The sequence below is a fragment of the Bombina bombina genome, chromosome 6 (assembly GCF_027579735.1).
Source record: "Bombina bombina isolate aBomBom1 chromosome 6, aBomBom1.pri, whole genome shotgun sequence".
NCBI lineage: Eukaryota > Metazoa > Chordata > Amphibia > Anura > Bombinatoridae > Bombina > Bombina bombina.
In genome coordinates this window covers 697,650,768-697,722,856 of record NC_069504.1, presented here as the reverse complement: position 1 = coordinate 697,722,856, position 72,089 = coordinate 697,650,768, and positions in this window count along the sequence as shown.

The window sequence follows — 72,089 nt, the reverse complement described above, 5'->3', positions numbered from 1 at the left end:
TCAGTCCATAAAACCTTAGAAAAATCAGTCTTGAGATATTTCTTGGCCCAGTCTTGACGTTTCAGCTTGTGTGTCTTGTTCAGTGGTGGTCGTCTTTCAGCCTTTCTAACCTTGGCCATGTCTCTGAGTATTGCACACCTTGTGCTTTTGGGCACTCCAGTGATGTTGCAGCTCTGAAATATGGCCAAACTGGTGGCAAGTGGCATCTTGGCAGCTGCACGCTTGACTTTTCTCAGTTCATGGGCAGTTATTTTGCGCCTTGGTTTTTTCACACACTTCTTGCAACCCTGTTGACTATTTTGAATGAAACGCTTGATTGTTCGATGATCACGCTTCAGAAGCTTTGCAATTTTAAGAGTGCTGCATCCCTCTGCAAGATATCTCACTATTTTTGACTTTTCTGAGCCTGTCAAGTCCTTCTTTTGACCCATTTTGCCAAAGGAAAGGAAGTTGCCTAATAATTATGCACACCTGATATAGGGTGTTGATGTCATTAGACCACACCCCTTCTCATTACAGAGATGCACATCACCTAATATGCTTAATTGGTAGTAGGCTTTCGAGCCTATACAGCTTGGAGTAAGACAACATGCATAAAGAGGATGATGTGGTCAAAATACTCATTTGCCTAATAATTCTGCACTCCCTGTAGTCTTGGAAGACATAGCTGAAGTTGATGGTCTCCCATTAATAGCTTGTATAGATATGGATGTAACTTAAGAGCAAATTAGTATATACATTGTGTTAAATTCAATTGTTCTCAAGCAATCGTGTTTACTTTCAAATTGTAATATGAGAAAAAAAACTGACGCACACAAACACCCCCGATAAACCCCTTTTCAGTCAAATGATAGCGATCCACTCGTAATCTAACCCTGAGTGTATTAAATTGTTTAGAAAAAGTGCCTTTACCCTCATTTCAAAATTTGAAATAGCTGATTTAGCCTTTGGTATCCCAGCCTATACTGAAAGTTTCTATACTTAAAGGGACAGTTTACTTAAAAAATGTCTCCTCTTTAATTTGTTCCCAATGATCCACTTTACATGCTGGACTGTATTAAATTTCCATTACCCTTATATTGGCATTATACCAATATATTGGCATTTGAAATAGTTGATTTAGCCTGTGGTATCCCCACCTCTCCTGAAAGTTTTTGGCCTTAGGCCAAGCTATAGATAATCTGTGTAAACACAACCATCAGAAGAAATTACACTCCCAGTGGGGTATATAAGAGATAAGGTAATACAATTTTTAATTTTCCATTGTTCTCTCCAAGTATTGATCATTAGTTTACAGGCAGATATAAGATAAAGAAGCGGGTATATGTACACAGTATGATAAGGTAATGAGATTTGATTATACCTACAAGCTCAACCCATTTTATTATGTTGTGTCTTTAAAGCACAAAATCAGCCAGTTCATATACACAATAAGCCTTTAAAAGCAAATCTGATGAATTTTATACTCTGAAGTTGTTAAAAAAAAGTATATTGCAAACCCATTAAGGAAAAACAATTTTATAGTATACTGTCCCTTTAAGTCCAGGCTATTGACAAGCTATGTAAACACAGCCAGCAGTTTAAATTACACTCCCAGTGGGGTGTAAAAGAGATTAGTTATAACATTTTAATTTTCCATTGCTCTCTCTAATTATTGGGCTTTGGTTTACAAACAGATATAAGATAAAGAAGCATTTGTGTTTACAGAAAGTGATCTGATTTTACCTGCAAGCTGAACCCATTTTAAGGGGTTGTAGTTTCAAAGAACAAAACCAGCTATTTAATATAAACAAAAACTAAAGAAGCAATATATCATACATTTTATACTCTGCAGCTAGTATAACAAGTCATTGTAAATACATTAAGGGAAAAACCATTTTACAGTGTCTCCTTAAGTACTGGTTACAAAACAACCTATGTAAATAAGAAGCTTTAGATTAAATAATTCTTCTAATGGGGGCTGTGACACAGAGGTACTAAAATGTTAATTTTCCATTGTTTTCTCTAGATATTGGCCTTTGAGTAAACAGTGATAAATTAGATAAGGAAGACTTTGTGTACCTAATTAAACAGATAAGACAGAAGTCTGTTTTCCTACAAACTCAACCCATTGTATTGGGTTGTGGTTTCAATAGCAGAAACAGCTATTTCATATACAACAATATGCCTGAAGAAACTATTTCCTATACATTTTAAATTCTGCAGCTGGTATAACAATTAATTCGAAACATACTAAAGGGAAATCAATTTTACAGTTAACTGTCCTTTAAGTAGTTATAGAACAATTTTTCTAGGAAGGGGAATTGATGCATTTTGGAAATGGATAGTCAATGATAGAGCCGATCTATAGAAGACAAGACAAGAGTAACCCCTTCATGGTATTTATAACCTTATAAATTAATTGGTCTTGAATTCCTTCACAGAATCCTTTGTCAAATATGAAAATCAGTTCATCATCATTCCAGGTGGTTTATGCAGTTAGAGTCTAGTAGACAATGGCATCATTTCCTAAACACTTCTTCTGCTGGAGATTCAGTAGGGTGGTGATAGAAATTGAGGTTTTATTTGATGAATCCATGATTGATTGTGAGTCATCACACAGAAGCAACTGTCTCTCCCAAATGGCCAGCACTCAAGACAAGCACTTTCCCAGGTAAAATGAAAATAATCCCCTCCGAGGAACCGTAATTATGAAACACGTGTCAGGGGTTCAGTTCAGGAGAGCTTGTCTCTTACTTTTTAATTAGCTTGCTCTAGCAGACTTTCTAGTTAGAATGTTGTTTTGTGCCAATGGTATGAAGATGTTTAAAATATAAGGCAGGTAAACTGTAAAATAGCCCCCACTATAGAAGGGCCTTAGCTGATAAGGGATACTATATATATTCTGAGTGATTCTTGGGATAAGTATAATCGACTTAAGAGTTCCTATGGGCATGCAAGTGAAATAATAGAAAATGATACTGGAGCATTAAATGAAGAGATAGAGAAAAGAAATCTCTAAAGAAGGTGCGCAATAGAACAATAAAAACCAGTCCTGGATGTTAAGGTGGTCTTAAGACAGCAGATCACTCGTATGGTTAGGCAGCACTCTTTGATGTAGAATCGATGAGGAGAATCTGTGTGGATAGAAAACAGAGGCGCCTTATGGGACAGTATCGTCCAACAATAGAGGAGCAAAGAAATTAAAGCAGCCCAGAGCGGGGGTACTCACAAATGTAGCGGCATAAACATATGCCTCACAGCACGGGACGGGACCTTTAGTCGCCCGACAGACACACACGCTGGATCAACACGTGGAATCCAGGAACCAATCAGTAGCAACTTGCGGGAACACGTCACAGGGGAGCTGTCTGTGAATTACTAGTCACCAGCCTCGGCAGATTGAAGGACAGGTCGGCGAACCAACCAAAAACATCAAACGTAGAGCAGGTTATCAAAAAACTCAAAAGTTTATTAAAATACAAAATTAAAAGATGTACAGCATCAAGCTGCTTGATGCTGTACATCTTTTAATTTTGTATTTTAATAAACTGTATTTTTATGTGTTAACTGGGGATAGGTTAGAAGATAGGTGATCTTGGTTATTGTTAATTATATAAATGTTATCATGTTTTGTTTTTAAGATGCAGTCCATATATACATTTTGGGCTTGATTACAAGAGGAGCGCTAAATTTCAGCGCACCTGCAAATGGGCAAATTTGTTAATATTAAACTATATTAATTAATATAGTTTAATTTAGGTTGTTGTGATGTGGGGGCCGGCGGTTTAGGCGTTAATAGGTTAAGTTAGTGTTGGCAATGTTTGGGAACAGCATTTTAGGGGTTAATAGGTTTAGTTAGTTTTGGGGATGTTTGGGAATGGCGGTTTAGGGGTTAATAGGTTTAATATGTGTCGGCGATGTTTCTGAACAACGGTTTAGGGGTTAATAGTTTTAGTTAGTATTTGAGATGTTTGGGAACGGCGGTTTAGGGGTTAATAGGTTTAGTTTGTTTTGGGGATGTTTTGGAATGGCGGTTTAGGGGTTAATAGGTTTAGTTTTAGTTCATTTTGGGGATGTTTGGGATTGGCGGTATAGGGGTTAATAGGTTTAGTTCATGTTGGCGATGTTTCAAAACAGCGGTTTAGGGGTTAATAGGTTTAGTTAGTGTTGGAGATGTTGGGGAACAGCAGATTAAGGGTTAATAGCTTTTTTAAGTGATTTTGTTAGTGTCAGCGATGTCGGGGAACTGCGGTTTAGGGGATAATAGATTTAGTGTTGGCGATGTGGAGGTGGGGTGGAATAGGGGTTAATAGGTTAGGTAGTGTTGGCGAGGTGGGGTTTAGGGGTTAATAGGTTTAGTTCGTGTTGGCGATGTTTGGAAAGGCGGTTTAGGGGTTAATATGTTTAGTTTGTGTCGGCGATGTTTTCGTAACAGTGGTTTAGGGGTTAATAGGTATAGTTGGTGTTGGCGATGTCGGGGAATGGCGGTTTAGGTGTTAATAGCTTTATTTAATGATTTAGAGACTTAGAGTTAGTGTCGGGGAACTGCGGTTTACTACATAGAGCAATGAAAAATTCTGAATATGAATAATGGATCCGAAAATTCGGAAACTAATTTATTAATTTTCTGAATTTTTCTGGATGTGCCGATTCGGAAATTCGAATGCATCTGAATCTCCGAATTGCCCAAAATTCAGCCGAATTCCAAATTCGCCCAAAACGAAACGCACATGTCTATTATACATATATTGAACTATGATGAAGCCAGGGAGCTGTGTAAAACGTAACCTTTATTGTGCATCAATTGTTAAATTAAATGGAGCAAGCAGTGAACAACTAGAAAAACATATCAGACAACAGCTAACATGTTTCGACCTTGGCCGTAATCATAGCTGTTGTCTAAACCCATGCACCTGTTATTTAAAACACGTATCAACTTGTGATTAGTTAAAACAAACTGATGTTTTATACCATAAGTGCCCTGCACATTCTAATATAAGGATCTAAGATTAACTAATATAGATAATAATAAGTATATACATCATTAAGACACTATACAGGAATCTAAGTAAGAAACCTCATCAATGCTAAATATCACATACAATTATTAGGTATAACATATGTTGTCAAAATTCTTACATACATACTACATAAGCTTGAGGAAACTGCCAAATAAAGTAAAAAAGTCATAGTAAATGCATATGAAACATTACAAATGAATAAAGGAATATATCATAAGTACTTCACACTATGGGGATACATACAAAAAGTGTAGTGGTTGGAATATGACATCAATAGATGTATAAATGAATGAGTCGATAAAGAGAGAAAGCTGCTCATTGCCAGAAGTTAATCAGATAATATTAAGAGTTCATACTAAGGGGAACCCTTGTACGAAGTTTAAATATCTAATACATCTCACGTCTGGCTAAGAAAAGATCTCTATTACCACCCCTACTAGGGCAAAACACCTTCTCTATAATTGTCCACCTTAGTGTACGGGTACTATTATTGTGTTTAAGATCAAAATGTTGTACTAAAGGTTAGTTGCACGTCCTATTAGTCGATAAATGCTCTCTAATGCGGGACCTCACTTCTTGTGTCATTAGTCCAACGTATTGTAGATTAGATAGAGTACATGTGATAAGATAAATTACATAGGAAGACCTGCAATTTAAGCAAGTCTGAATCTGAAAACTTTCCCCTGTAACAGTGGAATTCAAATTAGAGCCCAAAGAATTACAGTTGCATGCCATACAATCTCTTGTCCCACATTGGTACAAACCATGGTGGGTTAACCAAGAACTTTTAGTACCTAAACTAAAAATTTTAAGTTGAGTTGGAAACTAAATATTGCCTAATGTCTTGTTTCTCCGATAGGAAAAATTGCATCCTTGTTTGGAAAGTGTAACCAATCTGTCATCTGCAGCAAGTAAAGGAAAATGGCGTTTTATGATATTGCAAACATTATCATGACTTCTATCCTTTCTTTTTAATAAGGTTTTTCTATCTACCATATCCACTTCATGTCTTACTTGGTTGATGGTGTGTTTATTGTACCCCCTTTATTGCAATCTTCAACCTGTTTTTGATATGTGATGTCATCAGTGCAACATGGGGAGTGTCACGAATATCTCAGGATTCAGCTGCTAAGGAGTTAACTTTGTGTAGCTTGAACTCCAAAACAGTTATTTGTTGTCAAGAAGAATAGTGTTTGTATTTTCTTTGAAGTGCCAGAAGCCCCCTAAACAGCCCACCAGATATTATTGTGTATGCATTGAGTCATAAAACCACTCAAGCTCTTAGCCCCAGAGATACACAGGATAACATTTATGGCTTAAGCTGTCAATAGAATGCATGATGCAAAACAGGCCCTTCATTACAAAAACTGACCAGGTCACTGACAGGACATTGGTATATTATGTACCTATGTGTGTTAAAACTGTTATACCCTTAAAGGAAGGTAAATATGACAACCTATGGCATATTTCATATCAAACCGATTCTCCCAATAAAACTAAAAGGTTCTAGATATGTAAATATAGAAATTTCTTACCTAGCAGGAATTATAATAGATTGTATAAATTCAGGCAAGAAATTAGTCTATTGAAGGTTATAAAGACAGGGGGGTTTCTTAGCCCGCCCAGGAGGGTGTGGTTAAGCAACCTGATCTCTGAAAAGTAGGTTTAAGAATCTTATTTCTTAACAATAAGTTTGTCATTCTTACAAGGGGAGCTGCTGTACAGAAGTAAGGAGCCATCATTTTCATGCCATCCCCGGGCACAGATCTTGAAAACTAGGAAAGTATTCAATTCTGTTTTTCTCCTTTTTATTTTAAAACACTGTTTGCGTGTGTAATTTTATTTGTAACAACTTTTTATTAATAATGCATTGTGCATAATATTTTTGGCATAATAAATAATTCCTTTATTAAGTTTGGCCTTTGTCTAATAATTGAACCATGTTACTGAAAGAGACTGGAATATTAGAACTGTATAATTTAGGTTATTTTCTGCTAAATTGTTAATGTGTAAAGTCTGGGTTTTTCCTTAGGATTTTCCCTTTAATAAATTTTACGTTGTGGCAGTATTGGAGCTATAGGATTGATAGTTTATTGTGGGTGGCATTAAAAGGGAGTGTCAGGCATTTCTCTTACGTCTAGTACAGATTAAGGGAGTGCGGTTAACTCTTGCACCCACTAAACTGAATCACAAGCTTGCCTGGTGTGGCTAGATTGTGACCTATTGGTGGCCGAGAGGGGGGCTGATAACCCTTTCTGTGCCAAATAAGTGACTGGCGCAGGGTTGGATAACCTTGGTTCATCACAAATTGGTGGGCAGCGGTGGGATACATTTTTTTTATTATTAGATTTTAGTGCTTGTGGATTTGCTAGTGTGAAAATCCCGGTACTAAAAGAAATTGTTTCTTACAATTTCCAAAGGCTAAAACTCAGTGCATTATATAGTCACACATTGCAAACAGTCCCCTTCCCTATTCTCTGTTTTTCTTTTCTATTTTATTTTTGCTATGGAGGCATACGAGCAGCGATCTAGAGAGGCACTTATACTCCTATGCCAGGAGCGGGATATTCCAATACGTTCAAAGAACAAAGATTTACTAATACAAGCTCTTGTTGAATATGATAACAGCCAAATCACACCAGTTGAAGTCTCAGGAGAGATGTCTGCAGTTGTGGGCGGTGATTCATCAGGATCTGGGGATCCATTGGACTGTTATTTGCAAACTGTTCTTAAACATATGGGCTCAGTGGATGCAAGTTTGCACATGGAACTGATTACAAAGTTTTATGAAAGACAAGCTGCTGAACGACAGGCTACTCTGGCAGCTGAGAGACAGGCTGCTGAACGACAGGCATCTCTGGCAGCTGAGAGAGAGGATCTGGCAGCTGAAAGACAGGCTGCTGAATGACAGGCAGAGAGAGAGTATCAGCTACAGCTTGCACGGTTTGAGAGAGGGATGGTCTCACCTGTTGTTAGTGAACCTAGAGACCCCCCTGCTCCCAGAGTGCGTGCAGAGAATTTTCCCACCCTGGAGAAAGATGGAGATGTGGATGTATTCCTGCGTAGCTTTGAGAAAGTTTGCAGACAGTTCCAGTTGCCAAGGGAGCAGTGGGCCAAGTACCTTACCCCTGGCCTGAAAGGTCCTGCACTGGAGGTGTTTGCTGAACTACCCCCAGAGTTTGATCAGGACTATGATTCCATTAAAGCTGCACTGCAGAGGAGATACAATCTTACTCCTGAGGTGTACCGAAAGAAATTCCGTTCTCTGCAGAAAGGTTTGTCAGAGAGCTATATTACAGCTGTTGGGAACTTGATGACAGCCTTTAAACAGTGGGTCAGAGGATTAAAAGTTGCCACTATGGAGGAGCTGAAAGATTTGATGGTGAAGGAGCAATTTATGCAGCTGTGCCCAGCCGGAGTTCAAGAATGGGTTTTAGATCGGAAGCCCATAACCGCATTGGAAGCTGGCGAGCTGGCTGATTTTTACACAGCTAACAGGTCTCCAGAGAATGGGAGGAAATCCTTTTCTAAGGGGGGATCCACCTGTAAAGGAGCTGCTGCATGACCCCCCTTCACAAAGCCTGCTGTGCCTTTATCCAGTGTGTCTGCTCCCTCTGGGAAAGGAGGGGCGAGTGCTGCATCTGGGCAGGGGGATACCCACAGATGTTTTGTTTGCAACAAAGTGGGCCACATCAGCTCCACTTGCCCAGAGAGGATTAACTTGGGGCAATCAGCTGGAGGGAGTAATCCCTCAGAAGTACCAGCATCTGTTTTGTTTGTTACCTGTCCAGAGGAAAACAACCATGAGAACTTGCAACCTGTGACTGTTGGAGATAAGGTAACCTTAGGGCTAAGGGACACAGGTGCAGAAGTGACTATGGTGCATCCAAAGCTAGTGAACTCTTAGAACATTATCCCTGGAAAGACTCTAGCAGTTAAAGGGATTGGGGAAATGAAACTTGCAGTGCCTATGGCACGTGTATATCTTGATTGGGGAGTGGGGAGAGGTTTAAGAAATGTGGGGGTATCTGAAAATATTCTTAATGATGTTTTATTGGGTACTGATTTGGGTAGATTGTTATCTCTTTATGTGCCTGACAATGCTACATGTGACCTAGTGACATTAGTTGCAGACCCTTATGTGGAAAGGGCTGTGTGTAAAAATGCTCAGAGACATTATGACCAGGAGGGAGGACAGAGTGCATGTGTGCGGAGGGTTGTGCCTGAACTGGGGGTGTCTGTGCTGAGAGGTGAATCTGTAAGAGGAGAGACTGACTGGGGAGAATGACAGACAGACGGTGTGTGTCTTCCTGTACTTAAACCAGCAGTATTGGCAGAATTACCGTTAGTTGTACAGGGTGAGACTGATGGGGGAGAAAGTCAGATAGATTGTGTGGGTCTGTCTGTGCCTGAACCAAGTTTAGCTGTACGGGAAGAACTTGTCTGTGAGAGAAGGCAGATGAGGGGTGCGTGTCTGCCTGTGATTGAATCAGTGGATTCTATAGAAGGAGGTGAGATTGACGGGGGAGAGAATGACTGGGTGACTGGGCTGCTGGATGATGTGTGCCAGTCTCTGCCAGGGACAATTCCGTACCCTGTGAAAAGACACAATAGTTGGGATAAATGGCAGAAGGAAGATGTGTGCTTGTCTGCACCAGTGTCAAAAGGATCCCAGATTCTGTGTGATTATGCACAGTGGCAGACTGACTGTGAGAGAGAGCAGGGGGGCAAACTAGCCCACTCTATGACAGAAGCAGCAAAGCCACAGATTTCAGAGTGTGTGGGGGAGGAGGGTACAGGATACTCTTTGAGGGACCCCCAGAGTGAGTGTGAAAGATTGTGGGTGACAGAGACCCCAGTAACCTCAGCTGTGACCTATAAACAGACTGCACAAGCTAGGGGACAGAGATTGACACAGGCTGCAGGCACAGGGGGGAGGAGTACAGAGAAGTGTATTTACACAGCCCCACAGTGCCATTCAGCAAATACACTGATAGATGTGCAGCATCAGTGTCCCCAGCAGGCTCAGCAGTTAGAACCCACAGTGAGGAGGAGGGGGGCAATTAGTCAACCCCCTGCCAACCATAACAGAGTGCAGGAGTACAGGAATTCTACTCCAGTGGGAGGGCAAGAGCCTATGGTAGTTAAGCAGCAACTGACAGCACACAATATGTTTAGAGAGCACACCATAGGTAGCAAGACACTAGGTTTCACAGGCACCTCTGTAACAGGGGATGATGTGTTATTCATGGATAAGATGCAAACCTTATTGGGGGAGGTACCTGCAAAACCCAGAGATGCCATATTCGCACAAAAACAGTTGCAGGAGTTTACTGCCAGAGAGGGAGTGTGTGAGATGGTCCACAATGTTCTGGTACTCACACCCATGAGACAGAACAAACTAGAGGCTGCATGGGAGGGGCCCTGCAATATATTCAATCGGTTGGGTAGAGCAACTAGTGTGTCACTTTTAAAAGGAGGGCATCCTGCTGCCAAAACTGCTAGGTGCAATCTGTCTGGCAATGGTGTTCTCACAGCAAGAGGAGTGTCCCCTTTGATACGCATCGGGAGTGGCTTGTAGCCACCCCCTTTTGAGTCTCTTATTGGGGGAGGTGTCACGAATATCTCAGGATTCAGCTGCTAAGGAGTTAACTTTGTGTAGCTTGAACTCCAAAACAGTTATTTGTTGTCAAGAAGAATTGTGTTTGTATTTTCTTTGAAGTGCCAGAAGCCCCCTAAATAGCCCACCAAATGTTATTGTGTATGCATTGAGTCATAAAACCACTCAAGCTCTTAGCCCCAGAGATACACAGGATAACGTTTATGGCTTAAGCTGTCAATAGAATGCATGATGCAAAACAGGCCCTTCATTAAAAAAACTGACCAGGTCACTGACAGGACATTGGTATATTATGTACCTATGTGTGTTAAAACTGTTATACCCTAAACTGAATCACAAGATTGTGACCTATTGGTGGCCGAGAGGGGGGCTGATAACCCTTTCTGTGCCAAATAAGTGACTGGCGCAGGGTTGGATAACCTTGGTTCGTCACAGGGAGGGTGACAGCTTTTGCCAGATATTGGTATTGATATTCCTATAAGTCTCAGTAAAAATTGCACCTAAGGGACCAAATCTAAACACAATAATAGTACCCATACACTTAGGTGGACAATTATAGAGAAGGTGTCCTATTAGGTGTGGTAATAGAGATCTTTTCTTAGTGAGATGTGTTGGATATTCGGACGTACAAGGGTTCCCCTTGGTATGAACTCTGAATATGATTTGATTAATTTCTGGCAATATTTAGCTTTCTCTCTTTATCGACTCATTAATTTATACATCTATTACTGTCATATTCCAACCACTACACTTTTTGTATGTTTCCCCACAGTGTGAAGCATTTCTGATATATTCCTATATTCAGGGGTCAAGTCGGGCGGGGACGCATGGGAATGGAGATTGTAAGTATATTTATAAGATCTCAGCAGTTCTCTCCAAATAATATGTCAGTATATGGCAGGGTTATAACACAATATATTTAATAATTATCCTTTAAACTGAAACCCAAAATCAATATGCATATACTAGACAATAAAATTAATATACATTTCTGAATTCTTTTTATTAGTTAATATCTATGAACACATTGAAATATATTTGTAGGAATGAGCATATGAATCAATACTATACACGTTTAAAAACTATTAAAATATGCTATGTAAAGTTCATAAAAGTTTACCTTTAAAACTAGCCTTATTCACAATAGAATTTCATTCAATTTACACAATGAGACTAAAATATAAACCACTAAACATTCAGACTGGTACAATTTTAACAGTGCTTAGTTAAACAATAGGACAATATATATATATATATATATATATATATATATATATATATATATATATATATATATATATAGATATATATATACTCAGCTATTTAGATACCATTGATTCTAATACAATTCTAATTAGAATACTAAAAATACATATATTCTTAATGTAAACAGTTACTTTAAATGTCTATTTAAACTGGAACAAATCCTTAGTTACTTATAATTAAAACCAATTCTAAGATATATATATATATATATATATATATATATATATTCTATATTTTGCACAGATGAATTACTTAGCATACAAGAGACAAACTTAACCTTATATAGGACTATGAATATAAGAAAAAATACAAACTGCTCTCTTTAAATCTATTAAATACAAATTGACTATGTTCTTACCAATAACCTTTGTTTCAAATATTAAAAATTTGAATAATTATACTTCACCAATTTGAACCAATTTGCAGCTGTCTTTTCCAAATATCTTTAGATCATCTCATTTGAAGGAAAGTTATCACATAGATCCAGGTAAGTTTTCAGTTTCTTGCTTAAATGAATGTGTTCCCAAGTATGGCCGCCAGATATCAATCACTCACCAGTCTAAGCAAGTCACACAAAAACTGTCCCTTGTTTGCATTTAGCCATTCCTTATATCTAATCATTGATGATCTTTTTCGTTCACACCCACGGTGCTTGTCCCTTCTAATTGGTTTATTTTGTGAATGTATGTTGTCAAGGAGATGCATCTTTTTAACAACCAATCGTCTTTTGGTTGTAATACCTGCATCGAAACACCAGATTTTGTCCATCGGGGGCAGCATGACAAACAACACAGCAATACATTTAATCAATTCTAACATTTAAACATATTTCTTTAAACTGTGTAATAAATGCCATAATTTACTTACATTAATAAGTCATATGTTCATTTGTACTGTATTATGTCACATTATTTATACTGATTATTTTAATATGAAACATCAAATTCTTTTTAATATCATATTATACATTAAAGTAATTTCTACTGCTAACTGATTAGCTTTAAATCCATTTAAGATGTCACCGGTATCCTGGCATTTATATATAAACACAGTATATTTCACATTCAGTACACTTCCTCTTGAATATATGTAGATTTATGCCCATGACCACTTGTTGTCTGCAATCAAAGAAATATTTGTTAGAAATGTTTAAGCATTCATATGTCTATTTGCAATATCATCATTGTAGTTATTATTCAATACAGCAATTATTTATTTAATATAATATGCCACAGCTCAATATATATATATACATATATGGGTTATTTAAATTATTTCAAACATACATGAAAAACTGGCATCATTCCTTTTGCAAAATGTATTTATTTTTATTTGTGCTATACAGGGAGTGTAAATGCTAATTTGTCTGTTCTCTGCACATGGAAAACTTCACAGGAGATAATTTACACATGGTCGTTAAGTTACAGCTCCTTTAATCTTCAAACCTCTTCCCTGACGGAGCGGCTACACCTTCGGCAGGAAACCCATATATGGGCATGTATTTTTGAGGCTCCAAATGTTAATATTACTTTGAAGTGGTTCACTGATTTTATCTATACAACAATTTAAGCTTTTATTCTTTTCTTTGCAGTGACTTAAATGTTATCTTTTAATTAGGATAAATGTGTCTTCACCCAGCCAAAACCATTTGGCATAGGTTTTTTTTTACAGTGAATAGAATTGTTGTTATTCTTATATATGATTAATCCTGTGTAATCACAGAAGTGGGGGAGGATGGAATTTGGTCAGTCAAAGCATCCAATGCTTTATGAATGAATGAATCACCTGGCACTGACTAGCCAAATATATAATAACACACATGTTAATCTTTACATATACCTTGACATAAATCCCCCTTCCAATTTTAAATAGATGTAGGACACATGTATATACAATTGGCCTAAAGTCAATGGTATTTGGTGAGGATGCTGGCGGTACACATCATAGACAGTCTTCTGTGTAGAGAGTCCGTAATTTTTGAGCCTTCATGTTTATCAGCTAGGCATTTTTAAACTACAGTATGTCTTTAGTGTATTTGGAGATATGACACTTCATTCTCCCTCTATGACTTGTAGTTGGGACCTAGGATGGCACGCTCGCAGCTGATTGATATGGACCCATTTATCTATGAAACTTTCATTTTTGGGGATCCTTATTTTATAGGCCACTAGAGATATTTTGTCAGTAATGACAAAAGGACCTTTCCAGGATGGAAGAAATTTCTTCTCCCTAAGATAATCTCTTCCAAAGTTATAAAGATAAACGTTATCATTTATTTCATATTCCTTTTTGGACGTTTTGAGATCATAATAGGTTTTAGTAGCAGTTGCGGATTTTTCCAAGTTCTTTTGAGCAAATGCAAAGGCATATTGCAGGTGCTTTCTTAGGTTCTCCACATACTGATGTGTATTGGCAGCGTTTATCAAGTTCTGGTCTGATGTCCGGTACAGTAGATGTTGAGGTAGAACCATTCTTCTACCAGTCATCAGTTCAAAAGTTGACATCTTGGCAGCACTACTTGGAGTTGCTCTTAATGCCATTAAGACAAGAGGTAGTTTTACATCCCAGTCTTTACCCGTTTCACTCACAAACTTTTTGAGGATTTTAACAATGGACTGGTCGTAATGCTCTACACCACCACTTGAGGCAGCTCTATAAACAATATGGAGCTTTCTTTTAACCCCTAGTATTTTCCACATTTTGGTCATCACTTCGCTAGTGAAGTGAGTTCCCCGATCTGATTCAATTCTTTGGGGCAAACCAAATCTGGAAAACACGTGGTTGATGAGCAATGCTGCGCATGTTTCAGCACTATTGTTAGGTGCACTGAGGCACTCCACCCATTTAGTGAACAGGCATGTCCCAGTTAACATGTATTTGTTACCTCTTGATTATCTGGTTACTGGGCCAATAAAATCAATTTGTATATCTGACCATGGCATTACCATCCCCCTTTTCTGCATGGGCGCTCTATGCGTTGGTGCAGTGGGTTGGAACTGTGGACAGATTAAACACCCTTGACAGTAGGTTTGAACATCTTTCAATATGTGTGGCCAAAAAGCGTAGTCACGCAATATTTCATATGTGAGTTTGGCACCACAATGACCAGATGTGGGAGCATCATGGGCATGTTGAAGCATTAGACCTCTGAACTTGGTGGGTACTACCCATTGCTGGATGCCAATTTTGGAGTTTCAAATTAAAAACCCATCCTGTAACTTGAATTGTGTTCTGGATTTCATTAAGATTCTAAGATCTTCTTGGCCAATACAATCATCTTTTGAGATGGGGTTGATTTCAGGATCTTCTATGTGTTTATAGAAGATGCCTACAATGGGGTCTTCTTTTTGACTAGTGATCAGGTCCTCACTAGGAGAATCCTGACTCCATTGCACCAGGTTAGGCTCACTCTGTTGTTTAGCCTGGTTTCTGGTAATGGCTTGGCTTCTACCTGAATTGACCCATTAAGTGGTCAATATTAAGGAGTTCTCCAGTTATGGCTTATTGTTTGGCTAATGAATCCGCAAGATCATTGCCTTCCTTATCTGGACCTAGAACCCTGGAATGACCCTTGGACTTTTTCCAGCATATGGTTAAATTATTGGATACCACCAGATTATCAATCTCGCAGAACAACTTGCCATGCTTGACTGGTTTGTTATTACTTTTCTGCATGCCATTTCTTTTCCAAGTTGGCAGGTATTCAACAAAACTGTCACACACATAATTTGAGTCAGTTATGATCACAAATTCATGAATACCATGTTCAATAGCCATTTCAATGGTTTTTAGAACAACAGTGAGTTCTGCAACCTGACTGGATCTTGGTCCAATGTTGAAACCTATAGATATATTTGGTAATCCATTTGCCCAAGTTATACCAATTCCAGCGACTAGTCTGCGCTCATTTTCAATAGTAGCATGGTAAGAACACCATCAACATATACCCAAGGTAATGTTTGACAATGGTCCTCATTGTGTATTTTATATTGGGAAAGCAATTGTTCCTCCAGGAAATCATTTTCTGATAATTCTTCCCCAGGATCCTTAGCAGTACAGTCGTGGAGCTCAGCAAGCCCCTGTGCGACTGGATTCTTTTTATTCTGCTTGTAGCTTATTTCTAAGGGCCAGCCTTGTAAGGAAGGAGTACACGCTGTTATGCGGCTATTAGACAAATTCCCATCTCTTATTCTCTCACTTTGTAAATATAGCAAAGGCTGGTGGGCCGTTTCTACAATAATTTTCTCGCCCTGTATGTAGCTGCGGAAATTTTGCAGAGCCCATACAGTAGATAAGAGGGCTTTTTCGCAATCGCTAAATTTTATTTCTACTGGGGATAAAGTTTTGCTCACATAAGCAATGACTTTGTTTAAATTATCATGCTTTTGGTATAAAACAGCACTCATGCTTATATCTGTGTAACCTGTTTCTAAGAAGAAAGGTTTACCTCATTCAGGGTATGCTAAGCAAGGTGCTTGAGTGAGTTTTTTCTTCAGCTCTCTGATGGCTGTCTCTTGAGACTCACTCCAGTGCCATTTCACATCCTTCTTTAGAAGAAGTAGTAGTGGTTTTGTTAATTCTGCATAACTATCAATGAATTTGCGAGAATAAATCGTCATACCCAGGAATGATCTCAATTCCTTTAAGTTAGTTGGGTTTTTAGAATTTACTATAGCTTCCACCTTTTTCTTCTGAGGATTTAGCCCTTGAGAAGTAACTTCATGTCCCAAGAAGTTTACACGAGTGCGGCACCATTGAGCTTTCTATAGGGATAATTTGACACCTGCCCTTTTAAGTTGTCTGAGGACGTGTTTAAGCTCTGCGATGTGTTTTTCAAAGTCTGTGCTTTTGATTAAAACATCATCAACATAAGATAAGGTCCCCCTTTCCAGTGCATCAGGCATAGCCTTATGCATGAATACAGCAAATTCATGTCCAGAATTTATGTATCCAAAAGGAAGTCTCTGAAATGCATATTGGACCTTTTGGAATGAGAATGCCAGCTTATACTGGTCCTCCTCATGTACCTTTATGGTCCAATATCCCTGTGTGCAATCAATGGCAGTGAATATTTTGGATCCCTGCATCTGCGCTAGGCACTGGTCAATATATGGCACAGGCCAGCCAGACATGTACACTCGTTTGTTTAGCTGTCTTAAGTCAGCACACAAACGCCATTGTCCATTTGGCTTAAGAATACCTAGAATAGGATTGTTATAAGAGCTGTGCACCTGTCGTATAATACCCCTTTCTTCCAGGTTCCTTATGATTTCTGCAAGAGAATCATATGAGGCTCAAGGAAGTCTGTATTGTTTAACAAAGACAGGTGGTGCATCGGGATCTGTTTGTATTCTTGCAATGTGTAAGTCTGTAGTACCACAGTCATAAGAATCCCTAGCAAAAATATCCTTGTACTCTATCAGGAGTTCTCGCAGCTGTTGGCGTTCATCATTGCTGGAACAGCCATTAGCTAAGGATATTTGCTCTTCGACTATTTGCTGAAATCCTGGAAAGATTTCAGGCTGTCCTATTTTATAGGCTTCTTCCAACTTAGAGGTGAGATCCCCTTGATTATAATTTATATTGCCCTCATGACTCTGGGTATTGGAGTAATCTTGTTGTTTGATCGGCTGATCAAATACTAGAGAGGCTTCTTCAATTTTACAGATGCCTTCCTCTGAGCTGAAGGGATAAATAGACTGAATAGTAAATAGACCCTCTGGAATAGATGCAAAGCTTTGTTCTATTAATTGTTCTTCAGTTAAGTATCCTTCAGGTATTAGCCCAATTACATTATTCTGCAATCCAAAAGTGTAATAACTTGATTTCAGTGTATATCCTATGGTAGTCCCCTTGGATAAGTTTATATCCTGTGGGGTCATGTTATGTACAATAACATGTATTTGAATAGTTCCAATATTTATCATAGGAGTATAGGTCATTGTGACACCCAGATTTTGTATTCTATGGGAGCGGCAAATTAGTGTTTCAGAAGTTTTTAATTTCTGACCTCTCTTTACCTGTAAGGGTAAAAGAAATTTATCAGCCCTGGCAGGAATTATAACATCGCTAGACACCTGCATATTCACAGCATATGGCAATTGCTGGTTTGATTTCAAGGCTGCATTTGCATCCTGAAATACTTCAGGGTCCCCCTTTAACCTGCTCCAGAGGCAAGAGTTAATCAAATCTATTTGTATGGCATATCTATGTAAGATATCATTGCCAATGTATATTTGATTATGGGGAGTATTTAAAACTAAAAACAGGTGCCTCACTGACTTATTACCTATAGATACAGATAATAAGCACTTAGCTGTGATGTTATAGCTTTCAAACCTGTTATCCAGGCCATGGACACACTGGTCTTGGGGAGAAAGATATTTAATCACTTTAGGTTCAGCTAGCTGTGCTAATAAGCCTTCCCTTATATAGCTAGCTTCCTGTTTTAAGTTCAATTTAGCATACTTGGTTTTACCAAGGTCATGCACTTGTATAGGGATAAATAGATCCTCTTTAACTCTCTCAATTCCTGTGAGGTATTCAGCGTGCCCCCCCCCCTTAGGGATTTTATGATCCCCCTTGTGGAGAGATATGGGTAATACATCACTGTCTAAGGAAATATTCGCTATCTTTCCAGGCGAAATTTTAAAAGTATTACCATCAGAGCCACTTAAAGGAGTGATTTCAGGTACAGAGTTATTCCTGAAATGAATCTCCACAGCATCTGGTTTCTCTTCCACCACATGACAGTTATGTTGGGGGAGAGATATACCAGATTTCTCATAATTCATAGGCCTTTTAACTTGTGACCAAATTACATTATTTATGCAATCAATTATGGTGCTTAATCGCTTCAGAGGATCACTACCAATAATTAAACGATCAGTTGTCAAATCCACTATAATGACAGGGTGTCTTATGACCCTGTTCCCCATTTTAAATTTTAACCAGGCCATACCGTAGACTTTTAGAGAGTCACCCCCAACTCCTGTTAGTGAACCATCAAATTCTTTTATTTTAGGTTTGTGGGGTGTTAGCTCATTTAGCTGTTTGTAGTACCTGTGGGATAGAATAGTTGTGCGAGACCCAGCATCAAAGAATCCCATGATAGGGTTGGAGACTGAATCCTGCAGCTCAGCTCACATAATATCTCCCTGCAGTTTCTACCATTTCACACATAAAATTGGCGTTATCATACATCTGTGGGCTTCGCCACGTGTTACCTGACTCTGCCATATTTTCCAATGCAGAAGAAACTTCATACCCACCGGTCCCCTCTATGACAGGGTCGACTGGGTTCTTGTGTACTGCATCTGTGGAAATAAGGTTAAGAGAACACTGCAAATGAAAAAGTCTGTTAATTTTTCCTGACTGAGGTTGCTTGTCATCACAGCTAAATCGTCCGTTTACGGTCTGTGGGGAGATAACATGATTAGTATCATTTTTGACATTTATAATTTTATTTTGTATATCTCTCCCCTCCCTTTCAGGTGATACTGCAGTATTTATGACTGTGCCTGTGGTCCACTGCTGACCAGTGGCTGTACCCCTAAAAAAATTTTGTTCGGTTGCTGAGCCGTAAAGGTTGACTCATATTAGCGAATTGTTCGCTCAACCAATTTAACTGGGTATAAAGCATATCTACCTGATCGTACAAGTTACCTCTATTCCTGGGCCTATCTCAGCAGTGCCTCCATATATTATGTAATTATATTTATAAGATCTCAGCAGTGCTCTCCAAATAATATGTAAGTATATTTATAAGATCTCAGCAGTGCTCTCCAAATAATATGTCAGTATATGGCAGGGTTATAACACAATATATTTAATAATTATCCTTTAAACTGAAACCCAAAATCAATATGCATATACTAGACAATAAAATTAATATACATTTCTGAATTCTTTTTATTAGTTAATATCTATGAACACATTGAAATATATTTGAAGGAATCAGAATATGAATCAATACTATACACGTTTAAAAACTATTAAAATATGCTATGTAAAGTTCATAAAAGTTTACCTTTAAAATTAGCCTTATTCACAATAGAATTTCATTCAATTTACACAATGAGACTAAAATATAAACCAGTAAACATTCATGCTGGTACAATTTTAACAATGCTTAGTTAAACAATAGGACAATATATATATGTATATATATATATATATATATATATATATATATATATATATATATATATATATATATATATATATATACGCAGCTATTTAGATACCATTGATTCTAATACAATTCTAATTAAAATACTAAAAATACATATATTCTTAATGTAAACAGTTACTTTAAATACAAGCTGCTCTCTTTAAATCTATTAAATACAAATTGACTATGTTCTTACCAATAAACTTTGTTTCAAATATTAAAAATTAGAATAATTATACTTCACCAATTTGAACCAATTCACAGCTGTCTTTTCCAAATATCTTTAGATCATCTCATTTGAAGGAAAGTTATTGCATGGATCAAGGTAAGTTTTCAGTTTCTTGCTTAATTGATAGTGTTCCCAAGTATGGCCGCTAGATATCAATCACTCACCAGTCTAAGCAAGTCAAACAAAAACTGTCCCTTGTTTGCATTTAGCCATTCCTTATATCGAATCATTGATGATCTTTTTCGTTCACGCCCACGGTGCTTGACCCTTCTAATTGGTTTATTTTGTGAAATGTATGTTGTCAAGGAGATGCATCTTTGTAACAACCAATCGTCTTTTGGTTGTAATACCTGCATCGCAACACCAGATTTTGTCCATCGGGGGCAGCATGACAAACAACACAGCAATACATTTAATCATTTCCAACATTTAAACATATTTCTTTAAACTGTGTAATAAATGCCATAATTTCCTTACATTAATAAGTCATATGTTCATTTGTACTGTATTATGTCACATTATTTATTCTGATTATTTTAATATGAAACATTAAATTATTTTTAATATCATATTACATTAAAGTAATTTCTACTGCTAACTGATTAGCTTTAAATCCATTTAAGATGTTACCAGTATCCTGGTATTAATATATAAACACAGTATATTTTACATTCAGTACACTTCCTCCTGAATATATGTAGATTTATGCCCATGACCACTTGTTGTCTGCAATCAAAGAAATATTTGTTAGAAATGTTTAAGCATTCATATGTCTATTTGCAATATCATCATTGTAGTTATTATTCAATACAGCAATTATTTATTTAATATAATATGTCCCAGCTCAATATATATATATATATATACATATATGGGTTATTTGAATTATTTCAAACATACATGAAAAACTGGCACATTCCTTTGCAAAATTTATTTATTTTTATTTGTGCCATACAGGGACTGTAAATGCTAATTTGTCTGTTCTCTGCACATGGAAAACTTCACAGGAGATAATTTACACATGGTTGTTAAGTTACAGCTCCTTTAATCTTCAAACATATTCCCAGATGGAGCGGCTACACCTTGGACAGGAAACCCATATATGGGCATGTATTTTTGAGGCTCCATATGCTAATATTACTTTGAAGTGGTTCACTGATTTTATCTATACAACAATTTAAGCTTTTATTCTTTTCTTTGGAGTGACTTAAATGTTATCTTTTAATTAGGATAAATGTGTCTTCACCCAGCCAAAACCATTTGGCATAGGTTTTTTTTTACAGTGAATAGAATTGTTGTTATTCTTATATATAATTAATCCTGTGTAATCACAGAAGTGGGGGAGGATGGAATTTGGTCAGTCAAAGCATCCAATGCTTTATGAATGAATGAATCACCTGGCACTGACTAAGCAAATATATAATACCATACATATTAATCTTTACATATACCTTGACAAGATCCTGCTCTATTTTTGCAGGAGGAACTAAGTTCCCTCTGGACAGAGAACAGAAACACTTCAATAAACACTGCTGCTGCTGGTGGGAGGAGCTGGACCAGAGTCTGGTTAGAGGGATAGTGAGATCCTCTAGTAATGGATAGTAACACTTCCTACAATACACTAAATGTAAGCCTGTCAGCGGTCCTGCTGAGTTATCACCACTGTTATTGATATTATCTTTATTATCTTTTATTACACATGGTGCTTACGTTTCTGTGTGGCTTTCTCTGAGGTTATTTAGCTCCCCTCAGCAGAAATAGAACTATTGCACATTAAGTGGGTGAGACTTTGTGACAGAGGAGGATTCTCAGGCCCAAAGGCAACCATTCAACGCTTCATTGGATTTAATTTGCTTTCATTAATCAAAGTCTATAGATTAAATACATATAAATACAGTGTGTGTGTAAGTGTGAGTGTATATATATATATATATATATATATATATAAACAAATAAATAAAACAATATTAATTGTGAGAGAGGGTGGAAGTCTTGGTGAGTTTCCACACTTTTTTTTGTAGGACTTGACCCCTGCCTATATTCCTTTGTAATGTTTCATATGCATTTACTATGACATTTTTACTTTATTTGGCAGTTTATTCAAGTGTATGTAGTATGTATGTAATAAGTGTGACAAAATATGTTTTATGTTATAATTGTATGTGATAATTAGCATTGATGAGGTCTCTTACTTAGCTTCCTGTATAGTGTCATAATGATGTATATATTTATTAATATTATCTATTTTAGTTGAACTCAGATCCTTATATGAGAAATGTGCAGGGCACTATGGTGTAAAACATCAGTTTATTTTAACCAATCACAAGTTGATACGTGTTTTAAAGAACAGGTGTTAGACAACAGCTATAATTACGGCCAAGGTCAAAACATGTTAGCTGTTGTCTAATATGCTTTCTCCAGTTGTTCACTGCTTACTCCATTTTATATAGCAACTGATACGCAATAAAGGTTACATTTTACACAGCCCCCTAGCTTCATCGTTGTTCACTGCTTCTCATTGGCCATCTGCCTGGGTTGAGCTGGAACCGTGATTGGTCTGCTTTACGTCACGTGACCACAGGAATGTTCCCTGTTTGGAATTGGAACGAGAGGGCTTCCAGTTTGTTTATACATCCACCTGTATGGAAAGGAAACAGCGCCTCCGGAGTGTACAGCGTACCCCTTAGGAATTGGCATAATACCTTTGAAGGATCTGGAAGTAAGCCATCATCACTCCCCTACCGAGGTATTCTACAGCTTGCCTTGTTGAGAAGACTTCTCACAGGGTTTATGCTGTTGATGTTGTTTATACATAGACATTGGGAACTGTGTCAGCTTGTCTGTGACAAACTTATTACATTTGTTTAGTGCCCCTCACATACCATTTGGTTTATTTGCTATTTAGCAGTACTCCTATTACTTGTTTGTTTATATGCACATATTAACACATCAATATATATGTATATAAGCATATACATATATATTTACAATTTGCTGCCATCACTGCTCTACTTACTCCCTTCACTGCGCTTAGGTTCTGATGTTGTCTCTGGCGGTATCAGAATGAGACTCACATTGGAGCCTATGGAAGTACGCTCTCGTGATATTTAGTGCTCCACTTGTAATCTGGTTCTTTATGTAAGAGAGAAAAGGATCTAAAAGTAGCTTTTCACAATGCTGTAATATCTTCATTCTATTTGCATTTTCTGAATGTATTACGGCTTTGTTTAATTTCCTACAATTCACTTTCCTTTGAAGAGGTAGAAATAAGTGTTTCATTAGCTGACAGTATTATGAGATTGCTATAATCAGTGCTTAAAAATGGTAGGTAGCTGTCCCTGCCCGAAATACTGCTGTGCATAGAGATTAGAATGTCTCACACATTGTATTAATATGTGAAGAAATGTTCATTTTCTGTTAACCATAAAAATTGTTAGTGCTGTTGAATGGAGAATTATGTACCCAGCTGTTCATTTTAATCACTACATCTGCATGTCAATAGATAGTACAATTAAACTGCCCAACAATAGAAGTAATTAAAATGAAGATGATAATCAAAGGAAATATAACAGAAACTATAAGCAACTGCAGTGCAATTTTGATGATAGCATCTAAAATTTTGTGCAAACTATTTTTTATTCCAAATTTCCAAATTCTTAATCTATTGGAAGAAGCTGTAGCATTAGATCATATTTAGTTATCAATGTAGCTTACTGCAGTATTTTTATTTTGTGTTATACTCTAGCTGTCCAATATACTTCCTAGATAACACATTACAGTTTTCCAGTACATTATGGGCTAGATTACAAGTGGAACGCTAATTTTTTTGCGAACTCAGAATGGGAAAATTTGCCGGTTAAAGGGCGCGCAATAAATAACCAGCCGTTACGTGCCCCAAATGCCCCCAAAATACAGTGTAGTATAGTTTGTAATAAAAAAAAATCTAGCGTTTTTATTTTTTAAAAAACAACTGCAAGAAACAGTTATGAGGGGTTATAGTTGGCGGGTGAGGAGTGTAAAAAAAAAAAAAAGGCACTGAAAAGTGCCTTTACACTGTGATCTGTGGGGACTGTGTGTTCCCTGTAAATATATAAGTATATGCTTATTTACATATTTATGTGTTAAATATACACATATAAACACATAAATATATATGTATATATGCATATACATATATATTTCCATTTGCTTCCTATTGCTGTGTGACTTACCCCCTTCGCTGCACTATATATACATACAGGTATATACAGGGAGTGCAGAATTATTAGGCAAATGAGTATTTTGACCACATAATCCTCTTTATGCATGTTGTCTTACTCCAAGCTGTATAGGCTCGAAAGCCTACTACCAATTAAGCATATTAGGTGATGTGCATCTCTGTAATGAGAAGGGGTGTGGTCTAATGATATCAACACCCTATATCAGGTGTGCATAATTATTAGGCAACTTCCTTTCCTTTGGCAAAATGGGTCAAAAGAAGGACTTGACAGGTTCAGAAAAGTCAAAAATAGTGAGATATCTTGCAGAGGGATGCAGCACTCTTAAAATTGCAAAGCTTCTGAAGCGTGATCATCGAACAATCAAGCGTTTCATTCAAAATAGTCAACAGGGTCGCAAGAAGCGTGTGGAAAAACCAAGGCGCAAAATAACTGCCCATGAACTGAGAAAAGTCAAGCGTGCAGCTGCCAAGATGCCACTTGCCACCAGTTTGGCCATATTTCAGAGCTGCAACATCCCTGGAGTGCCCAAAAGCACAAGGTGTGCAATACTCAGAGACATGGCCAAGGTAAGAAAGGCTGAAAGACGACCACTACTGAACAAGACACACAAGCTGAAACGTCAAGACTGGGCCAAGAAATATCTCAAGACTGATTTTTCTAAGGTTTTATGGACTGATGAAATGAGAGTGAGTCTTGATGGGCCAGATGGATGGGCCCGTGGCTGGATTGGTAAAGGGCAGAGAGCTCCAGTCCGACTCAGACGCCAGCAAGGTGGAGGTGGAGTACTGGTTTGGGCTGGTATCATCAAAGATGAGCTTGTGGGGCCTTTTCGGGTTGAGGATGGAGTCAAGCTCAACTCCCAGTCCTACTGCCAGTTTCTGGAAGACACCTTCTTCAAGCAGTGGTACAGGAAGAAGTCTGCATCCTTCAAGAAAAACATGATTTTCATGCAGGACAATGCTCCATCACACACGTCCAAGTACTCCACAGCGTGGCTGGCAAGAAAGGGTATAAAAGAAGAAAATCTAATGACATGGCCTCCTTGTTCACCTGATCTAAACCCCATTGAGAACCTGTGGTCCATCATCAAATGTGAGATTTACAAGGAGGGAAAACAGTACACCTCTCTGAACAGTGTCTGGGAGGCTGTGGTTGCTGCTGCACGCAATGTTGATGGTGAACAGATCAAAACACTGACAGAATCCATGGATTGCAGGCTTTTGAGTGTCCTTGCAAAGAATGGTGGCTATATTGGTCACTGATTTGTTTTTGTTTTGTTTTTGAATGTCAGAAATGTATATTTGTGAATGTTGAGATGTTATATTGGTTTCACTGGTAAAAATAAATAATTGAAATGGGTATATATTTGTTTTTTGTTAAGTTGCCTAATAATTATGCACAGTAATAGTCACCTGCACACACAGATATCCCCCTAAAATAGCTATAACTAAAAACAAACTAAAAACTACTTCCAAAACTATTCAGCTTTGATATTAATGAGTTTTTTGGGTTCATTGAGAACATGGTTGTTGTTCAATAATAAAATTAATCCTCAAAAATACAACTTGCCTAATAATTCTGCACTCCCTGTATATACACGGTACTATGCAAAAGTCTTAGATTAGATTTGTTGTTTTAGCAATGGTATAATGACCATACCTAATTATTTCTCAGTCTCTTTATTAGAATACAACCAGAAAATACAGGATATTTGTATGCAGTATTAAAAAATCAGAAAAAAGCTGCTTCTATAGGCTAAAGTTGCAAGTATTTAGTTTGACCTCCATCTTACACTTGAGCAATAGCAGGAACCTGGGTCTCGTAACCTAAATGTAATGGAACCCTAATTATTGTAATTGCTGACACTTGTATTTGGGTCCTACTATTTCATGTCAAAATGACTGCTGTGAAAAAAGGTCTATTACACCAGGTTTGTGCAAGACATGCTTGAGCATAACATACACGTGTGGTATGAGTTGTAAGGAAGATTAGCCTTAATAGATACATAAATAGATAAGTATGCAAGCATAGCAAGTATGTAAAATGTTCCATAGACATTTACATAGACATTTTTCCTTTATGTAAAAACAATTATATACAGGGCCGTTTCTAGAGAATCTGGCTCCCAGGGCAAAATTCCAAAATGCACCCCCCTCACAAATTCTAAAGTCCCCCTCCGAGTCCTAGACCTTGAATGTCACTCAGTCATCTAGAGCCTTGTTTTTCAACCAGTGTGCCAGGGCACACTAGTGTGCCGTGACACATCCTCAGGTGTGCCGTGGCATACCCGGCTGCTCTGCAATTTTTTTAAAAATAAATAAATAAATAATGTTTTCTGCAATATCATTGGTCACATATGTCACATGACCACATACAGACCCAGTGCACCAGTCAGTCACAGCTTTTTTGCGCACGTGACTACACATGCAGTGTCCCTGTTCTAGAGTCTAGACGTGTCCCAGACGGAGTCATATTTTCTGGAAGTAAAGAACTGTGTGCCGCTCTGACAAGTACCGGTAAGTCATATGTACTAACTACTCACTACTGGACTTAATTAGACTAGACTTAGAGAATATATTTTATAGTTACAGGAGTAGACTCTATATTTTATAGTTTGTTTCACCCTTGTATTTACTTACCGCTTTCAGAAGCTAAAATGTATTTTGGCCACCATTTTTTACAAGTCTTAGATAAATGAGTAGTAATAAATAATAGACTATTATGTATTCACTCATTTATCTAAGACTTGTAAAAAATGGTGGCAAAAATAAAGTTTAGCTTCTGAAAGCGGTAAGTAAATACAAGGGTCAAACAAACTAAAAAAAGGCACCTAGATTTAGCTTTCTGTGAGGTTAACCACCTTAGGCAAAGTGTGAGTCGCAATGTTTAAAAACAGTGTGTGCCGTGCGCATACATTTTTCACACTTGACTAATATGACTATTTTCCAGGCAGATCCGGCGCCACATGCTGGGGGTGCCCTAAGCCTGGACAATAGTCATATTAGTGTGAAAAATGTAAGCGAACGGCACAGACTGTCAGTTTTTAAACATTGCGACTCACACTTTGCGGGGGCCCTGGGCATGTAATTTGTGTGGGCACAGGCACTACTGGGCACTGGGCTGGGGCCGCATTCACGACTCACGTGACGTCACTAAGTAGCTCAGAGTTGCGCTGCTGTTGCGCGCTGAGCCGGTACCAGTGAGACTGAGCTTAGTGACGTCACGTGATGAGAGGCTGGGTGGTGGAGGCGGACTGGCGGAGCACTTGCGCTGGAGCTGCTGCTGTGAGAGGGAAACACACTTGAGGAGACAGAGCAGAGGACGGTTAGTAGGGGAGATGCAGAGGGAGGGCTCTCAACGCCGGGCAGTAGCTGCATGCATGTTCAGATGTGTGTGTGCTGGGGCTTGTTGGCTATATTTTTGCTTCCTCCTGCCCCAACAGTACCTCACAAACAAGACAGAATATTGAGACTTCTCCATCAGTCTAACAAAGGTAAGACTGCAATGAGGAGGGAGACACAGGATATAAATATATAAAATATACATATAAAAATACTGCAGCTTTATTTTTAAAATCCATCAGATGGATTTTAAAAATAAAGCTGCAGTATTTTTATATGTAAATTTTATATATTTATATCCTGTGTCTCCCTCTTCATTGCAGTCTTACCTTTGTTAGACTGATGGAGAAGTCTCAATATTCTGTCTAAATTACAGACATCCCAACTCTCCCTGAAGTTCAGGGATGACCACACATCTAGGCATTACTAAATGAATACATTAAATAAATAATACACAGACACAAAACTTGGGTGAAAAAGGCCGCAGCCCGCATTTATTAAAATTAAATGAAGATCAAAACTTTATTCAAATACACAAATTTCATTTAAAGGTGCTTGCCCTAAACAAAAGGACATGCCTTCCACTGGCTCTCAGCCAGGCATGCCCCCCAGCTAAAATCTCTCCCCATATCTGAGGAGGTACCCACAATAATATTCCACTTTTTAGGCTAGCACCCCGCAACAGCTGCGACAACCACTTACCACATCAAAAAGGGGGAGGGAGGGAGGGACGCTTCTTTCCTAGGTCTTCTCCACACGATGACGAACTGAAAGTGAGCAACGGCTCACCTAGACACGCCCATCCGCGCCTCGAGTGAGGTCACTGGCCCCTCCTCTCACAGGCGCTCGACGGGGCCGCATTGACCACACATCTAGGCATTACTAAATGAATACATTAAATAAATAATACACAGACACAAAACTTGGGTGAAAAAGGCCGCAGCCCGCATTTATTAAAATTAAATGAAGATCAAAACTTTATTCAAATACACAAATTTCATTTAAAGGTGCTTGCCCTAAACAAAAGGACATGCCTTCCACTGGCTCTCAGCCAGGCATGCCCCCCAGCTAAAATCTCTCCCCATATCTGAGGAGGTACCCACAATAATATTCCACTTTTTAGGCTAGCACCCCGCCACTGCACGAATTACAATCGTGCACCAACCCACAGGGCTAAGGCCTTTTTCACACCTTCGCTTAAATTAAAATTAAACAAATGAAGCCCAATCTCATTAAGGTGAACACCATCTTTTAAAAAGAAACACCTGCCCGATTCCCCTTCAAACTCAACATGCCGAATTGCACAGCCACCCCATTTTGCAATGAAACTAGAAATAGTTCTATTAACTTTCTTTCTGGAGCAGTCCAATTTCCTAAAATCCCATGCTGACCTCCAACAAAGTCTGCATTCTATATCAGACCAAACCACTGTGATATTAGGAAATAATTCCTTTAGTCTAATGATGTCCCATTTAATCATATCTATCAGCTTTTTCTGAGACATAAAACCCAGATCATTGCCACCCGCATGAATGACAATAATATCGGGAGGGTGGAAAAGCCTAGCCCAACTAATAACGTGACCCAACAATTGATCCCACCTCAAACCCCTCATGCCAAACCATTTAATAAAAACATTCTCAAATGAACAACAAAGTTGGGACCCCGCAACTTTACATGAAGCAGCTTTCCTCGCCCAATAAATATAGGAGTGCCCAACGATCCAACAATGCGGGGGACCTGCTGAAACAGAAAACTATCACACTAAATCTGGCCTAATATATAACTTGAAACAACCAGACTTCCACCGACCAATCCTTTTCACCATACTTTCATTCAAACCCAAATTACTCGCATCCGTAGCTGCCCCAATCCTAAACGAGTGGCAACCGAATTCCTTACTATCAACTCCAATCTCCACTAACGCTTTTTTTAACACCGCTTCAAACTGAAAACGAGATAAAGACGATCCGTCCTCATGGATTAACAAAGACCTACCCTTTAAACCATTCCTCAGATACAGAAATTCCTGAACTGCCGTAACTGGGCAGCACACCCCACCAATCTGCTTCAGGCTAACCCAACAACCCTTACCCTCTTGATCAGTTTTTGATTTCTTTAACCATAACAACATCTCATTCGAATTAAACACAATATCATTCAGATCAAAACCACCTGAACTCCAACGATTCGCTGAAACCAATTCAGATACCCTAAAAGCACCAAAATATGCTAATAAAAAGGCTACTTTAAATAATGATACTTCGAAACCGGAAAAACAAACCTTATGTAAAACTAAAACCACTCTTTTTAATAATGAAAAATTTAAAGGCCGCCTCTTATCTAAGACCACCTTCTTCCTTAACAGGCCTCTCACAGCCATACGAATACAAAAAATTTTTGATAAATCCTCCCAACCTAACAATTTAAACAGGAAGGATAAAGCCGACATGTTGCGCTTTATCAGAGATTTAGAACATTTTTTAACACCCCATACCTCAATCCAATTCAAAAGCAAACTCACTTCATCCACAAGCTTATCATTCTCCACAAGCTTATTAAGCCATTGAACCCAAACAGACAAATATGCACTCCAAGTTCTAGGAGCTAAAGCTCCCCTCACCATATTCAAAACTCTAGAAAATTCAGGTACCACATTTCCTCCGGGCACGTCGCCCCCACAGTGTCTGCATCCGGAACTGCTTCTCGAAACCTCCGCCACTGAAAACGAGAAAGAGCATCAGCCCCAATATTCTCCTTTCCAGGAACATGAACAGCTCTAAAGTACACGTTATGTTTCAAGCATTCGAAAACAAACATTCTGATCAAACCAATAACAGGCTTAGAACTAGAAGATAAGCGGTTGATGGCAAAAACCACGCCCATGTTATCAGAATGAAATGACACTTTTTTGTTTTCAAATTCACGGCCCCAAATCTTCAAAGCAACCACTAAAGGGAATAACTCCAAAAAGACCAGGTTTTTTGTCAAGCCGGATGCCGCCCAAACACCGGGCCAAGCACCAGCACACCATTTATTGCCAAACAAAGCTCCAAAACCATGCGCACCCGAAGCATCAGTAAATAAATGCAATTCACTGTTCGTCAATTCAACGGACTGAATCAAGGAAATACCATTGAAGTCCTTTAAAAAGGCTTTCCAAACACGCAAGTCCTCCTTAACCTGAGCAGACAAACGTATCCTAAAATGAGGAACCTTAACTCCTACTGTTGATAGAGACAACCTCCTACAAAAAATCCTACCTACCGGGATAATTTTGCAAGCAAAGTTTAACTTACCAACTAAAGATTGAATCTCCCTCAAAGAAAGCTTCTTTCTCCTAAGAGCAAAATCAACAGAAATTAACAAGTCCTTAACCTTGTCCTCGGGAAGCCTGCACTCCATCAAGACAGTATCAATACAGATACCCAGAAAACAAATAACCGAAGAAGGCCCTTCGGTTTTCTCAGATGCAATAGGGATACCAAATTCCCCGGCCATAGCCAAAAAAGAATCCATAATGACCTGACACGAATTCTGTCCAGCCGGACCCACAAAGAGAAAATCATCCAAATAATGGATAACTGATGACAAACCAGAAATCTGTTTTACCACCCACTCCAAAAAACAACTAAATTTTTCAAATAAGGAGCAAGATATGGAACAACCCATCGGTAAACACAAGTCCACATAATAAGAACCGTCCACAAAGCATCCCAATAAATGATGGCACGATGGGTGAACCGGCAACAACCTAAAAGCAGATTCAATATCAACTTTTGCCAATAATGCTCCAGCACCAGCCTCCCTTACCAGAAACAAAGCTTTATCGAAAGAAGCATATCTGACCATAGAAAGCTCAGGATCGATACCATCGTTCACCGAAAAACCTTTCGGAAAGGATAAATGATGAATAAGCCTAAATTGATTCGGCACCTTTTTTGGAACAATCCCCAGGGGGGACACCCTTAGATTATCAAAAGGAGGGGAAGCAAATGGACCTACCATTCTACCCAAAGAAATTTCTTTCCGAATTTTTTTTAATACCACCTCAGGGAAATCCTCAGCAGACTTAAGATTACCAGAAAAAACAGACTCAATCCCTTTAACAAACGGAATACGGAAGCCATCACCAAAACCTTTCAACAGAATTTCCGCATCAGAAGCCATACCCCTTCTCCTACCGTACAACCTTAACCACGGCTCCATCTTTTCTACTTTCACCGGAGTCTTGGCTTTGAATGACACTATCTGCCTTCGATGAAGATTTTGCCCTCTTGAAGCATTTAGCACTGGAATGAATTCCTCCGCAAAAGGAACATTCGTGCTTGTACTTGCAAGCCGCTCCGAACTTACACACCCCTTCATTGAACTGAAAACAGAGGCCTTTCCTAAAGGCCACTGCAGATGAAGCTGGCGAGGCAGAGCTCGAGACCCCCCCCGAAACACGAAAGGGCTGAACCGATCTCAACGGAGTCATAAGCTCCAACCAAATGCCCATATCCCTATCATCCCAAAGCATTTCGGGCCGAACCGCCAAACGCTGACGGAACTGCTCGTCATACTTCCACCAAGCCAGACCACCATAAGTACGGCAGGCACTAGCTATTTCATCCAAGTAACAGAAAAGAGAAGAACACAATTCAGGGTTCTTCTCACCAATCACGCTAGCTAAAATACAGAATGCTCTAGACCAGTTAGACAAAGTTTTAGGAATCTTCCTAAATTTTCTTCTCCGTTCATCATCCTCCTTCTTACCCAACTCACCTTTAATATCCTCCTTGCTGTCAAAACTTTGATCCACAGGAAGAAGAGAAAAAATTTCTACAAAGTCACGTCTCCAGATCTTTTCCTTAATATCTTTAGAGAGATGAATACCCAAAGGGCCAACTGAACACAAGCAAGGACGCCTCAATGCTTGATCAGACACTCTAACCTGATTAATCACCGAAGGAGCACCCGATGGTACAGAAGCCGACTGATCCAATAAGCTTCCACTAGGAGTCACATTTTGCTCAACCCAAGCACCAACCGGGCCCGAGGGAACACTGACAATAGCCTGAGAACTATTAACAACACTAACATTAGACTGAGCACTACATTCCAACTTAGAGACTAAGTCCTTCAAACCTCTCAATAAAACCTCACACCTGTCATCAGACGCACTCGCATTCAACACCTGCAACTCACTATTACTCACACCTGTATTACTTGAAGGTCTGAATAACCCTCTGGATGTACCTGTCTCCTTCCTTGTATCCAGGCGTAAAGATTCCTTTCCATGCCTCTGAACCCCTCTATCTCTGTGACTTCTCCTATCCGGAGATCTAGATCTCCTATGTCTCACTCTTTCCCTTGACTGACTGTCTAGCGTAGCCCAGACGGACGTTTCTGAATCCTGATTCCTTCTGACAGTAAAAGGCGACCGGGATCTTACCCGACGCCGTGCAACTGGAATTCTGGACCTTCTCTCCTGATTCCTGCCTTCTCCTGCATTAACCTGTGACCGAGAGGATGCGTAATCCCTATTATCTACAATACTACCTCTAGCATAATCATTAACCTCCCTTTCACCCCTTACAAAACTATGTCTCTCCCTGTTTACGCTACCCTCAGCTAAAGGAGAATTCCTGCCCAATGGACTACTAATGAACTCCCCGGCATTATCTGGAACCAATGTCTTAATTAACTGATTTAAAACCCCAAAACCCCTTACCTGCTCCGTTGAAACTGGTCCTGAACAAGATGGTAGCTGCTCCTCCTCATCGCCAAAGTCGCTATATTGCTCCTCAATCCATAACGAGTCACCTTCATCGTGGCCACACCGACTAGCTCCTTCAGGCTGACCAGCATTGCAGCATCTATCCTGTAAAACAGCTGGGGAAAAAGACACATTACCCTGCCTAACGGCAGCCCCCCTTAACTCTCTAATACCCTGATTGATTCCACTATCCCCACTACTGTTAAATTGACTACCCTCCCTGTTGACATAACCCTGCTGAAACCCTACACTTAAACTAGCATCCTGTGCCACAGTGTGAACATGTCCAGCTTCCTCAGTGCAGTGCTTCGTCTTCCTTACAGCTTTTCTACCAGACCCTTTAGTGCTGGGGTCTTGAAAATTTAGCTCACGCCTAACTGTAGTAACTACAGGCCTAACTGTATCCTTCGCCTGCCTACTTAAATTCCTAACTTCAGGCCTAGGGGCCGTTAAACTCCAGTTCCCTGTGTGCCCTGTCGCTAATGCATTAGCACCCACATTGAGGGCCGTAGTATCCTGTGCCTGTGCTCCGCTAGGCCCAGAGGCCGTAATACCCCTCCGGGAAGATGCATCCTCAAGGCCAGTAATGGCCGTTACCTGTTCCCGAAAAGGCGCCAAATTCAAACATGACTCGTTTTCTGAGTCTTCCTCACAGGCCCCCATTGCCGCTTCATTTTCGGCTTGATAACCAGGATATATCCCCACTTCGCCTGTAAAAGAAATAATATTACCTTCTCCAGGCTCCGACACCGGCAACCGTGACTCCTCCGGAACGCTGGCTACATCATTCTTGCTCCGACGTCTCTTCACAGCTCCCGACTTGCTTGCGACAGTGCCGGCCTGCACCGCCCGTTGTTCGAGAACACCTCCGTCTGATGAAGTCCTCACCGCTCTCCTTCTTCTGCTCCCGGAATCCTGCCTCTTCGTTCCGGATGGACTCAACCTCTCAGGCGGGCGGGATCTCCTAACAGGCCTAGGAGCTCCGCCATCCGCCGTCGCCACTCCTCCGGACCCGATGACCTCTTCAGGGACGAGTCTTCGCTGTATCCAGTCGACGCCCTTCGTCTTCAGCAGCTCTTCTACTGTTCCAAGGATTGATTGTAGATCCGCCATCGAAGAAACAGCAACCGGAACGCTTCTCTGAGGTAAGTACAGGAACGCTTCTTTCCTAGGTCTTCTCCACACGATGACGAACTGAAAGTGAGCAACGGCTCACCTAGACACGCCCATCCGCGCCTCGAGTGAGGTCACTGGCCCCTCCTCTCACAGGCGCTCGACGGGGCCGCATGTCTCCCTGATTGTAATAGTGACTCCCTGATGCCAGCAAATGGAATGCAATCTCCCTGAAACTCCAAGTACCATGATCCAATGTGGCCCAAATACGGAAAAGTGTTTTTTTAAGGAATGCCTTTAGTTGCTGGGACGTTATAGAACCCTCAAAGTATGCATCAGTAACCAAAAAGCCCCCACTTATTCTAATAAAATTAAACACAAATACTACCTTATTTACTGCACGTAATTAAACTTCATATTCTAAAGTATTTAAGCATTTAACAAGCGTACGATCACTAGAAAATAGGTTTGTTGTATGTGGTTGTGCAATAAAGCAACTTTTTTTAATGTGACTTTAGTGGGAAGCTACTTTAATGATGAGTATCTATCTTATTTAAGGTTATAATGTGTCCAATATATAACTGGGGGGGGGGGGGGGGAGTGACAGCGCAGTAGCGGGTGAAGCCACCTCCCTGAAATGAGTTTTTGCAGGTTGGGATGTCTGAAATTAGGTCAGTAAAAATGTAATTGCAGATTTCATACCAAATGGCCTGTTTTCACTCACTCCTCCCTACTCTTTCATTTCTTGTAGTGTCAGATTTAAAAGAAATTGGTAATGTCAAAATACCATGGCCTAGATTTGGAGTTTGGCGGTAGATGGGCTGTTAACGCTACGCAGGCTTTTTTCTGGCCGCACCATAAAATTAACTCTGGTATCGAGAGTTCAAAAAAATGCTGCGTTAGGCTCCAAAAAAGGAGCGTAGAGCATTTTTACCGCAAATGCAACTCTCGATACCAGAGTTGCTTACGGACGCGGCCAGCCTCAAAAACGTGCTTGTGCACGATTCTCCCATAGGAAACAATGGGGCTGTTTGAGCTGAAAAAAAAACCTAACACCTGCAAAAAAGCAGCGTTCAGCTCCTAACGCAGCCCCATTGTTTCCTATGGGGAAACACTTCCTACGTCTGCACCTAACACTCTAACATGTACCCCGAGTCTAAACACCCCTACCCTTACACTTATTAACCCCTAATCTGCCGCCCCCGCTATCGCTGACCCCTGCATTATATTTTTTAAAGGAACCGTCATTCGTCGGGAGACGCCGGAAGAAGAGGATGGATACGCGTTGGCTGCTTCAACATGGACCCGCTCCGCACCAGATGGAAGAAGATCGAAGTTCTTAACTATTTAATAGCTATTGTACCTAGTTAAAATAATTACCAAGTTGCCTGTAAAATAAATATTAATCCTAAAATAGCTACAATGTAATTATAATTTATATTGTAGCTATATTAGGATTTTTTTTTACAGGTAAGTATTTAGCTTTAAATAGGAATAATTTATTTAATAAGAGTTAATTAATTTCGTTAGATGTAAATTATATTTAAGTTAGGGGGGTGTTAGTGTTAGGGTTAGACTTAGCTTTAGGGGTTAATCCATTTATTATAGTAGTGGTGAGCTCCGGTCGTCAGATTAGGGGTTAATAATTGAAGTTAGGTGTCGGCGATGTTAGGGAGGGCAGATTAGGGGTTAATACTATTTATGATAGGGTTAGTGAGGCGGATTAGGGGTTAATAACTTTATTATAGTAGCGCTCGGGTCAGCTCGGCAGATTAGGGGTTAATAAGTGTAGGCAGGTGTCAGCGACGTTGAGGGGGGCAGATTAGGGGTTAATAAATATAATATAGGGGTCGGCGGTGTTAGGGGCAGCAGATTAGGGGTACATAAGGATAACGTAGGTGGCGGCGCTTTGCGGTCGGCAGATTAGGGGTTAATTATTGTAGGTAGCTCACGGCGACGTTGTGGGGGGCAGGTTAGGGGTTAATAAATATAATACAGGGGTCGGCGGTGTTAGGGGCAGCAGATTAGGGGTACATAAGGATAACGTAGGTGGCGGCGCTTTATGGTCGGCAGATTAGGGGTTAATTATTGTAGGTAGCTCGCGGCGACGTTGTGGGGGGCAGGTTAGGGGTTAATAAATATAATACAGGGGTCGGCGGTGTTAGGGGCAGCAGATTAGGGGTACATAAGTATAACGTAGGTGGCGGTCGGCAGATTAGGGGTTAAAAAAATGTAATCGAGTGGCGGCGATGTGGGGGGACCTCAGTTTAGGGGTACATAGGTAGTTTATGGGTGTTAGTGTACTTTAGGGTACAGTAGTTAAGAGCTGTATGAACCGGCGTTAGCCCAGAAAGCTCTTAACTCCTGCTTTTTTTCGGCGGCTGGAGTTTTGTCATTAGAGCTCTAACGCTCACTTCAGAAACGACTCTAAATACCGGCGTTAGGAAGATCCCATTGAAAAGATAGGATACGCAATTGACGTAAGGGGATCTGCGGTATGGAAAAGTCGCGGGTGAAAAGTGAGCGTTAGACCCTTTAATCACTGACTCCAAATACCGGCGGTAGCCTAAAACCAGCGTTAGGAGCCTCTAACGCTGGTTTTCACGGCTAACGCCAAACTCCAAATCTAGGCCCATGTGAGGTATAAAAGCAATTTTGGGGCTGCAATAATTAGTGTGGGCTCAATAGCAAAAGTTATTTTTTTGTTGTTGTCCTCTTTCTGGCATAAATGGGACACATTTGTCATAATTGAATAATATTTGCTAATTTACTGTAGTGATCCTCCTGCAAACTGTGTTTTGTTAAAGGGACAGTCTAGTCCAAAATAAACTTTTATGATTCTGATAGGGCATGTCATTTTAAACAATTTTCCAATTTACTGTTATCACCAATTTTGCTTTGTTCTTTTGGTATTCTTAGTTGAAAGCTAAATCTTGGAGGTTCATATGTTAATTTCTAAGCCTTAAGACCTCTTCTCTTAGGGCATTTTTACAGTTTTTCACCACTGGAGGGTGTTAGTTTATGTGTGTCATATTATAGATAGCACTCTTCTCACACAGTTGGGAGGTTTTATGGTGTCGTTGTGGGGGTATTGGGACTGAGGGGGTGCATCAAAATGCACCTTTACCTGTGTAGACAAAAATCCTTGCACCGGCCCTGACCGGAGCCCTCACCCGCTCTCAGCACATGACAACCTGCTGTCTGCGAATGGTGAGGTACCTGCTGGGGCCTGGCACAGGTGCATGGGGTCGACTGGGTAAATGCTTTGACAATGGAGTGGGTGGGGTAATGATGTACCTGTTTGGGACACAGAATATGGATAGCAAGTCAGTGAATGCAGAATGTTTCTTGCATAACACCAGGTCTGTCTCACTTTTTCACAGCTCCTGAAGTAGAATTATATAGTGAGGGCATGATTGCATGCATGTATTTAGTGTGCATGATTATGTGTCCACACGCAGACAAGCCTAAAGTGGATAGTTTTCTGTAGAAAGAATGTCCTACCTAGAGATGAGACGGTGCTTTGTGTTTTTTTTGTTTTTTTTATAGACATTGACCAGATGGCTTACCTGTGTTTATTTTGTTCACATATACTGAGGTATCCGTTTGTGGTTTCCTGTTAGTATAAATGCAGAGCATGGTGCCTGGCCTCTGTGTGTATATAGATATTGACCAAGTGTGTCTGCCCTGTGATCTCTGTATACAGCGCCCTGTGATCTCGCCACTGACCAGATGTGCCTGCCCATCAGGCTTATACGGCCACTGACCAGGTGTGCCTGACACACATACATATATACAGTATATATATATATCTTGATAAAATATAGGGCTCGTCTTTTATTTTTTCCAGGGCTGCTTTTTATTCCCAGTACGGCCCTGCCTTCTTGCTTAAGTGCACTCCTGAAGCGGAACAGAAGTCGGTAGTTGCTGCTAACCTCCTACGTACTCATCCCAGACAGTTCTCCTACAGCGATGGATAAGTTCTTGAAAAGGAAAAATGCCAACTCTGAGCTAGGCCCTGCAAATAATTCAAACGAAGAGCCTGGTGTGAGTGGTGAACAAAAAAATAAATAAAAAAATGGTGAGCTCAAGGCAATACAACGAAAGTTATCTTTCATTTGGATTTACTTTCACCGGGGATCCGACTGCACCTACACCGTTATGTTTGGTGTGTGGGGAAAAGCTATCCAACCATGCCATGGTCCCAAGCAAGCTTAAACGCCATCTCCAAACAAAACACCAGTCACTTCAAAAGAAGAACACAGAATATTTTGTTCGCCTGCGTAAACACAATGAGAAGCAGGGAATTTTAATGAAAAAAAATGCAAAGGTGTCTGAGAGAGCTCTCAAAGCTAGCTACTTAGTAGCTGAACTTGTAGCCAAATCAAAAAAGCCACACACTATAGCAGAGACATTAATACTACCTGCCTGCAAAGCCATTGTGGCTGAGATGCTTAGCCCTGACGCGGTTAAATAAGTAGCCAAAGTCCCACTCTCAGATAACACAATTGCTCGACGTATTGATGACATGTCTGCTGACATTGAAAGTGTTGTTTTGGAAAAGATACACATCAGTGGGAAATTTGCACTGCAACTTGATGAGTCTACGGACATTAGTGGACATGCTCAACTCTTGGCCAATGTGCGCTTTTTGGATGGAGACGCCATCAGAGAAAACTTCCTATTTTGCAAGGCATTACCAGAAAAAACAACAGGAGAGGAAATTTTTCGGGTCACATCAGATTATCTTGAACAAGGTGGACTTAAGTGGGAAAACTGCACGAGTATCTGCACTGATGGGGCTGCAGCTATGGTCGGGCGCACAAAAGGCTTTGTTAGCAGAGTGAAAGAGAAACAACCAGATGTTATTGTTACACACTGTTTTTTGCACCGCGAGGCGCTTGTTGCCAAGACTTTACCAGCAGACCTAGCTTCTGTGTTGGATGATGTTGTGCGCATGGTAAACTTTGTAAAGTCAAGGCCTCTGAAAAGCCGCATATTTGCATCATTGTGTGAAGAAATGGGTGCAGAGCATAAAGCCTTATTGCTCCATACGGAAGTCCGATGGTTGTCGCGCGGCAAAGTGCTGGCCCGTGTTTATGAGCTACGGGAGGAACTAAAAGTGTTTTTGACTAATGAGAGATGCGATGTCGCAAAGCAGCTTGCAAGTGATGAGTGGTGTGCAAGGCTGGCATACTTGGCAGATATGTTTCAGCATCTGAATGAACTGAACACACGAATGCAAGGCCGAAATGAAAACCTGCTCACAAGCACAGATAAAATTAACGGATTCCGTTCAAAGCTGAACCTCTGGCGACAACATCTGGAAAGTGACAATATGACATGTTCCCACTCACCCAGAAATGTCAAGGAGATGTCAACACTTCTGTGCTGTTTGAGATAATTGGTAAACATTTGAAAACCCTTGAGGAGAAGTTGTCATTTTATTTCCCCTCAACCTCCACTGAATGCCTTGACTGGGTTAGAGACCCATATAGCTCAGGAGCAGTTTTTGGAAAGGACATGACTTTGCAGGAACAAGAGGAACTAACTGTACTGAGACAAGACCGTGGTTTAAAGCTAAGCTTTGCTGATCTACCTTTGGACAGTTTTTGGTTGACTGCTGCCAAGGAGTTCCCCATTCTGGCAAACAAAGCTTTTTCAACATTGCTCTCATTTTCCACAACATATCTCTGTGAACTGAGCTTTTCAAGCATGACTGCTATAAAAACTAAAAACAGAGAGAGACTGAGGGCTGTTGAGGAAGAGCTTCGTGTGTGCCTTTCTTCAGTTCCTGCAAGGATATCGGCTTTGTGTTTATCTAAACAGGCCCAGGTTTCACACTGAGTTAGTAACTATACAAATTGAGAGACTAAACTGTTACTTTTTGTTTATTGCTCGTGTTTCCTCACTACTGTTGTTCACTTTGGTGTACCACTGTACTCAGTACTGTATTTTTGTAATAAATTATTTTTTTCTTCATTGTTCATTTTTGCTTTTTGCACTTGTTGATGTTTTGTTGTTGATGCATGTTGTTGTTCTCAGTGCGATTTTTATGGTTATTATTGTGCCTCTAGCTTTGGCAATACAGTTATAGTGACTGTCATGCATGCTAATAAAGCTTAATTTAATTGAATCGCTACAATGTGCGATTTATTACAATTTTGGGATGGTGGTGTGCCACAGGATTTTTTAATGTAAAAAAGTGTGCCACGGCAAAAAAAAGGTTGAAAATCACTGATTTAGAGGTCAGCTCCAAAGCAGCTGTGCACTACTGGGACCTAGCTGAACACATCTGGTGAGCAAATGACAAGAGACAAATGTGTGTTGTGGCCAACCACTAGTTAGCTCCTAGTAGTACATTGCTGCTGCTAAGGATATGTACATATGCTTTTCAACAATGGATACCAAGAGAACAAGAATAATAGAATTGTCTTAAAATTTTATGGTGTATCCTGAATTATGAAAGTTTAATTTTGACTTTCCTTTCCCTTTGAATGTGTCCTTTTTCTACTACAATGTTTTTTTTCAAATATATTGATATTATCTAAAAATATCTTTATATCTTTTACTAACTGCCATTATATTTATACTTTTCTTATAGCTATGCATATTTATTTGTTTTATGCATATCAATCCCTTTAAATTCGTATCCAAAATGTATCTACAAAACTTCCAATAGACTTAAAAGTTAGAAATGTCATCAGGTAAGATTTTCTAAAGGATTGCAATACATCACTGGGTGTATTTGTTACATATTTAGGGGGTCTATTACAATTATTTAGAAAAGTTATAACAATTGTTTTAACAAAATTCACTATTAAAGTCTATGGGATTTTTGCATATGAAAATAATTTGATAAAAAAACTGTTATAGCTGTTTATTTTTCAAATTTACTATACACACAGGCAGTAATAGAGAGTGACACAGGCAGTAATAGACAGATATATACACTCACTGACAGTAATAGACAGAGATATGCACTCACAGACAGTAATAGACAGAGATATGCACTCACAGACAGTAATAGACAGATATATGCACTCACTGACAGTAATAGACAGAGATATGCCCTCACAGACAATAATAGACAGAATTATGCACTCACAGACAGTAATAGACTGAGACATGCACTCACAGGCAGTAATAGACAGATATATGCACTCACAGACAGTAATAGACTGAGACATGCACTCACAGGCAGTAAAATAGACAGATATATGCACTCACAGACAGTAATAGACTGAGACATGCACTCACAGGCAGTAATAGACAGATATATGCACTCACAGACAGTAATAGACTGAGACATGCACTCACAGGCAGTAAAATAGACAGATATATGCACTCACAGACAGTAATAGACTGAGACATGCACTCACAGGCAGTAAAATAGACAGATATATGCACTCACATACAGTAATAGACAGAGACATTTACACACAGGCAGTAAATGACAGAGACATGCACTCACAGACAGTAATAGACAGATATATGCACTCACAGACAGTAATAGACTGAGACATGCACTCACAGGCAGTAATAGACTGAGACATGCACTCACAGACAGTAATAGACTGAGACATGCACTCACAGACAGTAATAGACTGAGACATGCACTCACAGGCAGTAATAGACTGAATTGTGGCAATTCCTGTCCGCCTGCTCAGAGCAGGCTGGCAGGGTTATGGAGCAGCGGTTTTTATACCGCTGCTCCATAACTGCTGTTTCTGGCGAGTCTCCATACGGAGCTTGATAAATGGGCCTCATAGACTGTACTGGGTACACATCACTGTGCACCCTTCACTTGTTCCCAGTTTATTGGATTGAGAGCTTTGCATTGTGTGGCTGTTTTAGGGTCCCAGGTTTTGGAAGGGACCAAATGCGGTAACTAACCCTTCCATTTTTGCTTTTAATCTTAGCTGAGAGCTTGTAAGTGAGTGCTGGACTTTCTCTGTGTGTTGTATTATTTTGTTTTGTAATTGTCCCTATGGTTCTTGCACCCAGACCTGTCTGGGGTTAACTGCCTGTGACTCTGGGGACAGCACAGCTTCCTGTGAGTGCCAGTTAGCACCCTGGACTGAGCATGTTGCAGAATCATGGGATGTGTACCCAGTCCAGTCTGAGAGTGCAGTCCCCTTCCGTTTTTACATAAGCCTGTGCACCCTTCACTTGTTCACAGTTTGTTGGATTGAGAGCTTGCATTGTGTGGCTGTTTTAGGGTCCCAGGTTTTGGAAGGGATCTTGACATGGTACCTGGGCTTGTCCCATTTGGCTAAATGCAGTAACTAACCCTTTCATTTTTATATAAAATTTCAAGCCCTAAGCTACTAGCCAGCCCAAAATGTTACTCGCCACTTTTAATCCCACCCACTACCCCCACCACACCCACTAACCCCACCACACCCACTAACCCACCCCCCTCTTTGCATATGTTTAGCCAGTGTGAAACACCTTTTTGTGAAGTAATTTTTTTATATTGTTTATGCTTTATACCATAAATTAAATAATGCTAAATACAGTAATAAATTAACAAAACTAAGTGCATAGCAGTTAGCAACATCAACTAGAGTTGTGGGAAGACAACAGCTGGACAGAAAAATGTTGTTGAACGGAGAGAAAGCAGAGAGTGTTGACATTAATGTGAGGTCATAGCAGATCTGGAAAAATTGTTTTATAATTACTGCACCGAAATTTTGGCCGCAGAAACATTTCGGCCAAAAATTGCATTTTTGGCTATTTTGTTTTTGTTTTTTTTGCCTGTTATTTTTGATAAAATCATTGTGTAGCATATTTCAAATTTGATGCTAGCCTAGAGCTGCTGTTTGAGTTAATTTCTTGACTTACTGTTTTGCATATAATAATAGTTTTCTAGAACTATACTTTATTTGGATAATTGGTAAAAAAAAACCTGTTAAATCTGATTCTGTTACACAGAACTAAATAAAGAATAATACAGTATATTTAATATTGTTTTATGTAGGGATGCACCGACATTTTGGTCGCAGAAACATTTTGACCGAAAATGGCATTATTGTTTTCGGCCGACTCTGAAACGTGAGGGACAAACTAACACCCTAACCCCAGAAGTCATTATAAATTACATCGGTGAACAGACGCCATATTGGATTCCACCGCAACTCCGCTTGGAGACTGGGGGTGACTGTTGGTAACAGCAGAAGTGGCATAGACAACAACCGGAGCCCCACATACAACGGTAGGGGTAATTCCAACCAACAGATGCGGTAAAGGCTGCCGAGATCACGGATTGACAGCAGACAGATGGATAAGTACTAGAGAGGGGAACGTGCACATCAATTAAGCCTGTCACATAAGCAACTTTGCTAAGCTGAATGCAATAAATTAGAGAAGGGTGGTTTGGCTTCTATTGGTCTTTAAACCCCAATAGATTTGAAAGGCATTGGTTACTGAATTGAACACTATTACAGGACTTTTGCATCGGGTCTCTGTTTTGCTACACCATTGCACCCAATGTAATAAATGACGGTTGAACTTTCAACTTTTAACTGCAAACGCACCCTATACTGGCTATGGTTTTGTGTCCCTGATGAGCAGGAAAAGGGAGCTGATCGTTCATGCCATATTACTACCTACACCCATAAGCAGTATTTGTTTACTGATGTAGAGATGAACTGAACTGAAATTGCTTGCTAGAACTCCCCCCGCCCACATCATTCACTTGGTTCTCTCTCTGGATGTCTACATTAGAATTAGAATACACTGCAACAAAAACTACTTTGTTGCTTAATTTATTTTCTTCATATACTTACTGGACTGATTAAAGCTGGAAATATACACTATTACTAAACACTGACAGTTCAACCCACATATCTCAAAGGATTTACAGTGCTGCTGGAGAGCGTATCCAGAAATACTACTGCAGTATCCACAAAACCACTAATAAAATGGCGGGAAAAAACAAAAATACCGATAGAAGGGCAAAACATCAGGCAGAGGTTCACCCCGCTCCTATGATTATACATGATCCTGAAGAATCCCTGATAACACAGGACACACACCCTATAGTGTCTCAAATATCTGCTCTGTTTCTTCCTAAAATTGAGCAGCTGCAAATCGGTGTCGAATCCTTATCTACAGAATTCAAACAATTTTCTAGAAGACTCACTCATGTCGAACATAGGGTTTCTCAGCATGAGGATCGTCACAGGGAGATGTCCACCTCAGTCACGCGCTTGCAGAAACAAAACCTAGAGTTAAAAGCACGCCTGGACGACCTTGAAAACAGGTTGCGGTGAAACAATCTGCGTATAGTGGGGTTGACAGAGGCTGAGCAGAGCACGTCCCTGCTACACTTTGCTGAAACATTATTACCACAATTGCTAAAGGTGTCAAACATCAACGTCCCATGTGTGGTGGAGAGGGCACACAGAGTGGGCCAGCCATGCTCGGGACAATTCAACAGACACCTAGACATGTTCTAATTAAATACTTGAACTTCAAAGATAAAGTGGAACTACTACGAGCTTACAGAAAAGTGGGCCCTGTCAACTTTGAAGGAAGGAAGATATTGCTGTTTCAGGATTACTCAGCCGAGGTCACCAGAAAGCGGTGAGAATTCTCGCCCTACTGCAAACAACTGCTTGACAAAGGAAGATCGGTGGCACTTTTATTCCCTACTAAACTACGCCTAGAGACATCTAATGGACCAAAGTTCTTTGACTCGCCAGAGCAGCTTCAGCTGTTTTTACGGGCCGAGGATAGAGAATCAGGTGAAAACAACCCTGCGGCGCAGCCGGAAGCTACCGATGAGCTCTCACATCCAGGGGAGAATGATCCATAATTCTGGACTGAATTAGCAGACTGTCACAAGATGATCTCTGAGATCCCATGAGAGCCACAAATATATACTTTTTCTTTTTTATCCTTGTTTTCTCTCTTATTGTTCCCACTTTACTCATACCCACAAGGGGGGGTGAGATTTAAGCTAAGCACTAATGGGAATGTTAACTCCAAGCCTTCTGTTTAGTTGCTGTTATTGTTGTTCATTGTTTTCTGTTGTAACCTTATGTTCACTATTATTTGTTTCTGACCATGCTTCTTGAATTGGACACGAAATGTCATTTCCCCAGGGATCTTATGTTTGAAGCCCTGACTGTACAACTCATCTTTAAACAGCAAGTATTATACCTAAACCTCAATATTTGCATATACTATGTTTGTTCTAGTTTGCCTACAAACACCACTACCCCTCTGATGAGTTAAATGGCTCACATAAATGTTCTTATAATCACTTGGAACGTGGGTGGAGTCACATCCCCAATTAAAAGAAAGTGTATATTAAAATGACTTAAAAACAAAGGGGCGGATATTACCTACCTTATGGAAACACACCTAAACATAGAAGAACACATTATAATGAAGCAGGGCTGGGTACAGGAGGTCATTAGTTCTTCTTTTTTAGAGGGTAGAGCTAGAGGGGATGCAATATTGTTCAAGAAAGGTTTATTGTATAAAATATTACATAAGGAACATGATACAGAGGGTCGATATGTTATAGTACATTTAGAATTGGGAGATGTTTCCCTAGTGTTGGTGGGAGTGTATGGCCCAATCACTAACAAAGATACCTTTTGGAGGCAATTACAGAAGCAATTACTGAAATACTGAAATTTGCGCACCTTCCACTTATAGTGGGAGGAGATTATAACATAGCCCCACATGTTCCCCTAGACAGGTTCAGGAACCACTTAAAATATAACTTGGCACAAATTCCTAAAAGAGAAACAAGAATTCTTACCAAATTTCAGACGGGCCTTGGGCTGGTTGACATCTGTCGCTCACATTACCCTGAGGTCACGGACTTCACCTGTATTCCCCCCTCAAAATACACATTGTCGCAAATTGACTACATCAAAAATCGTCCACATCAAAAATGATGTAGTCACCTTGTCAGATCATGCTCCAGTCAAACTTACTATTAATACCAAAAAAGACCCAACTAAGGAGAACAGATGGTTCTTTCCCACATACTTATACAAAGATCAAAATCTTTTAAGCTATTTAATAGGAGAATGGCATGCATATCACACAATTAACATACAACATCTACAAAACCCATTACTTTTCTGGGAGGCTGCAAAAGCAGTCCTAAGGGTGATACCAAACTACACTGCTGGAGTTCGTAAAAGATCCATGGTGAAGGAGAGACTCCTATTTAAACAGTTGATAAATGCCCAAAATAAATAGTTAAGGTCCCCCACAGTAAGTAATAGAAATAACCTTAAACAAGTCAAGTTATCTAGGGACAATCTGTTATTACAAAAAAGCACTAAAACTTCTAACAGGATGCAGGCCAGCTTTTACCGGTTTGGTAATAAAGCTGGTAGATCTCTCGCAACTTTAACTAGATTAACTAGACCCCCGAATGTCATACAGGCCATACAAGGTACAGGTAAATTGCATACACAGGTTGAAGATATTCAAAAGGTGTTCACTGAATACTACACCAATCTTTACAGTCCCCAAGAAACACATAGAGACACGATAAATCAATTCTGGAATACTCTACACCTACCAAAACTCACAGAGGACCAATTACATATTCTAAATTCCCCTATTACGGTAACTGAAGTAAGCAGGGTTATACAAAATCTTCATGCATGTCAGCGGAATTCTATAAATTATTGAATTGAGATCTCAGAAGCCTTGACAAACTTGTATAATAGTATGATTACTGGACACACAAAGGCCAACCAAAGATTTACTGAGGCTCACATTAGCATAATATTAAAACCCAGAAAAGACCTATTAAAACCAGAATCGTATTGCCCAATGATTTCCCTGCTGAATACGGACTACAAATTATTGACCAAAATACTGGCAATTAGAATAGGTTCGGTATTACCGTCCTTAATACATGAGGACCAAACGGGATTCATACAGGGTAGATCCTCAGTTAAAAATATTAGGAAGGTTCAACTAATTTTTTCATATATTTGGAAAAATAGAGATGACCCTCACTTACTAAAATGACCTAAAGCATGCATGTTAGCACTCAATGCCGAAAAAGCTTCTGATAAAGTGATATGGGAATATCTATTTTTAACACTAGAGAAGTTTGGTTTCACAGGAAATATCCTCGAAGTTATCCAAAATATATATCAAAACCCGATAGCAGCCGTCATAATAAATGGTAGAATCACCCCAAACTTTAGTTTACACAGGGGCACTAGACAGGGATGCCCTTTATCTCCACTCCTATTCGATCTGGCAATAGAACCCCTTGCCCAAGCCATTCGTGAGAAAACTAACGGACTAACAATAGGTACCTCAACTGTGCACCTTTCACTATATGCTGACGACATGATCCTATTCCTTTCAGATCCAAGATCTAATCTTCCGCAGTTAATGACACTCATTCAGAGGTTCAGTGCTATCTCTGGTTATTTAGTAAACCATGATAAATCTGAATTGATCTGGCTAGCTCGAAATGAATCTCAAGATACCTTTGGATTTGATTTTAAAGTTATTACTTCTGAATTTACACATCTAGGAATCAAATTATCACTAGATGCAAACCCCTGGTATACTATTAACTACGCCCCTATCATCAAAAAAGTTACCGACCAACTTGAAAGTTGGAAGGCTCTGCCCCTTTCGTTATCGGGTCATATTAATTTGATAAAAATGATCACCTTTCTGAAATGACTATATTTCTTTCAAATGTTACCGGTTATGCTGAGGAGAAAGGACCTAAAAATACTTAACACTAAAATTCTTGATTTTGTATGGGTAGGTAAAAAACATCTAATAAGCCTCCAAAAAATTTTGAGCTCAGTGCTTCACAGAGGATTGGGCCTTCCCAATGTTATGCTCTATAATTGGGCAGCCCTCTCCAAATTCATAGTTGCCTGGCTGAGTCAGCAACATCACTTCACCTTTATAACACTAGAGGAGGAGCTGATCCAGCCTTGCTCATTGGCAGTCCTCCCCCACCTAACCCTTCAGCAGATCCAACACAATATAGGAGATCTGCTTCCATTAACAGAACCCCTAAGAGCCTGGAACTCGTTATGTAGGTGGCTTAGGATCCCACAGAATTGTACAAAGTACTTGCCGTTCCAAGGAAATCCTAACTTTGTGGCAGGTATTACCACCAAACCTTTTCGAATATGGCAGCAGCAGGGACTACAAAGCATCCAACATTTTCTAGATGAGGCAGACAACACGGTCAAAAGTTTCAGAACAATACAAACCCAATATTCTTTGCCGTGCACGCACCCCTTTGCATTCCTACAAGCGAGACACTACATTGCAGACTTCTTACAGACAGGGGACATCCTTCAAAAAACGCGTCCAATAGTGCAATTAGTTTCGCTGTCCAAACAGGGAATATACTCTATCTCCCCAATATACAGAATGTTATTAGAACCTATAAACACTTTAGCTTTGACAAACATAGCTGAAAAGTGGACCACATCTCTGGGAACACTAGTAGACCCGGGAATGATACAGTCTAGTATAACAACACTATGCAAAAGTACACTATCACAAGACCTAAGGGATTCACATATTAGATTGTTACATCAGGCTTACATAACTCCTAAGCTATACCAAAAATGGGCCTCACACACAGAAAATAAATGCCCTAAATGTCAAAAAGAAAAGCCTGATCTCACTCACCTGTTATGGCGTTGTCCACGCCTGATTAAATATTGGAACTCAACAGCATACTGGCTTAAAATACATTGTGGCTTAGAACTCGCAATAAATAATGAAACAATACTGCTCTTGCAACTGCTCAATGGGTTACACAAAAAAGATAAGTTGTTGGGTACAGCTACAGTGGGGCAAAAAAGTATTTAGTCAGCCACCAATTGTGCAAGTTCTCCCACTTAAGAAGATGAGAGAGGCCTGTAATTTTCATCATAGGTATACAACTATGAGAGACAAAATGTGGAAACAAATCCAGACAATCACATTGTCTGATTTGGAAAGAATTTATTTGCAAATTATGGTGGAAAATAAGTATTTGGTCAATATCAAAAGTTCATCTCAATACTTTGTTATATATCCTTTGTTGGCAATGACAGAGGTCAAACGTTTTCTGTAAGTCTTCACAAGGTTGTCACACACTGTTGCTGGTATGTTGGCCCATTCCTGCATGCAGATCTCCTCTAGAGCAGTGATATTTCGAGGCTGTCGCTGGGCAACACGGACTCTCAACTCCCTCCAAAGGTTTTCTATGGGGTTGAGATCTGGAGACTGGCTAGGCCACTCCAGGAGGACCTTGAAATGCTTCTTACAAAGCCACTCCTTTGTTGTCTGGGTGGTGTGTTTGGGATCATTGTCATGCTGAAAGACCCAGCCACGTTTCATCTTCAATGCCCTTGCTGATGGAAGGAGGTTTGCACTCAAAATCGCACGAAACATGGCCCCATTCATTCTTTCATGTACACAGATTAGTTGCCCTGTTCCCTTTGCAGAGAAACAGCCCCAAAGCATGATGTTGCCACCCCCATGCTTCACAGTAGGTATGGTGTTCTTTGGTTGAAATTCAGCATTCTCTCTCCTCCAAACACGACGAGTTGTGTCTCTACCAAACAGTTCTACTCTGGTTTCATCTGACCATATGACATTCTCCCAATCCGCTTCTGGATCATCCAAATGCTCTCTAGCATACTTCAGATGGGCCCGGACATGTACTGGCTTAAGCAGGGGGACACATCTGGCACTGCAGGATCTGAGTCCCTGGCGGCGTAGTGTGTTACTGATGGTAGCCTTTGTTAAATTGGTCCCAGCTCTCTGCAGGTCATTCACTAGGTCCCCCCGTGTGGTTCTGGGATGTTTGCTCACCGTTCTTGTGATCATTTTGACCCCACGAGGTGAGATCTTGTGTGGAGCCCCAGATCGAGGGAGATTATCAGTGGTCTTGTATGTCTTCCATTTTCTAATTATTGCTCCCACAGTTGATTTCTTCACACCAAGCTGCTTGCCTATTGCAGATTCAGTCTTCCCAGCCTGGTTCTTTTACCCAGAATTCTCTTGTGCATTGGTAACATTGTATATGAAGTATTTCTGGGAAAAAGCAAGCGGGAATCTTGCCAAGATGTGCTAATTTCCTATGCAAATATTTACATTGATTTAATTTTGAGACAAGGAGGATTTTAATTTCAGTTTTTTATCTCCCCCCATAATTTTAATGAATTTTGGTTTAACCTTGAAAGTAGCTTTACCAATGCAGCAACCAGAAATCTATCTCCTACTGATGAGTTCCAAAAAGAACGAAACAGGCTGTCTAGTGAGTGATTTCTGGTTTGCTGCAATAATCCTGTTAAAAGGATCGCTGTGTTAAAACAGTATTTTGAAGCAAAAAAACTGAGAATTTGCATATCTAATTTGCATATCTTACCCAGAATTCTCTTGTGCATTGACATTGTATATGAAGTATTTTGGGGAAAAAGCAAGCAGGGAATCATGCCTAGATGTGCTAATTTCCTATGCAAATATTTTCATTGATATATATATATACATATATATATATATATATATATATATGTATATATATATATATATATATACACACATCTACACTCTTTGGAGCCCATTCCAGACAAATACATTTAAACATGAACATTAAAGGGATAGGAAAGTCAAAATTAAACTTGCATTTTAAGACACTTTTAAATTCACTTCTTTTTCAAATGTGCTTTGTTCGCTTGTAGTCCCTTGTTGAAAAAGAATATGTTTAATATCCTACACTAGTGGGAGCTAGTTGCTGATTGGTGCCTGAACACATTTCTCTCTTTTGATTGGCTAACTAGATGTGTTCAGCTAGCTGCCAGTAGTGCAATGCTGTTCCTTCAGCAAAGGATAACAAGATAATGAGGAAAATTTGATAATAGAAGTAAAGTGGAAAGTTGTTTAAAATTGTATGTTCTTCCCAAACCATGAAAGAACATTTGGGGGTTTCCTGTCACTTTAATATTTATTCAATTTCAATATTTTTAATTATGTTTTACTGTGTTTTAATGTAAATAGTTCACATTCCAATTTTTCCATATAGAATAAAATGTTCTTTGTATTTTAAATATATTATATATACATACAGTATATATACAGTATATATATATATATGTATTTATATATATATATATATGTATTTATCTATATAAAACCGCAAGGTGTGTGCACTCTCACCAAAAGAACAGCAGCTGCCAGGGTGCTCTGTCTCTTAGTATAACAAGTCCAAATGTAAATTTAAGCACTCACTAGTCTTCAGTCAACCAAGCAACAAACTTTATTGTGATGTGACGTTTCAGGGCACATACTCCAAGGTCAGAGGAAGGGGAGTGTTTGCCCCGAAACGTCAAATCACAATAAAGTTTGTTGCTTGGTTGACTGAAGACTACAATAACGAACAAGAGAACAGAAGCACCTGATACTGGCCGTTGATAATTAGAAGTGAATTTATTTCAAAGAACAGGGTATAACTTTACAAAGTACAGAGTAAACACAGGGCTCATGACCCTAGTAAAAACAATACAGAGGGGGTGAAAAATTATCGAGCTAGTGACAAAAAAGCGGCTAACGCGTTTCGGCGTGAGCCTTACTCATAGCCTCTTAAAACACAAATGAAATCTAGAAGATTAAAAGACCTAGCTCCTCATCTGATTGGTTGGCGGGACACACACCCTGCAACTTATTATCCAATCTAAGACTGCTAAACTAACTGTGTATACACATACACACACCCCCCCCCACCCCCTAAGAATGCACAATACTAGATAGAAACTAATCACTAATAGTAATGATAATAATTATTATTATTACACTAGTCTTCATCACTGAATAATCCAGACCAATATCAATGAACCGGAAAAGACTAGCTGGTTTATACAACGTACCAAGACGCTGGTCGGATAGTGCCAGAATCCAGCCCTGCCTTGCCGGAGATTCTCCGCTCCATTCACTGATGGAGTCCGAATCCAGGGCTCAAAGTGGGAGTGAACACACGATCTGATCAATTCTGATAGGGTAGCACCTCGGAGCTTAGCCAGTAATATCACTGAAACCCGCCTGCATGCCATACGTCAGCACGGTGAGTAAACAAAGTAAGCGCAATAGACACAATCACATAGCCCCACTCTGCAGGGTGAGTGACGGAAGGTCCTATCAGAGACAAGACTATGTAGGGGGGCGAGAAGAGAGAAAAATGAGTACAGAACTACGAATGCAACGGAATCAACCTAAACTTACAACCAAACAAAAGAAGTGTGATTATGGTCAATTACCCTTCAATCTGCAGTCCACAACAATCCTATTCAGAGTGGGCAAATCTGTGGACCAAGTGCGGTCAATATTACACAAATCACATACAGAGATGAAATTGCAAATAAATGAAGGGTAAGAACATAGAACAATACAACTATGCAGACATGGCATAGATACATAAGGGGAGCCAGCAATCTCAACCCGTAAAATGTAACACTATCCAAACATGTGTCATTCAAACCAAAAGCTGCCAATGTTGCAAAGCCTGTATATATACCATACGAACCACTCCGAGTTGGAATGGAGATAAAACAGAAGAGAAATTACAGAAAACAGTTGTAATCACTTAAAGGGAACACGCAAGAGAGAGAAGAAGTAATGGGATATATATCCCCCCCCCCCCTCTCCCTCTGGCAGTCCAAATATAGGTACCAAACCTAGCATAATCAAAAAACCTAAATAAAAAGTACCCAATGTAAATACAGCACAACGGTGCCAATAATTATATTAAACCTGAACTTATTATAGACCAAAAATTTATTTAGATCAGAATTTTGTACCAAAGAATTAGACCAAAAATTAATTTATTTAGACCAAAAATTAATCAGGTCAAACTCCGAATTGAGGCCACTTGGAATCCTGGTCTTTAGTTTAAAGATCCAGAATGCCTCCTTTTCTCCAAGTTTATTTACCCTGTCTCCCTGGCCTTTTCTTAAGGGAACCTTATCAATAATGGTCCAGACAAAGGACCTTAGTGACTTATCATGAATCTCAACAAAGTGACTAACCAGGGGAGTCGTTTTGGAACCAATCCTGATGTCTGACATGTGTTCCTTAATACGAGTTCTGGCCTCTCGTGTTGAGAGTCCCACATACTGTAAGGAACATAAGCTGCAAGTGATGAGATATATGATGTAGATTTGTCTACAATTTAGACAATATTTAATATTGAATCTCTCACCACTTGTCGTGGAAACAAACGTGTCCCCCACAGTAATCCTTTCACATGCCACACAGGTATGGTAATGGCATTTAAATACCCCCAAAGATGTCAACCAAGAGGACGTTTGATTGGGGGGTTCTCTCCAAATCTTGGTTGGGGCAACCATATTGCCTATAGTCTTATTTTTCCTATATGCAAATCTAATGCCCCTCTCCACTGTGTCAGTCAGCCCATCATCAGCCGACAAAAGGCTGAAATGTTTGTTCACTATCCGGCAGATTTCATCGTACTGCTTAGAGTAGTCAGTGATGAAAGACAACCTGTCACCAAATTTGTATATCTCTGAACTGCCCCCCTTATTCCTCCTGCCTAAAGTCAGAAGTCTCTCCCTAGGGATCCTCTCTACATCTTTTCTTGCTCTCATAATCGTCGGAGAATCGTACCCTCTTTCTTTAAGCCTCAGAGCCAGGTCATCCGCCTGTTTCTCGTATGCAGTGCATGACGTACAATTTCTCTTGAGGCGGATGAACTGGCTCTTAGCCACACCACTAAACACTCTTTTGGGGTGACAGCTCGAGGCGTGTAACAATGAATTCCCAGCTATGGGTTTTCGGAAAACCTCCATGCTGATGCCCTGGCCCTGCACACCCTCCAGTGTGATGTCCAGAAAGTTGACACGTTTATCCTGTACTTCAGAGGTAAAACTTAATCCACAATCATTGTTATCCAGACCAGCCACGAATTCTCCAAGTTGAGAGTCGGTTCCTCCCCAGACAAATAGCAGGTCATCAATGTACCTGCCGTACCATATGATGTTAGCTCTGAAAGGGTTTCGTTCCCCAAAGACGTGGGACAGTTCCCACCATCCCATGAAGATGTTAGCATAGGACGGGGCAAACTTTGCTCCCATGGCTGTCCCACGTCTCTGGAGATAGAATTGTCCCATGAACTCAAAATAATTGTGAGTGAGGAGGAACCGAGTTACTTCCACTACAAACTCCACAAACCGGGGTTTGCTACCAAAGTGCCTGTTCAGAAAGAAACGTACAGCTTCCACCCCCTTATCATGGGGGATGGAAGTGTATAAGGATTTAACATCTACAGTGAGCCATCTGTAGTTGGTCTCCCAAGTTAGTTGACTCAACAGATTCAGGACATGTTTAGTGTCCGCCAGGTGACTCCATAGAGTACTCACCAGTGGTTGCAAAATATCATCAAGCCATTCCGACAGGTGTTCAAGTAATGACCCGATACCGTTCACAATTGGTCTCCCCCGTACATCCACCAAAGATTTGTGAACCTTTGGTAGATGGTTAAAAGTAGCAATTGTGGGGTTAGAAACAAGAAGGTATTCCTTAGTGTCAGGGTCAATAAACCCACCTTCCACCCCATCATCTACAAGGGAGGCCAATTGTGACCGGTACGCTCTAGTGGGGTCACCTGGCAGCACCACATAGTCATCCGTGCTGGTAAGTTGTCTCATGGCCTCAAAAATGAAATCCTCTCTGTTCTGCAAAACTATAGTGCCACCCTTATCAGCGGCCCTAATTATAATCCCTTCATTCTTACTAAGCTTCTCCAATGCAAGTTTTTGTTTCCTAGTCATGTTGCTCTGTTCTCCTCTCACAGATTTGTAGTACAGGCAAGTGAGGTCCTCCTCTATTCTATTTTGGAATTTCTCCAGAAGGCTACCTCTACATTGGATAGGATAAAAGTTCGATTTTTCCTTAAATGAAGGTAATCCAATGTTGGCAGTGGGGTAATTATCCCCACCTTCTGAGAGAGATTCCAATGTTCCAATGTCACAAAATTCCTGGAAATTTAGAGAATTGTCCCTAAGGTTACCTGAGGGCCTGGAGTCTACCCCAAGATGAATGGCATTGTGACTCTCATCAGCATCTCCTCTTCTGGGATACATCTTAAAGAATTTCTTTAGGGTCAGGTCACGTATCAACTTATTGACGTTAAGCAGTGTCCTGAACAGATCAAAGTCAGCTGTAGGCACAAAAGTTAATCCAAGGCTGAGAACTTCAAGTTCCTGAGCAGCCGGGGTATAGCTGGAAAGGTTGATGACATTCAGAACCTGTAGTTCCCCCTTCCTCTGCCCCTTCTCTGTGGGTATCTCCGCTGTTCTTTGTACTGATGATCTGCGCCTTGGCTCGTGCTTTGGTTTCCTCCTCCCCCCCCTTCTGGTGTTTTTTGGGGTATGGAAAAAACCTGTTCCAGCTGTGTTTGATCTCGAGCACGATTGTCCACTCTTAACCCCGTGTCGCTAGGAGGTTCCTCTCTGTAATTGGTCTGGGAGAAAAATTGTTGAGTTGGTGCTTTGAGGATGGAGAGGGTTTCCTTGGGTCTAGTGCTCTGGACAGGTGGATGTTCCTCACCTCCTGACCCTGATCCTGAACCCTCTGATTCACCCTCACTCTCATAAAAATTGACCCTCCTTCCTCTGTTTCTTCTGTGTCTGTGACCACCACGTTGTTGGTTAGGATGAAAGGTGTTCTTATTCTGTTCCCTTCTGAGGAGTGATCTATCCCTTTTGTTCCAAATATAGACCCTGTTCTGGTCGTAGTCCTGTTGGTCCCGTAGGTACTTGTTATGCTTTATTTGGAGAAGTAGAGCTTTCGCCTCTGCCACTACCCGTTGTAGCGTATCATTAAACTTCAGAAAGTTCCTAATCTCGAGCCGACTTCCGGGGAGGAGCGTGAGAGAACACACGCGCGCTCTATGCTCTGCGCACTAAGCAGCAGAGAGTTTTTGCATCACCCCAGCTCCTGGTCCCCATTGGCAGCGATGATTGCGGAAGCCTAGGGGTGACAGAGTTCACGGAGCACTACGGAAGTCTACGTTAACCGCCAAGGTCAGGTGGTACTGACCGCATCCAGTCACTTACTCCTGCGGGCAGAGGAAAAGCTGGTGGAGGAACCCTTTCTGCTGACGCGGTGCAGCAATAGAGGAGGAAGGTGCCGGTCCCAGCCCAGGTCCTTACTAAAGAGTAAGCGAGACAAGTGCGGGAAATTCAGCAAGATCTGACTCAGTGTCGGCCCCACGGGAGGTTGGCGCGAACGGGAGGTGTCTCGTTTGGATCGACGTCCAAGTGAGGGTGACGGAACACATGAGCTGCATGCCCTGAGGCAGAAAAACCGCAAGTACAAGTACAATTTCATTATAAAACAGCATAGAAGCCAGCACTTTATACTGTAAGCCTAATGCAAGCTGAGAGTTATAAGGAGACATATGGGGACATATGATACACTAAGTCTATAACAGATATTGTGTCTCTGCATATGATTTAAAGATCAATCTTTGTTTGCACACAAGTAATGGCAAACTCGAAGAGCCGGTGTTTAACCGTTGGGTGAGGAGGCCTATATGCAGCAAGGCAACTTTAACAGTCAGCTGCTTGGATAAAGTTATCTTTGCCTCTGGGAATACTCTGTTATGACTTATCAAATCTCAGAAGGTTTTATTATATATCTCTTAAAAGTTATGATATAACTAACTTAAATTTGTGCATACATTGAGGGCCTTCTGAGAATGCAGCTGGGAGGCCTATAGAAGCTAAAGGAAGCCAAACAACAGTTTCTTATAACATTCTTGAAGGCTTGTTATTTCGCCTGTCCGGCTGTTGGTACACCCTAGTCAGCAAAGATAAAGGCGTGCAGGTTTAAAATCTACCTGGTGGACATAAAGGTTTTAACTCTATCCGTGGATTAAATAAAGGGTCAAAGGACTATATTGCCAAAAATACTATGAGACACTGTCTATATATATCCATTTATACCTGGATTACTGCAAATCTGCCTCCTGGTCTCTAGCAAGAGGCAATAAGACACTTGGAGAAAGAGAGCATCGTTTTGCAGTGACAAAGAGTAGATTGGCATAGTCTGAATACAGATTATCTTCCTATATTGTATGCAAGGAGGCAGAGGACTTTGGCCCAGTTGATCTGCTGCTACATATTTCTTTTTGTTTTCATGTATATCTTTGCTTTGTGTTTCTGCCATTTATTTTATATATATGTGGCTGTCTGCAATAGCTGTCATACCTAATTTTAGAGCTATTCATTTTCGAAAGAGCAATATATCAATTTGACGATATAAGCATAAATACAAATTAGCATAAGAAGTTATGGGGGTGTGAAAACATATAATTCCCTTAAAAAGTAAAGCACTTTTGTTTTTTACACACACACACAAGATTGTTTGAAATTGTTCAGGCTTCGTGGGAAGGAGCCGTTTTCAATTCACACTTTGAATAGAGGTCACATAACCTCCAATTTTTCTTTTTTGTTTTTCTTTCTCCTCTCTCTCTTTTTCTTTTTTTCTTTTTTTCTTTTCTCTTTCTTCCACACTTTTCACTTTTACTTATATATTGTGCACATACATGCCTATAGGTATATAGGCATATACAAGATTCACCACTTGTAACAATTTTGTTTTTATACACGACACTTCATGGAAAGGTATATGACTAATATGAAACAAAGATCCCCAATTATGCCCGTCAAGAGAGATAAGAAAGGCAATAAGCCATTAAACGAGGCAGTAGCAGATAGCCTGCTGGAGACATCCGTGGTGGCCACCGCCGGCACAGACATACAGATTACGAATAATCAGTTAGCAGAGCTGATTGTACCACAACTTGAGTCATTGAAAAAAGATTTGGCTGGGTTGACGGTGGAGATCAGGCAGTTCTCCAGTAGACTGACAGAGGCAGAGACTCGAATATCAGAGTTAGAAGACTTATATACTATACAGGAAACAAATAACCATAAACTCACAGATACCATTAAAACTTTGCAAAACAAAGTTGACGATCTTGAAGATAGATCGCGCCGAAACAATGTGAGGGTGGTGGGCTTGCCAGAAAATAGTGAGTTTACAGACCTGATACAATTTGCCTCCACTAGGTTACCCACGCTATTGGGCCTGGAATTACAGGGAGATAAACTTGCGGTAGAAAGAGCACACAGGGTCGGTCCAAGTAGGTCAGATGCAGATAATAAAAAACGCCCTAGAATGATAGTTATCAGATACCTGTGTTTCCAAGATAAAATCAGGGTTATGCAGCAGTACCGAAAGATTAAATCACTTAGTATTGAAGGTACACAAGTTCTATTATTCCAAGACTTTTCTACCGATACGACAGCTAGAAGAAGAGAAATGTCACCATATTGCTCAGCCCTTATTAAGGCAGGTATAAAGGCTAGCCTCAGGTATCCAGCAAGGATAATTATAGAAGAGAAAGAAGGACAAAATCTGTTAAACACCCCAGAAGAAGCTAAGACATACTGTAAAACAAAGAATATCAAGGTGTAACTAGGTAAATACACCAGCACAGTTAAGATCAAGATAGCAAAAGAGATATACAATGAATGGCAGTGAAGGGAAATTACCAGCTTGCACAGATATAGTAAGCTTGGGTAGTGAATGGATGCAGGTTTTATTTGTTATATGTTGTGGTTTTCCCCCTTTCCCCGTTCCTTTTTTTCTTTCCCCCTTCCCTCCCCCTTTTTTTTTTTTTTTTTTTTTTTTTCCCCGCCCGCCCCCGGGTACCCCTCTAGAGGCGGGCTGGCTTAGAAGTAAGACGAATTTAATTCTTAGATGAGTAGAAGTTTAAACTTTATTTCCTGGAATGTTGGAGGTGTGTCATCTCCAGCAAAGCGCAAAGGTATTTTAAAATCAATCAAGAAAATAGATCCAGACATAATACTATTACAGGAACTACACCTAAAGGAAGATGAGATAGTAAAACTTAGAGCGAATTGGGTGAATGAAATAATAGCAACACCATGCACACATAGAAAGCGGGGGGTCGCAATTATATTCAGTAAAAAAATTACATATAAAGTAATAAGTAAAGAAATTGATACAGCCGGCAGATTTTTGATTGTTCAAATCGAAGCAGCACACAAAACATGGACAATCTGCAACGTCTATGGGCCTAACGAATTCGATAGGGAATTCTGGGGTAGTATCAAGCAAAAATTAATCCCTTATTTAGGGCAGAATATAATATTAGCAGGGGACTTCAACATGGTGCTACATCCTGAAATAGATAGGTTTCGACAAAAGAGTGCTTCAAAATATAGGAAGGAGGCTAAATTTTTTAGAGAATTTTGTGCATCACTAAAGTTAAAAGATATCTGGAGAACACAACATCCAGATATGAGAGAATATTCCTGTGAATCGAAATCACATAGGAACTTCTCTAGAATCGATCTTTTTTTAATAGAGGAGCATCTACTGAAGGTAGATATTATATCCCAGATATTTGATTTCACATTATCAGACCATGCAATTATTAGTATCATCTTTAAACTGAATGTGCAGGAAGGGCCGCATGTGAATACATTTAGCTTCCCAGGATATATGATAAATAATAGTCATTTCTGCAACTGGTTAAAAGGGAGATGGAGAGAATATCAAAATTTGAATAATACACACAGTCATAAGATAGAAATATTCTGGGAAGCAGGGAAAGCGGTCTTAAGAGGAGACATTAAGAAATATATGGTAAATCTTAAGAGGAAACAGCTAGCCAGAGAGATTCAACTATCTAACCAGCTGCGAAATACATATAGAAACTATATAAACAACCCCTGCAATAACACATGGAAGAAGTATACACAGGCTAAAGCAGAGCGGGAGGCCTTTTTAAATAATAAATGGGCACTGGAAGATATTAAATCGAGAAGCTATTTTCAGGGGTTTCAAGGAATTTCGGCTAAACATTTGGTTAAAATCAGAAAATTTAGGAAGAGTAGGAACATGATCTCTCTAATAAAATATAAAAAGGAGACTTATACAAAAGCCTCAGAAATTAGAGAAGCATTTTTTAAGTATTACCAGACTATATATTCTCAGGGAACAATAGACAACATAGCTAAACAGAACTTTTGGAAGAAAGTTAAATTACCGAAAATTACTAAAGATGCACTAGATAAACTAAACCTAGAAATAACTACAGTAGATATAATTACGGCCATAGAGAAGACTAAAGCAGGGAAAGCCCCAGGTCCGGATGGACTCTCTGCAGAGTATTATAAAATAATGAAATTGGAAGTGGCAGAAACGTTAAGTAGTTTGTTCAATAAGTACTATATACAGAATAATAAACATTCATTATATTTTACAGATTCAATAGTTTCATTAATTTACAAGAAAGGGAAACCTCCAGAGGATATGGGTTCATATAGACCCATATCCCTGCTTAATCAAGACTATAAATTACTCATGTCCATCATAGCTAATAGATTGAAGTTGGTTATCGGAGATTTAATCAGCCCGGACCAGACAGGTTTTATGCCGCTTAGGAACCCAGCAAAAAATATGCGTAGAGTCCTTACTTTACTTGATTACTACTATAATAAAATCCACAGTAGAGGCTCTCATTCCCTGCCAGACATGGCCTTGATAACGATAGACGCAGAAAAGGCGTTTGATTCCATTATATGGGACCATATGCTTACTTCTCTTGCCCAATTTGGATTCCAGGGTAACTTTGTTGATACAATTAAACTAATATATAAGGAACCTAGGTCACAACTTCTAGTTAACGGTGAATTATCGCCATATATAACTCTGCAGAGAGGAACCCGGCAGGGGTGCCCATTATCCCCCTTACTTTTTAACCTCGCGCTCGAACCATTAGCTGTACTTCTTAGGCAAGAAATGGAGGGTATTCAGTTGGGCAAGCAGAATATAGTCATAACGTTATATGCTGATGACATTATGCTTTTTATTAAAGACTCCAGTATAAATATTCCAAAAAGTATGGAGATAATTATGCATTTTAGTAAGTTCACTGGATACAAGATCAATGCTCAGAAATCTGAGATCTTATGGATTAACAAGAATAAACATAGCTATACGCGTCACCCTTTCAGGGAGGTAGATAGTATAAATTATCTCGGGGTGTTCATAGGCAGAGATCCAGGGGAATGGTATGGCTTAAATTACACTAAAATGTTTGCGAATCTAGAGGTTGAATTCCAAAAGTGGAACATACTTTTTCTTTCTCTTTCAGGAAAAATTATGTTGATTAAAACAATCTTGTTCCCGCGGATCTTATTCCTGTTACAAAATTTACCTCTGGTTATTCATAAAAAGGATATAGTTTTATATAACCGAGCATGCACATCATTTATCTGGGGCAATAAGAAACCACGCCTGTCAATTGAGAAATTGTCTATTCCTAAAAAATTTGGTGGCATGGCCTTACCAAATTTAAGATACTATAATTGGGTTACGTTGGCCAAATATGGTGCGGACTGGCTGACGGAAGCACAGTATGTCACATATTTCGACATGGAGTCTGATTTAATTGCACCCTTTAGCTTGAAAGCAGCTCTGCACCATGTATACGCCAAACTACCCTCTAATATCAAACAATTAATTACATTCTCAAATATTGTATTAGCTTGGCAGAAATACTGCAAGATGATGGGAGTAGACTTCCAGAAATCCCGGTTTCTACCCATTATTGGGACCCCCGCATTTTCTCCAGGTATATATAATGGGGTATTTAAAGAATGGCATACTAAAGGTATTACATATTTCTCGCAGCTTCTTAGGTTGGACAGTAATATAATTCAATTGTATAGCGTGATATCAGATAAATATAATCTTCCTTCAAATAATTTCTTTGCTTATCTTCAGGCCAGAAGTTTCATAACATCATTAATGGGTTCAGGCATACCAGATTGGAGCTTACATGAGATAGAGCCTGGCCTCAAATTATATAAAGCTGGTGTTAGATCAATCACTTTTTGGTATGAGGCCCTATATTCTAAACTGGGGGATAGACATCTATCTCGAATTAAAGAGACCTTCCAAAGATATTTCACTAATATACAAGAATCTGATATAAAGAAGAGTCTAAGTCTATGTGAGGCAACTACAACTAAGACGGGTTGGAGGGAAGCTCATATGAAATTAGTAAATAATTTTTATTTAACACCAGAAAGGATGAATAAATGGGTGCGTGACGAACCAAGGTATAGGTGTTTCAAATGTTGTGCTGATAAGGCAGATATGTTGCACTGTCTCTGGTCATGCCCCAAGATTAGACAATTCTGGGGGAAAGCCAATTTTTGGTTGAATAGACATTTGCAGCATGGCTGCGAATTTACCCCCAGAAAGATTTTTTTTTTTGTGCCATGATCAGACATGTTACGGGGATCAGCTGTTGATTAATACCGTTATCCTAGCGGCCCGTATGTTAGTCTTCAAGAAATGGAAGTTAATAAGTGCCCCGAGTATAGCTGAACTCGCAAGTGCAATTAGACTACAAATGAGGATAGAACTATACGATAAAAATTTAATATCAGAGAAATATCTCAAGAGATATTTCGGGAAATGGTTAAAGTTAATTCAAAAGTGGCCATTGGCATCTCAGAAACAATTTATCACCCCTCTGACAAATTCTGTAGCGTTCCTTTCACTGGTCGCGGGGGAGATCCTCCCGCGGCAGTGGATAGAAGATCAAAATAAATGAAGTGTGAACGGTCAGCGGGGCTGGGAGGGGGCCCCGGGGGAATGGCAGGGGTTAAGATACCAATTGTTTTCCCTTTCTCCTTTTTTTTTTTTTTTTTTTTTTTTTTTCTCCCCTTTTGTCTATTTGTTTGTTTGTTTCGATTTATCCCCATTTGGTTATTCGATTTTCCTTTTTCTTAGAAATGATATAAAACATGAAGTACTAGAAGACAGAGTATGAAAGTTGAAAAATTGTCTTTAGATAAACGATTATCTTTATTTCCTTTTGTTTTCTTGGCATATTTAATTTCATAAAAGATGTTTTCACAATGTTACATATATGATCAGATACAACGATGAATGTTATGTCTTTTTATGTACGAAATGATGTACTTCACCAATAAAATATTTAAAAAAAAAAAAAAAACTTCAGAAAGTTCACATCCTCACTTCTGGTGTTAAGCTCCTTTTGTATCTCCTTAATTTTATTGGCTGTGTCCTCTAATTCCTTCTGTTTATAATCACAGATTATTTTCATCAGTTGGAAGGAACATTCCGATAGTTTACTGTTCCACAATTCTATAAAGGTTTTATCATCCGTTAGGAAGGTCGGATACTTGTTTAATCTTAATCCCCTCGGTATGATTCCCAGCTCCTGATATTTGTTTAGGGTATTGATATCCCAAAATAGTTTGTCTTCCTTCAGAAGCAAAAATTCCAACTCCTCAAAGAGTGTTATTAGGTTGTAATTCCTCTTATTGGTTGAGAAAATTTTATAGCAATCCTTAGCATTCAAATCCCTCTCTTCCACGGATCTAAGTGCAAACAAGGTGGGGGCTCCCTCTGTATTGGTTATACCCTCATTGTCCATGATAGCTGTGGATCTGGGCGGTAAAGTATAAACACCCGGAGTCAGGCCAGACCCCACACTCAGGCGTAAATGTTCCACAAATGTAGAGGAAAAAGCAAAAATGGGTGTTTATACTGTCAACAGAGGAACAATAATATATCGTTATCCGCAATTGTCTATGTAAGCCCAACCTACCAACCCAGGTAGGTGCTGTGCATAATTTGCACCGATTGACTTGTTGGAAATCCTCCGTTGTCAAAAACAGTCACAAGTTACTAAGGTCGCCCAGGGTTCCTCTCCCCCCGGAGACCAGTAGGTAGCGCAGGAAAACGGATCTTATAGTTACAGGCCAACAAAATCCAACATGTGGGACGGCACTTAATGCTTCCAATTGGCAAAGTAACACAGACTCCCCTTAAACAGATTGTAGGCACATACCTCATATGTTGTTGCTCCAGCGGTTTTCCTGTTGTCACACCGGACTGCAACGATGTATGCCAAACTGCGGGGGGAAGGCTGTCATCAATCCCCGGTCCTGCAGGCTGTTTCCTGTAATCTGCCCGATCCACAGCTCACAGCCAAGAAATCAGTGCTCACTAGGGCCAAGAAGTGCACAATAACGAACAAGAGAACAGAAGCACCTGATACTGGCCGTTGATAATTAGAAGTGAATTTATTTCAAAGAACAGGGTATAACTTTACAAAGTACAGAGTAAACACAGGGCTCATGACCCTAGTAAAAACAATACAGAGGGGGTGAAAAATTATCGAGCTAGTGACAAAAAAGCGGCTAACGCGTTTCGGCGTGAGCCTTACTCATAGCCTCTTAAAACACAAATGAAATCTAGAAGATTAAAAGACCTAGCTCCTCATCTGATTGGTTGGCGGGACACACACCCTGCAACTTATTATCCAATCTAAGACTGCTAAACTAACTGTGTATACACATACACACACACCCCCCACCCCCTAAGAATGCACAATACTAGATAGAAACTAATCACTAATAGTAATGATAATAATTATTATTATTATACTAGTCTTCATCACTGAATAATCCAGACCAATATCAATGAACCGGAAAAGACTAGCCGGTTTATACAACGTACCAAGACGCTGGTCGGATAGTGCCAGAATCCAGCCCTGCCTTGCCGGAGATTCTCCGCTCCATTCACTGATGGAGTCCGAATCCAGGGCTCAAAGTGGGAGTGAACACACGATCTGATCAATTCTGATAGGGTAGCACCTCGGAGCTTAGCCAGTAATATCACTGAAACCCGTCTGCATGCCATACGTCAGCACGGTGAGTAAACAAAGTAAGCGCAATAGACACAATCACATAGCCCCACTCTGCAGGGTGAGTGACGGAAGGTCCTATCAGAGACAAGACTATGTAGGGGGGCGAGAAGAGAGAAAAATGAGTACAGAACTACGAATGCAACGGAATCAACCTAAACTTACAACCAAACAAAAGAAGTGTGATTATGGTCAATTACCCTTCAATCTGCAGTCCACAACAATCCTATTCAGAGTGGGCAAATCTGTGGACCAAGTGTGGTTAATATTACACAAATCACATACAGAGATGAAATTGCAAATAAATGAAGGGTAAGAACATAGAACAATACAACTATGCAGACATGGCATAGATACATAAGGGGAGCCAGCAATCTCAACCCGTAAAATGTAACACTATCCAAACATGTGTCATTCAAACCAAAAGCTGCCAATGTTGCAAAGCCTGTATATATACCATACGAACCACTCCGAGTTGGAATGGAGATAAAACAGAAGAGAAATTACAGAAAACAGTTGTAATCACTTAAAGGGAACACGCAAGAGAGAGAAGAAGTAATGGGATATATATCCCCCCCCCCTCTCCCTCTGGCAGTCCAAATATAGGTACCAAACCTAGCATAATCAAAAAACCTAAATAAAAAGTACCCAATGTAAATACAGCACAACGGTGCCAATAATTATATTAAACCTGAACTTATTATAGACCAAAAATTTATTTAGATCAGAATTTTGTACCAAAGAATTAGACCAAAAATTAATTTATTTAGACCAAAAATTAATCAGGTCAAACTCCGAATTGAGGCCACTTGGAATCCTGGTCTTTAGTTTAAAGATCCAGAATGCCTCCTTTTCTCCAAGTTTATTTACCCTGTCTCCCTGGCCTTTTCTTAAGGGAACCTTATCAATAATGGTCCAGACAAAGGACCTTAGTGACTTATCATGAATCTCAACAAAGTGACTAACCAGGGGAGTCGTTTTGGAACCAATCCTGATGTCTGACATGTGTCTTTCATCACTGACTACTCTAAGCAGTACGATGAAATCTGCCGGATAGTGAACAAACATTTCAGCCTTTTGTCGGCTGATGATGGGCTGACTGACACAGTGGAGAGGGGCATTAGATTTGCATATAGGAAAAATAAGACTATAGGCAATATGGTTGCCCCAACCAAGATTAGGAGAGAACCCCCCAATCAAACGTCCTCTTGGTTGACATCTTTGGGGGTATTTAAATGCCATTACCATACCTGTGTGGCATGTGAAAGGATTACTGTGGGGGACACGTTTGTTTCCACGACAAGTGGTGAGAGATTCAATATTAAATATTGTCTGAATTGTAGACAAACCTACATCATATATCTCATCACTTGCAGCTTATGTTCCTTACAGTATGTGGGACTCTCAACACGAGAGGCCAGAACTCGTATTAAGGAACACATGTCAGACATCAGGATTGGTTCCAAAACGACTCCCCTGGTTAGTCACTTTGTTGAGATTCATGATAAGTCACTAAGGTCCTTTGTCTGGACCATTATTGATAAGGTTCCCTTAAGAAAAGGCCAGGGAGACAGGGTAAATAAACTTGGAGAAAAGGAGGCATTCTGGATCTTTAAACTAAAGACCAGGATTCCAAGTGGCCTCAATTCGGAGTTTGACCTGATTAATTTTTGGTCTAAATAAATTAATTTTTGGTCTAATTCTTTGGTACAAAATTCTGATCTAAATAAATTTTTGGTCTATAATAAGTTCAGGTTTAATATAATTATTGGCACCGTTGTGCTGTATTTACATTGGGTACTTTTTATTTAGGTTTTTTGATTATGCTAGGTTTGGTACCTATATTTGGACTGCCAGAGGGAGAGGGGGGGGGGGATATATATCCCATTACTTCTTCTCTCTCTTGCGTGTTCCCTTTAAGTGATTACAACTGTTTTCTGTAATTTCTCTTCTGTTTTATCTCCATTCCAACTCGGAGTGGTTCGTATGGTATATATACAGGCTTTGCAACATTGGCAGCTTTTAGTTTGAATGACACATGTTTGGATAGTGTTACATTTTACGGGTTGAGATTGCTGGCTCCCCTTATGTATCTATGCCATGTCTGCATAGTTGTATTGTTCTATGTTCTTACCCTTCATTTATTTGCAATTTCATCTCTGTATGTGATTTGTGTAATATTGACCGCACTTGGTCCACAGATTTGCCCACTCTGAATAGGATTGTTGTGGACTGCAGATTGAAGGGTAATTGACCATAATCACACTTCTTTTGTTTGGTTGTAAGTTTAGGTTGATTCCGTTGCATTCGTAGTTCTGTACTCATTTTTCTCTCTTCTCGCCCCCCTACATAGTCTTGTCTCTGATAGGACCTTCCGTCACTCACCCTGCAGAGTGGGGCTATGTGATTGTGTCTATTGCGCTTACTTTGTTTACTCACCGTGCTGACGTATGGCATGCAGGCGGGTTTCAGTGATATTACTGGCTAAGCTCCGAGGTGCTACCCTATCAGAATTGATCAGATCGTGTGTTCACTCCCACTTTGAGCCCTGGATTCGGACTCCATCAGTGAATGGAGCGGAGAATCTCCGGCAAGGCAGGGCTGGATTCTGGCACTATCCGACCAGCGTCTTGGTACGTTGTATAAACCGGCTAGTCTTTTCCGGTTCATTGATATTGGTCTGGATTATTCAGTGATGAAGACTAGTATAATAATAATAATTATTATCATTACTATTAGTGATTAGTTTCTATCTAGTATTGTGCATTCTTAAAGGGTGGGGGGGTGTGTGTATGTGTATACACAGTTAGTTTAGCAGTCTTAGATTGGATAATAAGTTGCAGGGTGTGTGTCCCGCCAACCAATCAGATGAGGAGCTAGGTCTTTTAATCTTCTAGATTTCATTTGTGTTTTAAGAGGCTATGAGTAAGGCTCACGCCGAAACGCGTTAGCCGCTTTTTTGTCACTAGCTCGATAATTTTTCACCCCCTCTGTATTGTTTTTACTAGGGTCATGAGCCCTGTGTTTACTCTGTACTTTGTAAAGTTATACCCTGTTCTTTGAAATAAATTCACTTCTAATTATCAACGGCCAGTATCAGGTGCTTCTGTTCTCTTGTTCGTTATTGTGCACTTCTGGGCCCTAGTGAGCACTGATTTCTTGGCTGTGAGCTGTGGATCGGGCGGATTACAGGAAACAGCCTGCAGGACCGGGGATTGATGACAGCCTTCCCCCCGCAGTTTGGCATACATCGTTGCAGTCCGGTGTGACAACAGGAAAACCGCTGGAGCAACAACATATGAGGTATGTGCCTACAATCTGTTTAAGGGGAGTCTGTGTTACTTTGCCAATTGGAAGCATTAAGTGCCGTCCCACATGTTGGATGTTTGTTGGCCTGTAACTATAAGATCCGTTTTCCTGCGCTACCTACTGGTCTCCGGGGGGAGAGGAACCCTGGGCGACCTTAGTAACTTGTGACTGTTTTTGACAACGGAGGATTTCCAACAAGTCAATTGGTGCAAATTATGCACAGCACCTACCTGGGTTGGTAGGTTGGGCTTACATAGACAATTGCGGATAACGATATATATTATTGTTCCTCTGTTGACAGTATAAACACCCATTTTTGCTTTTTCCTCTACATTTGTGGAACATTTATGACTGAAGACTAGTGAGTGCTTTAATTTACATTTGCACTATATATATATATATATATATATATTTATATTTATTTTTATTTTTTAAATTCGGCTTTAGTGCAGTCGAGTTAGCACATGAGCGATAAGTGCTTTTTTTTTCAAAAGCGTGCTTCATTGAAGTCTATGGGGAGAAGTTAACGCAGTCAAGGTATCAGTCCTGAAGTTAGCTCACAATCACCTCCCCAAGAGACATCAATGGGGAGAGAGTGTTAGAAAAAAAAACTAACACCTGGACTGCGGAATGAAATATCTCTTTTGTAGGGCATTTCCCTAAGTAAAACAGCTGTTTTACCTTTAAAAAAAAAGTCCCCCCAACAGTAAAACCCACCACCCAACCAACCCACCAAAATAAAAAAAAATAACTATAAAAAATCCTAAACTACCCATTGCCCCTAAAGGGCCATTTGTATGGGCATTGCCCTTAAAAGGGCATTCAGCTCCTTTACACTGTCCTTAAAAGGGCAATCAGCTCTTTTACAATTTGCCCATCCCTAATCTAAAAAAAAAACACACAAATTTTTTTAAAAAAATCTAACACTAACCCCATAAAATCTACTCATGGTTCCTGAAGTTCGTACATCCATCTTCATCCACGTGGCGAAAAGACTTCATCCAGGCGGCAACACCTTCATCCACATCAGGGACGTCTTCTTGCTTCATCCCCACGGCGCGGAGCAGAGCTATCCTTGACGGCGAAGACATCCTGCGTGGAACATCCTTTTCCTACGGTCACCGCCATACACTGAAGTTGAATGCAAGGTAGCCATTTCAAAATGGTGTACCTTGCATTCCTATTGGCTGCTCTGATTCTTCAATTTCAAATCAGTCAATAGGATGGGAGCTTCTGAAATCCTATTATGTAATTGTTTTTATTTTTGATCTTTCGTTTATTTTTTTTCTAAGCTTAGTGTTTTTTATTTTTCATAATTTAGTGTTTATTAGTTTTTGTAATTTTAGATTTTTTAATTTTTTTCATAATGTTAGGTTTTTTAAAATTTGTAATTTAGGTTATTAATTGGTAGTATTTTTTTATGTTATTAGAATAGTTATGTTAGGTTAATTTATAGTTTAATGTTAGGTTTATTTTGATTTCACAGGTAAGTTTTTATTTTAATTAAATATAGTTAAATTGTAATTTGAATTTAAAGTTGGGGGGGTGTTAGGTTTAGGGGTCAATAGTTTAATTTAGTGTTTTGCGATGTGGGGGGCGGTGGTCTAGGGGTTAATAGGTTTAGTTTAGTAAGTACGATGTGGGGGGCTGGAGGTTTAGGGGTTAATACTTTATTATAGTGTTGGCGATGTGGGGGGCGGCGGTTTAGGGGGTCAATAGGTTTATTTAGATGTCTGCGATGTCGGGGAACAGCGGATTAGGGGTTAATAACTTTTATTAGTGTCAGCGATGTCGGGGAGCGGCGGTTTAGGGGTTAATATATTTAAATAGTGTTGGGGATGTGGGTTGGCGGCAGATTAGGGGTTAGTAACTTTATTTAATAGTCGCAATGTGGGTGGGCAGCAGATTAGGGGTTAATAGGTTTAATATAGTGTTTGCGATGTGGGAGGGTGGCGGTTTAGAGGTTAATAGGTAGTTTATGGGTGTTAGGGTACTTTGTAACATTTTAATTATGAGTTTTGTGAAATTTTTTTGTTACACAAAATCCATAACTACTGGTCTCAGATGGCGGTATGGATCGTGTCGGTATAGGCTGTAACGCAAGCTTTTTAGCCTGTACACACAACCTGTAGTACCGGCGCTATGAAAATCCCACTCAAAAACATAATTTTTTAAGTGCGGAATGGACGTTGCGTTAAGGCTAAAATGCTTGCAGTATAGCTATACCGACACAACTCTTAATATGCGTTCCTGGCCATTCCAGCGTAATGGCCAATTTTTTAGCGTTAAAAGCCGTAACACAAAACTCGTAATCTAGCCAATTGTTTTTTTTTACTTACCTATAAAAATGATATAGCTATTTAAAGTAGACAACCCAAGGGGGTAGATTTAACAAGTGCCGGGCGGACATGATTCGCTGTAGCGAATCATGTTCGCCCAACATTGCTATATGCCGACAGCATACCCTGTCTTCATTTAACATTGCACAAGCATTTACAATCGACCAGTAGCAGGGGTGTCAATCATGATTTCAGTCCACCACCTAAAAGGTCTTACTACCGCTGAGACTGAAACTTCGGGCGTGTAAAGCGGCATACGCTGCTTGTTAAATCTTACCCAATGTATTGATCTAGGCCCATTATGCTATATTTCATGCCACTATTTGGCCGCCAAATATAATCATATAAAAAAAAAAATAGTTAACTTTTTCGCAAACCTTGGGTTTTTCACTTAAATTAATTAGACACAACTATTGCAGTCATAAGACAAATGGTTGTAAAAGTCTTTCTGTTACCCCTCTGTTCAGAAATAGCAGACATGCATGGCTTTGCCATTGGTTTAGGCTATTAGAAGGCCGCTAATTGCAGCTGCACGCCACACTTCTAAAATTACTAGCAGCGAAGAGGTTAATCAGTTAGCTTGTAAGGTTTATATTTACTGTAATGTAGGGATGACCTTTCCCAAACAGTTTTTATTTTAATATTAGTTTTTTAGAATTTCTGTAGTGTAGGGACCCCTCCTCACTCTCCCTCCTCTTTAATCCCCCCAAAACAACTCTTTAACTCTCCCCTCCTCCAACTGCTAACCACCATGTTTGTTACTGGCAGCTAGTCTGCCAGTAGTAAATTATTATTATTATTATTTTTATTATTATTTTATATTTAAAGGGACAGTCTACTCCAGAATTTTTATTGTTTAAAAAGATAGATAATCCCTTTATTACCCATTCCC